Source organism: Brachionichthys hirsutus, unplaced genomic scaffold (assembly GCF_040956055.1).
Source record: "Brachionichthys hirsutus isolate HB-005 unplaced genomic scaffold, CSIRO-AGI_Bhir_v1 contig_196, whole genome shotgun sequence".
In the NCBI taxonomy this organism is placed as follows: Eukaryota; Metazoa; Chordata; class Actinopteri; order Lophiiformes; family Brachionichthyidae; genus Brachionichthys; species Brachionichthys hirsutus.
Genome location: NW_027180355.1, coordinates 283,405 through 355,051, shown reverse-complemented (window position 1 = coordinate 355,051; position 71,647 = coordinate 283,405). Strand labels below are relative to the sequence as shown.

General features: G+C 42.7%; 5 protein-coding genes across 7 annotated transcripts in view; 1 reads left to right on the top strand and 4 right to left on the bottom strand.

Annotated features, from left to right (window-relative positions):
- The first annotated feature begins 2,755 nt into the window (after nt 1–2,755).
- LOC137913978 (semaphorin-7A-like) lies at nt 2,756–11,963 on the top strand. Its single transcript, XM_068757597.1, has 14 exons — nt 2,756–2,852; nt 3,733–3,866; nt 3,958–4,017; nt 4,092–4,190; nt 4,372–4,480; nt 4,941–5,048; nt 5,129–5,271; nt 5,392–5,570; nt 6,630–6,726; nt 7,130–7,325; nt 8,167–8,282; nt 8,488–8,633; nt 10,125–10,189; nt 11,608–11,963. The coding sequence occupies exons 1-14, from the start codon at nt 2,756–2,758 to the stop codon at nt 11,961–11,963; spliced, it is 1,905 nt and encodes a 634-aa protein (XP_068613698.1).
- A 6,205-nt stretch (nt 11,964–18,168) lies between these two features.
- LOC137913975 (AT-rich interactive domain-containing protein 3B-like) lies at nt 18,169–57,103 on the bottom strand. The gene is made up of 9 exons (XM_068757594.1): nt 57,068–57,103; nt 55,264–55,896; nt 37,260–37,334; nt 36,664–36,736; nt 22,074–22,257; nt 20,626–20,885; nt 18,822–19,136; nt 18,591–18,683; nt 18,169–18,362 (listed from the first exon to the last, which is right to left on the bottom strand). Exons 1-9 carry the CDS (start codon nt 57,101–57,103, stop codon nt 18,169–18,171), a joined length of 1,863 nt encoding a protein of 620 aa, XP_068613695.1.
- Nucleotides 57,104–60,299: 3,196 nt separating this feature from the next.
- On the bottom strand, nt 60,300–63,257 carry LOC137913982 (protein FAM219B-like). 3 transcript variants are annotated; one of them, XM_068757600.1, is made up of 6 exons: nt 63,117–63,257; nt 62,565–62,673; nt 61,533–61,626; nt 61,341–61,415; nt 60,757–60,808; nt 60,300–60,449 (listed from the first exon to the last, which is right to left on the bottom strand). In XM_068757600.1, the coding sequence occupies exons 1-6, from the start codon at nt 63,255–63,257 to the stop codon at nt 60,300–60,302; spliced, it is 621 nt and encodes a 206-aa protein (XP_068613701.1). The 3 variants fall into 3 exon arrangements, with proteins under 3 accessions (XP_068613701.1, XP_068613702.1, XP_068613703.1); XM_068757601.1 differs by having other exon boundaries at nt 62,565–62,682; nt 63,183–63,257; XM_068757602.1 differs by having other exon boundaries at nt 63,183–63,257.
- Nucleotides 63,258–65,404: 2,147 nt separating this feature from the next.
- LOC137913977 (zinc finger CCCH domain-containing protein 11A-like) lies at nt 65,405–68,735 on the bottom strand (the record flags this gene model as incomplete). The annotated part of the gene is made up of 12 exons (XM_068757596.1): nt 68,682–68,735; nt 68,458–68,577; nt 68,112–68,238; nt 67,658–68,023; nt 67,447–67,506; nt 67,262–67,348; nt 67,125–67,184; nt 66,650–67,036; nt 66,482–66,540; nt 65,914–66,406; nt 65,648–65,802; nt 65,405–65,551 (listed from the first exon to the last, which is right to left on the bottom strand). Coding segments are annotated over exons 1-12 (2,115 nt in total), but the record flags the coding sequence as incomplete, so codon positions are not given.
- Nucleotides 68,736–71,187: 2,452 nt separating this feature from the next.
- LOC137913974 (cytochrome c oxidase subunit 5A, mitochondrial-like) overlaps nt 71,188–71,647 on the bottom strand; it is a 2,711-nt gene continuing 2,251 nt past the window's right edge. Inside the window, exons 4-5 of the mRNA XM_068757593.1 lie at nt 71,440–71,562; nt 71,188–71,313 (exon numbers count right to left, since the gene is read on the bottom strand). Of these exons, the coding sequence (XP_068613694.1) occupies nt 71,449–71,562 (114 nt within the window). The 3' untranslated portion in view covers nt 71,188–71,313; nt 71,440–71,448. The remainder of the gene's footprint in view (nt 71,314–71,439; nt 71,563–71,647) is intronic.

The following is a 71,647-nucleotide window of genomic DNA, read 5'->3' as shown; positions in this document are numbered from 1 at the left end:
CAGCCTTCTAGCTGGGGCTTTTCCAGCACACTGTAAAACCAAAACCAGGTGAATAGTAAGTCCAATTCAAACAGTTTGAGGAAACTGATTCAGAATGACACCACATCACCAAAAATCAACCCCCGTGAGAATGTGATTACCTGTGTCACCAGGGAGTTTTGAATTTCTGAAATTGACAATAATGTCCAAGGGCACACGAGGGATATTATCCCCAAATAAGCATAATATTGACATAATAAGACTTTGCCAGAATTAAGCATGCAATCAACTAGAAAGTTGATTTGCTGTGGTGACCCCTAACAAGATAAGACAAGCCGGAAGAAGAAGAAGAAGAAGAAGAACTTAATAAGAGGATGCTTGTTGAAATAGGGAAAGATTCAATCAAGTTTCATTCTCAGTTCAACAGTAGTTAATTATCCAATTAAAATGTAGATGATGTTGATCACTATTATCAATTGACTCAAGGGAGCCCTACATAATTTCTGTATCTTATTTCCTTAATCCATTTGAGCTGGTGCTGAAGTACTCTTATCAATAACCTTTCGCTATGATCTCATGCCAACGGCAAGGAATTGACGCCCACTAAAGCACTAAAAGGATGAACTGATGCGTCATGAAATGATTTGTATGATCAAAGATGAGATAACATCACAAGAATACATTCGTATGCTCCAAAGGAATGGCTGAAAAGATAGATAGAGTGCACAACAATATAATTCTATCTCACCTTGGGATTTCCATTCATCTGATCATCCCAACATAAACGGAGAAACATCCACACTAGAATGTATATACTTTCATTACACTCAAAATATTGAATGAACAAACCAACAGCCAAACAGACGAGGAGCAGCAGTGTGTTACCTTCAATCTTTCCCGCCTGCTAAAACAAACTCCTTCATGTGTTTGAGGCGTGGTCTTCAGAGCTGAAAGAAATGCTAGCATCGACAGATCTCCTTGAAATTTGAGCAAGATTGAAATACGTTTGCTGCACTGATGGACTTGTGCAATATATATAGAAAAAGAAGTGTGGGGGGGGCATCAGACAACTCAACACATTTAATACTGACAAATAAAACACTGACTTACACATGGAGAGCGTCCTCACATCTCGTCAGAGAAACCATCTGCTGGCTGATGAAATCCTCGCAGGAAGAGTAAAACTTCATTCATTCAGTGCAATCCTTTTATTCTTTCCACTGTGCCATCATTTAATGGATGTCTTTAGAATGACTTGAGTCAGCGCAGCCCCCTGCTCTCATTATTTACTGCAGTGGGCTTTCTGCACATGCACCGCAGCACTGTTTGCAGTACAGCCGGCCAATTTCCTGACTGCAGTCACGGCTGGAAGTGAAATTGCCTTTCTATTTTCCAGAAAAGAAATTTGCTGAGTGTTTTATATATAGACCCCAGAAAACACAGCTGTTACCAAGGTTGCAACTAATGATTATTAGACAACCAAGAATCCAGTAAGTATCTGGAACAATATTCTCATATTAAAGCTGATAATTATTGCATGTCTAAAATCGATCTAAAAGGTCTGGTGATCACCCTAATTTTGGGGAAGGATTTTGCACTGAGGAAAAGTGAATCCAATCTTGGGGATGCAGATTCTTCCTCCACTTCTTCGTTAGTCTTTGTGAAATGTTTTATAATATCTTGAAATATAATAAATGGCTAATTAAAATGAAAAACGTGTTGCATAGTTATCTGTGCATTCTGTGATTTTGACGGTCTGATCTGTAGAACACTTTGTCTTGTGGGCATGTAGAGAGATGGATTCTTTTTCTGTGCTCTTCCAGAGGTTCTGTCCATTTTTCTTTTCTGTCAAGTCTTTAACTTGTTTTCCAAAGCTAACAGGGTGTGAAACACTGCACATATTTTCGATTGAGTCGAGCTTATCTCTGATTTTGGAATAAATAAATAAAATCATCATGACTTATTTTTAACAGAAGATATTTTCCTCCCAAGTAGTGTGTTTAAGTTTGAGCGTTAAGTGATTGGTCTTCAGTGATTCAGATTCAGTCAACGCTGCCATCTGCTGGATGTTTAAACCACCGATCAGCATTTGTAGGCAATGAAATTACAATATATACGATGTCAAGCTTCTAGCTTCTAGATTGTGGAACGCAGACAGTGGAAAGGGGTTACTTGATCCTCAAAATCCCATTTAAAAAACAGAAAAAACAAATAAATAAATCATGTAGGCTCTACTAAACACCGGAGCACTGATCATCGTCTGATCATCATGTGTCTATTCTATTTATTTTATTTGCAGGATTAATGAGGATTTGTTTAAGGACACATATGACTTATAGCCCTGATAAAAAACGGGTCCAACTAAAAAACAAAAAAGATACATGAAAATGGACTTCTCTGGCTTTTAACACAAATTTATTGGACAGTGTCAAAAGTTTGAAAGTCTCAAAACTAATTGTAATTTTAATTGCAGTTTAAATTTATAACCGTGAGGAAGGTATGGCGGTAACGGTACGTATTCATAATGAGGCCGCGCCAGTCCATGAGGAGGAGGATTACTGCTCCGATGTGTCAAATGGTGTTGAAGTTGCTTCTCAAACTACTCTCAAAATAAACACCTTTTTTTGTTGTTTACTTTTAACACGGAAATGACAGGAGAGGCGGGGCAGCTAAATTAGGAAAACAGGAATACACAAATAGCTCAAATGAGATCCGCCCCGGCGCGGCGCTCAGAGCCAGACGCACACGCACACGGAGCGCGCGACGCACGGACGGAATGCTTTTCTATACGGCGTGTTTATTATTGACATGCCTCAACAGTCCGACAGAGGCAGACGCAACGCAGCAACCCAGGATGATATTCACGGATAAAGGTATGAACGAGTTCGGATTCTGGGTCAACTTTAAAGCGCGCAGAAATGTGACGTGGTTAATTACGGGGGAGGGAACGTTTACTGGATAATCTGAATTTGTTTTTTTAATTAAAAAAAAGACGAGTCCCGGTCGGGAAACGGTGCAGAGCAGCTCTTAAAGCGCAACTTTAGTCACGTGATTCTCATCAACGGCGCCCTGACAGGTTCAATGATCTGATCAAAGGAGAACCTTGGTCTGATGGCCGACTGGTCTCATGCCTGTTCGTGTGCGGGTTAGATTCGGTCGTTTTGGTTCCATGGCAACCATATCTGAGGTGGCACCTTTTGGTTCATTAGTGCGTCACCCATCCCTCCTCATGGACTGGGACTACCTCCGGATGACCACTCTAGCGCTGCTGGACTTCCGAGGAGGATGTTTACAAAGTTAGAATCCTGGTGCCTCGGATAATCTCTCGCTGTTTGGGCCTCTGCAGCCCCAATTACGGGTTCTAAGGGTCCACATGCATGTTGATCTAGGAGGTTCTGGGTCTGTGGTGGACCAGGACACGGGTAGATTTTTACCACATTTGTCCTGTAAATGCATCCCAAAATGTAAACCGGTGAGCATTCACCTCCCTGCCAACTCGCCATGCGGACTGTTCATGATAACATGATGCTTCCCAGGTGTGGCGTTCTTGCTGCTGATGAGCTTGTCTCCATGGAAATGGACGTTTTAGATCAGTTAGAATAGATAAAGGCTTTGTGATCATTTCTCTGAAAACCAAAGATTGCAAAAAAGTTTTAAATGTGACCAAACCTGTCATGAAAATAAAATATGAAGTCATGTTTGCAGTGAATATTTGATTAAATCTGTTTGCTCATCAACATTGTTTCATCACAGAGGTTGCAATGAAACATTTGCCTCTTCCTGAGCACCATGCACCCGTGTGGATAGTTCTGGGAGGAGACTCAGACACCGTCACAGCTGCTGGACAAAAACACCTGATTTCATTCACCTTTGAAAATCCCCAGAAGGTAGCAAATATTTCTAACATCACATGACTCGGTCTCCCTGTAAAAATCTGAACGATGTGGAGAAAGTGATTTGATGTATTTCTCTTCACAGGCTCCGGTGGAAAGGCGTCCAATATGGGAAGACTGTACAAGCACTAGCCTTCCACAAAGCGTGAGCAGTAAAACACAACAGCACTTATGTTGGTTCAACCTGACTGAAGCATAATGTCTACCTGCGTCATTTAGATGTCCAACTATAACATCACGGTGATCCATGAGAGGAAGAATGACCAGCGGGTGTTTATGTGTGGGACCAACGACCTGAAGACGGTGTGCTGTGACATGGTAGGATGCTGCGACGGTGTGCTGTGACATGGTAGGATGCTGTGACATGGTAGGATGCTGCGACGGAAGATACTGAACTGGATTACTGCACGGCTTTATCAAAAGATAAATGATATCACATTTGTGCCATCAGTGACGGAGCAGCGATAAACTTCTGAAGGCATGTTGTGTTTTCTTTTAGAATTTGTCGGAACAGTCGCCTATGAGCACACCCTCCGTAAAACTAAGGAGCATAGCAGAAAGCATAGAGGAATTTATCATAAAGGGCCGCGAACCTTCTGCACTTGTTGGTGAGTTTGTTTTGATTTCTGTTGCTATTATTGTTATGCTTTATGCAGTCATGCAAACTTCTGAAAACCTTTTTGAAGGGTTATCTTTTGAAAATATCGCCCTGAAGATGACTGCACGCTTCACTCTTTGAGCAAAAACCAGGATTGATGCAGCATTACTTTGATCGTCATCCATCCAGATGCTTTACATAAGCCAGTTCTCAGTGACTTTTTTCAGATCCGTGTGCAAACGGATCATTTTCACAGATAACAGTTTGTTTTAGTTGAAGTTTAGTTCCACTCCTAAAGGAAGCAATGTTTTAAGAAAATTTGCCCATCAGTCTCAGATCAAGTGGAAATGTGATTATCGTGAAACCTTTTCATCTTGTCACTTACAAAATGAATAATATAAAACTGGATTTAAATTGCACACTAATGATCCTTCCGTGATGTGGTGCTGTCATTTATTCTGTCTTTGCAGAATCCACAGGAAGTGCAGATCTGTACCTTACTTACTCTGGATCTGGAGAATATGTTGGCATCCACAAGTTTGGTGGGAAACGAGTAGGACCAGCAAGCCAGAATAAAGGTGTGTGAATGGAGATAGAGCTTCTTTTTTTTTTATTGCTAAGGAGACATATTTGTATTATTTTGTTTCTCTGTCCTCAGAGCAGCATTATGTGGGCTTGGTGGTCAGCACACGTAAAGACGATCCCCTGCAGGATAAAGTGTATGCGTTCTATAATGAGAAGAATAGAGACACAGACCTGTACAGTTCCATGTGGCTTCCTTTTGTGTCACAGGTTTGCATGGTGAGGCCTGTAAAACACATTTTACACCATCAAATATGTGCAGTAAATTTCTAGTGTAAACATTGAATGTAACCAAATACACTGTGTTTACTAATCATAACATATGCATTATGGATTCAGGCAGATATTGGTGGCCCCAAGAGCAACCTGCAGTTTACCTGGACATCCCAGATGAACGCCAGGCTCTTCTGTGGCGACCCACACAGCAGACAGCGCTTCTCTGAGCTCGTAGATATCGCTACTGTCCATGCAGACCGGTGGCAGGACACCAGAGTGTATGCACTCTTCAGAAATGAATGGTAGGACTTCATCAGAGTTCATGCAGCAAAAAGAAAGGATGTGGACAGTACCGTGAGTTTGAACAAAGTTGGGTTAAATTAGGTTATCTCAAAAATGAAGGGCATTTTAAAGTGGCATGTGTAATCATATCTAAGCATTAGCTTAATCAAATGTACAAAACCTTTCAGCGTCCAAAAGCTGGAGGAAGGGCAGCAGGGTGGCGCAGCGGGTATTGCTGTTGCCGCTCAGCAAGAAGGTTCCGGGTTTGATTCCCCCCTGGAGCTTTTCTGTGCTGAGTTTGTATCCTCTCGCCTTGTCTCCGGGTTCTCTGGCTTCCTCCCACCACCAAAAACATGCAATATAGGTGAATTGGTCTAAATTGTCCATAGGTGTGTGTTTATCTTGTCTTTTGTGTGGCCCTGTGATGCGGTGGCGACTCATCCTGGGTGTATCCCGCCTCTCGTCGGTTGTCAACTGGGATAGGGATAAACGGGTGAAGGCAAAATGATTATGGTGGTCTCTTCTTCAAGAAGATGAATGAATGAATGAATGAATGAATGAACTGAGCCACAGCGATGAAAACCTAAATGACTCATTTTCTATTAAATTGTGGGCACCTTTCAATGTAAAAGTCTGTTTTTGTGATTGTTTATGAATTTATTGGATATGTAGATTGCATATATATTTTTACGGTCAAACTTTAAAATGAGAGATTGCTCTCAATGCCCTGTCCCTTTTAAAATAAAGGTTGCTTTGTTGCTGATGATGCGATGATGTGATGGGAACAAACACAAAAAATGTACGAAGAGAAACTTTATTTTAGAAAACATGCAAACCTTTTTGATTATCTTTCCGTTCACTTCAACTCTTGGTCAGACTAAAATTAATTCTCTCTTATCCGTTTGAGCACTCAGTTTTCACTTCCTCTAAATGTCACTTCCTTTTTTGTTAGACTCACTTCCTCTCTGTTTCTTTGCTGTCTGCTCAGCATGGTGGACTCTTTGCTGTCCCCATGACAGTCTCGTGTTGTTACAGACGTCTCTGTGTGCGGACTACATGACCTCTGTGTCTCTTTGCAGGTCTATGACCGCTGTCTGTGTCTTCACTATACAAGATATTGACCATGTTTTTACAACTTCCCCATTTAAAGGTGGCCAAAGGGATGGTCCTAGAGCGGTATGTGTCATTTATATTGATTTGACCTCACAAAATATAAACAAAGGCCTTTCTTAGAAAATATAGCCCTTCTGCCAGCAACCTGTAAACTGTTGTAATGTTAGCATTAACTTTGATCTATATAGCTGTCAAATGCATCAAAGACGCCCTTCTAGTTTTTAAACGAGAGAGCTAGAAACATCGAAATAGATAGAATGAGCTCATTAGCTTCGCTAGCTAACACTCATTTACCAATTGTGGCTGTGTAGAAGTAAGAACCCTGTCTGAAATCAAGTTAATCAAATTATGCCATTATGGTTACGCAGGGCATGCGTGCAATGCACAAATGGAACTCTCTACAGGTGTCGCCATGGTAACCGAGTGGTCAGTTGCAGTACTAAAACATACATCCTGTTTCGTTCAGTGTGTTTCAGACAGCACAAAGATCCCTTTAGACGCCCTACGGATGATCAAGGAGGCTTCGGAGATGAAGCAATGGGTCCAGCCCGAGAAGGACTTCGGTCCACTACTGTTTAAGCGCCACGTCTACACTCATATAGCCGTGGACACGTTCCAGCACAGGAGGAACGACGAGTACCCTGTCCTGTTTCTGTCTTTAAGTGAGTAGAACAGTGATTACGATCACAGCTAGTAAAACATTGTGTTGCAATAGAAAATGAAAAACTTTAATGCTATTTTTTTGACATTTTTAAAGAAAATATTTGGATTCAAGAAAGTAGCTGATTAAACTCTCTAGAATGGGGTTTAAAAATGGCCGTTGAAATTTGCTGGACAGAGCAGAACTCGCCCACTATGGTTGTGGGTGTGACTTATTCAGCGAACTCATGACTCATATGTTGACCTCAATTTGCCACCAAACCCACACACACACACACACACACACACACACACACACTATTGAACCACTTCCTGTAAAGGTTGCTGTTATGAGCCATGTATGTCATCTCACAGAGCAAAGACTAACATTCTAGTAACTGGAATATGGTTTCTGGTTTTATTTTGGGGGTTTCAGTCATTTTGCAAAGGCAGAAATGCACTCTGTGGTAATATCTTATGGGAAATGAGTTACACAAATACACACCGTACCACACACACAGCATTATCAGAATTAGACGAGTAACCAGCCTAGTAACTTTAAACACTGAAGATCACACAACAAATGGTCAACTCTGAATAGCTCATGAACTACAGTGGAAATACTCATTATTGGTTTGTCCCATTTAGTGTCATTTACTATTTTACATGCTTTTGTTGTTTGTGTTACATTTTCATGAAAGCAAAAACGCCATCTTTCCTTTTTTAAGGGATGGGTTTTACTGGAGCAGTCATTTAAAGTGATTAAACATGAGATATGAGAGCGGGGTGTGAGCTGAGATGATTTATTCACACAGGTTTGAGTATTGAGTCATCCTCATTTGTACTTTCCATGTCTTAAAACAGATCATGGTGGGATACACAAGGTTATTAACAATAAAAATCAGACCTTCGTCATTTCGGAATATCAACCTTTTGACAGTAAAACCCACATCCTGAGCATTCTCCTGCATCCTTCTTCAGTGAGTAACACACATACCCACTTCACTGAGGGGAGAAGTATCTTGACAGTTAGTTAAATGACGTACACCTTAAAAGAAAATTCATCAAGTTTGATTTTTTTTTTTTTACTAAATCTAGCATTGTCCATGGGTGATTGTGGGCTAAGAAAAACTTCATCAAAGAAGTAGTACAATGAGATACTCTGTGTACTGTGTGTCCTTATAGAGGAAGCTGTATGTTAACTCCAGAAGTGAAATGATCCAGATAGATGTGGCGCACTGTGCCCAGCACGGAGAGACCTGCGAGGAGTGTGTCTTAGCTAGAGACCCCTACTGTGGCTGGACCGGCAGCCACTGCTCCCCTGAGACACGGTATGACCAGCATTATTGCACCTTTACTTTTAAATTGTCCATTACAAAATGATTTCTAGTGCCTTTCACACAGTCCTGTAAATCCTAAAAAAAGCCCAGAAGCCATTTAAAAACATTTCTGAAAATAAACACTGCAGTGTCGGCGTGGATGGAAATACTATTATCTTGTATCAACATTGGATAATCTTCTGCATTTGAGCAGAGCACACGTGGTTGTCATGAGGTTGGCAGCTAAACAATGATCACATGATTTTGCTGAGCATGATGTACTTTATGGTTGTAAAGTACAGCAACCCTGAACTGTTGAACCCTGACGTTCTCATAATATATAAAGAGATTTCCTTTATAGATTATGAGAAATAAAATGTAGACATTTTCTTTTCAGAATATTTTAGCAGGAAATGTGAGTTTTAAGTAAAAATTGTTCTCTCTTGAGGAAAGAGGATTATTGCAGATCCTTCAAGAGGGTGTCATCATAACCGTACAATATTTTATCCTAATGAGAACTTTTACAATTATTTTTACTGTAAACATATAGGCTTTGCTATTAATATTAACCTCATCTCATGACAGCCCTGTGTCCCCAAATAAAGCACTTGGATTGACTGCATGAATAACATGCTGGTATTATTGGTAAATGATCACTTTAAATGTACAATTGCAGTCCAGCTAACCGGCGGAGAGCCTCCAGCTTTCATTAGACTTGACATTAACTTCCCTTCTGAACCTGACTAACTGCTTTCTCTGCAAGCAAGTAAGGCTTCAATAAAAAGAACTCACGCTTGTCTGCCCAAAAACCACATGATCTACATAAAGAGTAATGCACCCGCATACACACCTTCTCTGATGTACGTTCACTTTGATTGCATAAGGCAACACAGAACCCTAAAGGCTGAATCACAATGTTCTGTTTGTGCAGGAAGGATATATCAGTCAGAAGGACACATGCAGATGTGCGTGTTCTGAGTAATAATCTGGCAGGCAGCACATCAGTGCAATGCTCTGACTGTCCCGCTGAGCCTGATTAGATTATATACAGGTTTAGATTCGTGTAGGATCGAATGAGAAGCACCAAAAAAACCCCAAAAAAACCCCAATGTATTCAACAATTCCTGAATGATTCCAGTTTCATTTGAATTGTAAGCTTTTTCTTTGGGAAATAATCAGGCAAAATAGGAAAGCAATGAGAAAATAAGATAACGCTTGTTGTAATGTTCAAGCTACAGTTGGGTTGTTACCTGAGCAAAAAGCTTTGGCGATTATTTCAGAAACAAACTTGGAGGTGAGACCATGAGAAGTTTCCAGTTCCCGAGAGCATAGAGGAAAATTAGAATTGGAAGGCAAATCGATAGTATATTTCCAGAACTGAAAGCGATGCTTTACTGTGGGTTAGAATGATGCATTAGTAGCTTGAAACCATTTTAAGAGTGTATTGTGATATAAAACAAGCTAACAAACATCTGCTTAATAAAAATGTATATCCATTCACAGTGGTGCAAAGCAGGACGTTGTCCAAGGGGACCACGCGATCTGCAACGATCACGTTCTCGGAAAAGGTATGAAAATGCGTGACATTAGGTTAGATAAAATAGTGTTATTGACCAATAAATGATGTGTCTGTCTACAGCTCAAATGTTTGCCATGCTTTATAAGGTGTGTCATAAAACAAGAAGCTACACTCTTTTATAGCTCTTGTAAATTAATGTACTCGGATAATAAGAGCTGCTTGTTATCATGTTAGTTTAATATGATCAGATATTCAAATGTTTGTCATGGTTACCGCACGTTTGCTACATGCTGATTACAAGGGACAAAAAAAGAGAGAATGTTTAAGTAAAATGTAGCCAGGGTGATTACATTTCCTGTCTGCCTAACCCAGATGACTCAAAACAGCATTGCCACATGAGTGAATTTAGTCATCGTGGGCAATGACTAAATTCCTTCTCATTTCCTTCTGCAAATTGTGAAATTGTTCTTTGTAATTTGTAAAGGTTTTTTTATTTTGCAGAATAGTATGTCACAAAGACCGAGTATTTGGGGAAACACCCAGACAAATGTGATACAATTCCTCTAAGACTACTTTAAGATCAGCTCATTTTCATAACCTTCATCTCAGTGCGAGGAGGTCCCCTTGAACAAGGCACTAAACTTCCCAAAATGTCATCAATGTACTAACCCTGTCAGCCCTTGATAGGGAAACACTTTTCTCATAGTGTTTTACATAATTTGTTGTGCAGTAACCGTGTGGAGGTTGGGAGCGGCATTTGTATGTGTTCTAATCAGGTTTGGCAAAGTTGCCTTCCAAATACAGTATTTTAATTTTAAGGCACTGTAGGAACACCACATCAAGCCCATTGTTACCCTGACGTAAGTATGGTAGCGTATATCTTTGAACATAATTAATAATTCAGGTACGTGTTTCTGCTGAAACTGTCAGTTGGGCTCCACCAGCACCTTTCCATTCTCTAACTTCTGTCTGCAGCTTGTCTCTGAATCTCCATGTTCTCAAACTGATTGAAATGTTCAGGGGATTTATTTTTGTCTGAAAAGTTGCAGCATGTTTTTGGCAACCAGGTACCTCCTCTGTCGTAAGGAAATCGAGTCTGAGTCTCATGTCTGCCTAATCAAGTAAAGCTCATACTTTCAAAAAACTGTATTTATTATGCAATGGAGGCTTGCTTTGCTCTTATTACAATAAGAGTCTATTGCTGATATGTCAGAAAAAATAACAATAAAAGTGCTTAAACTAGTTTTTATCTACCCAGATTTGACTTGGCCTTATAGGAGTTTATCTAATGGAATAAATGGCTTTATGACTCTCCCAGGCAGGGCCCAGAATGTAGTCTAGATTATTGTCAAGTTACCTTAATGTTTGTATATGTGTACCACAAGGGTTCATTCCTTGTCCTCTTGTATTTATCACCATCTCTGTCAAACAAAACATTTATCTTTTACTCTTGTGTTCTTCTCTCAGTGTTTGCACCTTCCACTGATGGACAGCCCAACAAGGATGTTGTCACTATCAAGCTTCCCACTCACTCCAAGTATTTCCTCCAGTGCCCGGTCTCATCCCATCATGCCAAGTATACATGGTATCACAATGAAAGTCCCACACAGTGCAGCTCAAGGGACCACCAGTGCCTTCTTCTGATCAATGGCATGGGTCCTGAGCAGGAGGGAAATTACACATGCGTGTCAAAGGAGATGGGCTACAGCAGAGTGCTGGCAATCTACCAACTGCAACTGAAGAGCAGAGCAGCAGGACTTTCATCCAGCCCACAAGTCTGGCTTTCCCTAACAGTGATTTTGATCAAGAGTTTGTCCCATTAGTCATAGTTCAATACAACCCCAATTCCAAAAGTGAAATGTTGTTTCAATGGTTTCATATTTTCAGGTTATTCTCCATCAATTCCAATACGATAAATAATTCTGATAATGTTACTCATAAATTATACCCGAGTGTCAGAGGTCATCGTCACTGCAACATCATTACGTTCTTCCATGTTTAACACATCTCAGATACTGAACTGGTGAGACTAATCTATCTTAAAACTATGCTAATAGCAACGATCGCTACAACAAGGATGAAGATGTGTGTGTCTGTGTGAAGTGTATATACATTCAAGAGTTTATAGCTTCTCATCAACGTCCATATCTGAATTGTTGCAGTCCACCCCAAGCTCAATGAGCTTTTTGATACTGAGCCTGTCATCTGTTGTTGCAGTGTGACAAGAAACTCTCTCATGCTCATATAGCCGATTAAATGCTAATGATTTTTATTTTATTTTAAATGAATCACCACATTATCTGTCGTCATGCAGCACCAGCAAGACTGCCGAGCTTATCTTTAAATTCAGTTCTGTTGAAATATGCTACCTGTTTTGCATCGGTTTCCTTTGATGTGAAATTGGAAGTGAAATAGTTGGACTGTTCTTTCTTGTCTTGCAAACTACCTCAGACTACAGTACTTGCTTGATGGGCTTTGATAAATGGGATGCAAAACCCCCCACAAAAAATACTCAGGAGAAATGTACTGTATTTGGATACATAAGTGAGTGAAGTTGGAATATTAGAAACAACACAATTTGGCTCCTTCACATTTTTTCAAACAGTGAACACTTGTAAGTAGTTTATCATACTGCAGAAAATGAAATGCAGCCTGTGTTTTCTAACTAGCACTTTATATGTGTATGAACATGAACTGTGTGCGCTTGATAGCTGTGATATTTGATGCCTTCAGGGTGTGTTCACCGGCATCACACATTTTTGGCATCATACCTTAGAGGCAAGGCGTTTGTTAATACATTCATAAATGTCTCCTGTGAGAAAAGATAGATGACCTGCTTAAACCTGATCAGTGGTATTTAAAAGAAAAAAAGAAAAATGAAACTCTTTGTCTCAGTCTGTCAGCGATTCATAAATTACAGCGTCATGCACACCGGCTTGGTTTTATGGGATCCAGCTGTTGATTTCTGCCTTGGTGGCAAACGGCTTTTATATATTGCAGGTACATTTACAGTGGTCATTCCTGTTTTAGTGGAGCGGCTGTAAACAGAATATAATTTCAGTTGAGTTTTTTAGGTCAGTCAACTACCGGTAACTAATCTTGGATTAAAAAAGAAAATCATGACTGTCAATTAATGGAATGAAGTTGTGAACTTTTTCATGTCTGTTTGTGATGGTTCTTGAATAATCTTGAATGTTTTACCTTTATCTGTAGACGCACATTTTGACACTGAGCTTTGCAAAGTGCAGAATTATTTAAATTATTAAACTATTTTCTTAAACTCATGCTTCCATCTCTGTGTATTATTTCATATATCTGTCATTGTGCGGCAGATTGTACTACATCGTTAAAAACTCTGATTTAATAACATCAAGTAATATTAAGGATGATTTGACATCAATGGAACAAGGGGAAAAACCATCATAGAATAGTAGAGGCGAAATGTAGAAAGAGATAACATTGTGCAATAAATTTTGTGGAGTTTGACTCGAAAGACTAAATCACTCTTACGGTTATTCATATCGGCACTTACAAATCGGCCTCTTAAAAAGGCACGGGATGTTTGTTAAATTAAACGGACGGCATCCAAACATGACGCCGTGAGGTTGTATTTCAGGTTTGCGAAACTCGCAAACCTGTAACACTGTTTGCAAAGAGTAAACATGAAAGTGTTTGCATTACTTTCCTGAAAGTCGAGTTTAAAGAATGCGAAAATGCACCCGTGCGCTCTCGAACGCTTTTAACCTTTGTGTTGCAGAAGTATGTAGTAATAAATAGAAATGTCTGGCGCCACAGGCTCAAACAAGAAATAAATCAAACACACAAGGAGATAAGATATAAAGTAAAACTTTATCATGACGTACAAGTTTAAAGCCCTGAGAACCATATCTTTATATTACTAATATGAACAAAACTGAATGTGTGAAAACCACTTTGGAAAAGTGCTCCTCTTAAATACAATCAGCACAAAACAGTTTTACAAGCATTCATGTGTTTTGTCCTATTTTTTTTTGTTTGCTTTAATCAAAGAGAAAACTATAATATCAGTATTACCATTATCTAATCCATAATAATGATAATAACAGTACAAAAATATGCACAAACCCCACAGTTGAATTAATATACGGAGCATTGTACAAGCCAAAAACATTAAATTGATAAATGAGGTATTCGATAACCACTTGCATATGCGCCTGCTTTTACACAGATCAGGTTAATTTTCAAACAATTTAAAACTGAATTAATTAATTATCTAAGCGACAAAAGGTTCTGCAGACTTCCAACTTCACAGCTTCCTGAGTGACGAGACCTTGCCTGCAGTTACAGACCCCCCCCCCCCCCCAAAAAAAACAACAAAACAAAAACAAGTAGCATTCAGCGAAGGAAGTGACCACAGCTTCTGACAGTACTCGCCCCTCAATGCATCTTTGACATCTGGGGTGACTGCAGCCCACTGCCCTGAGGTATTATGGTATGACGAGGTAGGGGCAGTGTCTAGTAGACAGACAGACAGACATACGACACACACAGACAAGCAGGTTTGCAGGCACACATATACTTAAACAGAAAGTCAAGCGTTGCGGGTCTGGAGGTTTCTGAGGTGAAACATAAGGTTACAGGTTTGCCAAACAGAAAACATCAAAGTTTCTTGCAATAGTCTGAGACAACTGGCGTTGTAATGGGCAGGCCCCAGTACACACACTGGGAGGTTAAGATTTAAGTGAACATCCACCAAGCCAAAAAGGAGGTTGTCTTAACCCTTGCGTGACAAAGCGCCTCCCTTCTGTCACATTATGGTGCGCCAGTGGCGCCACCTGCAGGATCCTCAGTGTGTGTAGATGTTATGCAATGCATGGAAGAACAGCAACTGCATACAGCAGTTTAATATCAGCGTCTAAATGTTAAATTAATCACCAAAGATTGACAAAAAAAAATTTACAAGAAAGATTAAGTGAAATATACAGATTTCAGCTTCACAAGTGTTAATATGTTAATAAGTCCTTCATGACACTAAAATGAAAATCTTTGTGTCTTGGACATTACCTTTAACCACTTAATGACAATTTAAGGACCACGACAAGTCAATGAATGATCCATTAAATAAATGAAAGGGAAATTGATAATGAAGAGCATTGTAAATTGCAGCTCTACCACATATGGTATAATGAACCTGCTTGCATGCACACACAAACACACACACACAAACATCCAAAGGCAGTGAAGCTACACTATCAACGAACCATTACTTACCAGTACTTACAATAAGCAGAGGAAAACAGAAAGCTTGATTTTAACAACAAGAAAATGTTTTACACAGCCTAAATGATTAAGCTTAATTGGTACTAAAAACGAGGTCCACCAGGGAAAAAACAAAAACAAATAAATAGCAAAACTAAGTTGTTAACGCAATTGCATGACTTAAAAAATGTGTCTAATCACCTGCCCAAATTAAAAATGATTACTCTCCAAAGGATTAAGCTTGAAGAGAAAAATATTTTCCCAGCCAGTAGAGTTGTGGAAATCTCCACAGGCTGGATCTCACCAGCAACTCATTTAAGGCATCATCTACAGTTCTCACCTTTATAAAATACAGTTGTGTGTCATACGGGGTTCTGAAGGGTACACCAACAGGACATGCAAAACTGTAACTGCACTGCAAAACGTGACACAATACAGTCTGACAAACACAAGGCTGCCCACCACCGATCACGCTGGGCTTAAAGAGGTTTTTAAACAGTTACAATGCCTCACATTCAGCACTGTTAAAGCTAGAAAATTCACTTTCATCCTTTGCGGTATTTCAAAATGCTATAAAAGTATTTTAAAGGGAGGAAAATACCTTAAAATTGGAAGAATAATCCATCCGTTTCTAGATTATCAAGACGTGGGTGCTTTGATAAATAGATCAGCCTACGAGGGCCTGCATCCACTCTGGAATTTGTGTTAACTTCCACCCCCAAGAGCTCCTAAGCGTTAAGGTTTAAATTAAGGAAAGAAACTCAGGAAAGCCGCAGTACCTGAGCTACTGTTCAGAATAACACGGAAATATCTGGTAACATAAATGTCCATCTGTACATGTCATTTAATTAGATGAAACTCCAATTTAAAAATTGCCTGAACATCCGATTCAGTGAGCTTAGATGCAACATTGTGCACAACAGCAGGCGTGGGCAGGATTGTACGAGGGATGAATCGAAAGAGGCGACCTGGCTAGTCTTTGGTTTCAAGCTGTGCAATAACCAGAGGCTAACACGAACCAGAAGATTGTGGTATTAAAACACTGGTCGTGTGATTGTACACATGCATCATCATTTCGCTGCTGCCATGACAGAAAAAGACACTTTCACTACAATGCAGGTGTTTGCAGCCAATTTAAAGTCTACACGATCGTTTGTTTTGAAATATTTTGGCCCCTGCAGCTTTGAAAATGAATTTTAGAAATCTACACATATCAGTGAGGAACAAACTACTCTTATTATATCTGATATATCACTCTGCTCAGACAACAACATTAAGAAACCCAAGAAAAGAAGAAAAAAAAAACAGAAGCAAGCATAAAACAAGTCCTACAACTAAATAGAGGAGAGAGAGAGAGAGATAGTGAGTGAGCCCATCCCAGTTCCGTTTGTCCCTAGAAACCACCAGCAGTGTCGGCGCGTCCATGTCAGCTTCAGGTCGGGGAGGGTTTCGGTCTCGGGGTTTGCATGTCCAGACTCTGTGGCTGCGAAGCCGTATGAGGTACGTAGTGTGGCTCTCCTTTACAGAGAGTCTGATGAGGTATTCTTGAACAGTCATGGAGACTTGTGCATGCTGCAGCTATGAACCCTTAAAAGAATCGTTAAATAACAGTGATTCCTCACAGTTGTCATGATGTTTCCTGAGACACGCTCAGTAAAGGAGAGGCCAGTATGAGGTCTGAGGGCTGTTACTGACAATGACACCATCTGGTTGATGGTCGGTTATGTGGCTGCAGCTGGATTTAAGGATGAAGAGAAAACAATGGGAGGCATTAAACTTAAACCTAATTCTGTATGAATTATAGACAGGAGCCAGGGTGGAGAAATGAGCTCAGACACTGCTAGGCCTGCTCGGGGTGGATTAGAGGCGCTGTCCCCCCCCCCGATCTTTGTGTGCTATGTATTTACAGACGGTTTGTACAGACCTGCAATAAGTCAAGGTTTCGATAGCTTTGTTTTGCTTCGCTAGTGATGTTGGGTGAAATCAGGTCTGAAATTAAGAGGTTTAAATACATCACCAATCAATCTACCATTTTTACTGATAGTGTAATTGGGTATTTAATGTGCTGATCTACAGCATCGGATCATTTGTCAGTTTGAATCCAATAAAAGTCTACAGTGTGGTAACAAAGCCTGAGCGGGCCCGGGTTGGAGGCCTGTTACTGAGGATGGTGCTCTATATGTGAGGCTCCACCAGTGAGAGTTACCCGACATCCCCTCATTGCAACTAGGTCAAAAATAATACAAAAATAAAGTTGATTCAGGTTAAATATACTACAGCTCCTGAGGTAAAGACACCACTGCAGGTTACTTGATTTGAGGTATGTAAAAAAGAGAAAAACTAAAATAAAATCATTCTAAAACACAAAATCAAAGACATCAAAATGGCAACAAACAAACAAACAAACAAAATGATCTAAGATAAAACTTTTCAAGTTCAGTTGTGACTACACCTGTCAGTGGATTTTGGCTGAGCTGATTGTGTTTAGCATGTACATTATGATTAATAAGAGAATATGTGTGTGTGTGAGTGTGTGTGTGCGTGTGTGTGTGTGTGATGATTGCGAGTAATTGTGTAAAATGCATAGCTGCGCATTTGGGCACGTGTTGTCACAGAATAATCTTGGGCTCTGCATTCATGATTGGACAGCCAAGAGGTTGACAGGGTTGACGAGGTAATTGTTGTGCAACAGTTTGTTATTGTTATCGGTTTCTCATTGTACTGTATATTCCTGCTGGGCAACCCGAGGGGAAGAGAGGTGTGATGAAGAGGTACGAAGGGCAGCCTGAATTAGGGTGACCCGCTGGGGGTCGGCTCAGCCGAGCCGGGGCCCTTAGAGGAGGAGGAGGATAAAGGGCTGAGCGTCTGAGCCATGGGTGCAGAGAAGCCAAAGCTAGTGCTGGTTCCGGCAGGGGAGCCTGAGGCAGCAGCAGCTGACATAGCAGGCCCCGGGGCCCCTCCAGACTTCTGAGCAAACAGGGTTCCTGTCAGACAGGAAGCGACGTCTTTATCATTGCAGAAGTAAAGCCAATATTTTTAGAATCTGAAAATGACCTAAAGAACCTGACCAATAGAATCAAGGCAGTAAGACTAAAGGCCAAAAATTCTACTTCTGGACTTTTAAAATTGGGATTAGAAATTGAGGAATTTATTAAATTATCATAATTAGCAAGGTAACAGAAAAGAAATAAAGAAAAGAACTTCTTACAGACCTGAGTAAATTGTGCCATTGACCTCCACGGAGACAGTGATGCTGGCATTTCCATTGGTTGAGATGCTGAGAGACATGTCCTGCTGCTTCTCATCTGAAGGAACAGAAATAACACTTCATTCAGGAGGTGAAATACATTCCAATAATTCAATAAATCCAATCAAGTACAACCTGCCTAATATATAGTGCCTTTGACTGAAAGGAGACATGCTGCATTTGCATCTGCACTGACCTCTGGCGGTGATGCTGGGGGCTCCCAGACGCAGGTTCATGGGCATTTGAGAAGCCATGGTCAGCAGGTTGTGCTGGAAAGCCTGCTGCATCAGACGCTGATGCTCTTCTGCCAAGCGAGCCATCTTCCTCTCTGGCCCATCTCCTCCAGCAGTCTCCAGCTTCTCTCTCAGCTGCTCCAGGGTGGCAGCTCTGGCCAAACCAGCCACCTGCTGCTGCCCTAGGGCCAGTGCCATGGAGGGTCTTGCAGCCATGATTGAGGGGGTCAGGTCATCTAGAATAGCGAGGGGGTGACCCATTAGTCCATCTACATGGACTGAAAATAAAATGTAGGACTCAGCAAAATGTGAATCTTGAATTGCCTTTGTATCAGGTTTTGGGCCGTGAGACTCAAAAGCAAAACAAGCAGCTTTAATTCCCTGAACGACAAATGTGGATTAATTAGTTGTAATGAACCACGTAAACAATCGATCCCAAATGAACTTCTTAAATTCAAACAAACAGAAATGCATTTGTTTTCAATTTTGACACCAACAGGTAATTTTCTCTCACCTACAGTACTTCCAACGAAACAAAAACAAAAACAAAATCAACACTTCTGGGTTCGGGGAATCGAACACAGACATGTATTATCCTTCAAGCCTTCTCACCTTTAAATTAATTATATACAAATAAAAGCACTCTTTATCAAGCTGACTCTCTCCCCCCACACTTCAAAAACCCTGGCTGGTTTGCTGAAACCACTTCAGCTAACACTGATTTAAATAAAAACAAATCAACGCAGCTTATGGGCATGCAAAGCAGTCACACTTCAATAGTAACTCGCCAAACGCCGGTCGGCTTAGACGACTACACAAAGTGAGTGTCAGGTACAACACAGTGCATTGCACTCGTCAAACTACAGATACCATCCACCTCTGAGGCGGAGTCACGTTATCAACATGATCCGACTGAGGTCGAATGAAGGCTTCAAAGATTATTAAGTGTCACCCCGCCACGGAAACCGTGTTATTCATCGGCAGTAAAGCTGAGGATTCAGAGCAGCTTATGGCAAACTTGGTTTACACGTGACTCTTAAACATCTGGATGAACACACAAGCATGCACAAACTCACAGAGCCATAAAAAAACACTAAACACCCACTGACACACTGACGACTGGAGAAAGTGAAGGCAAGGAACGTGACAAAACACACAAACGCAAAAGCAACGTCTCCCGCCAACATTCCTGCATGCACACAAGCAAGCACACTCTCTCAAGTACAGCTATACGGCCACCTCTGCCATTATTATATGATGTAGTTTATCTACACGCCTACAGGGGGCAATAGTTCCCCACAAATATTATCACTACTTCAAGCCTCTGCACATCTGTAATTGGAATACACAAGCACAATCAGTATAGAGGCTACATTTGCTGTAGTAAATATTTACGAAGTTTATTGTAACAACCATAAAGTCAGAGAACAATTTATGAACATGTGTGGTCATTTGTTCCAGGACCGCCCTCTATAGTTACACTCTGCTATGGTATACTGAAGGCAGGCTGAATTAAAAGGTAACCCACATATGCTGTTAACTTACTTTTTTAACATTTCTATTTGTGGAATTGAGATTAATCGTTAAGCTGCCTTTGTGATTATTTTTTAGAAAACATCCAACACAAATGGCCATAAGAACTGTCGGAGTAATGAGGCTACTGTTGCTTCAGGTAAAAACATATTTACAGTTTCATGAGACACACATTTAATCATTTTTTTTTTCTACGTCATTGTCGACGGCTGACTTCATCTGTGTGGTTCTTACGTTTCTTCAGAGATGGTCCAGGTGAGGCATGCAGGCCGTTGAGGGCTGCTGAGGTCCCCGCCCCAAGTGCAGAAAGGTGCATCTTGGGAGGTGAGAGGATGTGGGGAGCTGTGCTGGGAGATGGAGAGAAGCGGAAGAGGCTGCTGCTGTAGCTTGGACGACGACCCTCGCGCCTGTTACTGTCGATGGCAGCCTGAAGTTCACCTGGGGAGCTGAGGCCTTTCCTCTCGCACTCAAACGGGTACAGGTATTTCATGTACCTTGGAGAGACACACATACACAAAACAATGCATCAGACAAGTATTAGCAGTTCTAATCACTGCAAAGCACAACTAGTTTCTACCACTGGATGTCAGTTTCAATCAAAACACATTAACATCTATCTATCTATCTATATCTGTCTACTTTTCATTGATCTGTTCACTGCGGTGAATTTCTTCCTGCACATTCATGCGTGTAAAAGCCCATTTCTGCCACACGATCACACAGAAAACACCAAACAGACAATCATTCCTTTCAAGTATACATGGATGACATCACAGGGAGTCAACAAGTATGCATAGTCACAGCTCCAGTGTGTTTTCCATCTTAGAACATACACTATTGTGCATGCTGACGGGATATTGATGAACAGGGCAGCCAAGGATCAATAAGAAGCTGGGAGCAGCGTCCATTAGATAGAGCGAGCAGAGCAATGCTACGCAGCATTAAAAATACATAAAGGTTCATTATGGCACCCTGCTACTGGACAGAATGGGAAGGTGTCAAATCTACTGAAAGATTTCCATCAAGAAGCAGCAGAGATTTAGTATTAGCTCTCCGTCAAACCCCACCTTACTCATTGTGAACTCTGACCCGTATCACCTCAATAAATCCATAAGAGTCAATGAGTTCTCTGTGTGATGTAATGGATGGAGAGACTGAATGTGAAGAGCGAGGCTGGCCTTGTAGTGGAAACAAACTTCCATGTGTATAAACACGTAGGCAAGGGATAATATTGACATCGACACACACACACACGCGTAGTACTTGTTTCAAACAGAGATTTAGTACATTTCATTCAGTTTCAGTAAACTAAATAAGAGTCTACATAAGCCTCACAATTAAAAGACTGGAGTTTGTGGTTGTAAAAAGTACATTTATAGCTAATAAACCCAACAAAATGAATTGTGTCACATATACAAATACTCACTGTGTGTACATTTATAGCTAATAAACCCAACAAAATCAATTGTGTCACATATACAAATACTCACTGTGTGTACATTTATAGCTAATAAACCCAACAAAATCAATTGTGTCACATATACAAATACTCACTGTGTGTACATTTATAGCTAATAAACCCAACAAAATGAATTGTGTCACATATAAAAATACTCACTGTGTGTACATTTACAGCTAATAAACCCAACAAAATGAATTGTGTCACATATACAAATACTCACTGTGTGCGCAGGGTGAACGCTGCGCTGGTGATAGAGGTAGGCAGGTTGAGTCCTTTTGTGATTTCTCTCCAGATCTTCTTGTTGATTACCTCCACCAGGCCGCCCTTCTCTGTAACCAGCTTGTACAACATGTACAGATCCAGGACTTGCTTTGCCATGATGGGGATACGATTGACTGGGGTTCCTATGATGAAGAAGAAGAAGAAGAAGAAAGGCATAAAATAAATCAATACAGTCTAAGTCAGGGGTGGGCAAACTTTTTGACTCGCGGGCCACAATAGGTTCTAAAATTTGACAGAGGGGCCGGACCAAGCACAGATGGATGGAGTATTTGTGTGAGCTAATAAAAATGACACATGAAAGCTATTGCATTAAAGGATTTGGCCTTTTACAGGTAGTATTACAGGGAAAAGGTCAAATGAATGAGGTTTAATTAGAATACAATTATATTTAATGATATAATTTGGACAAGTTCGGCGGGCCGGATTAAAAAGACCAACGGGCCGCATATGGCCCCCGGGCCTGGGTTTGCCCATGTCTGGTCTAAGTCAAACACCTAAATCAGATTAACTTTGCGACACACAATGAAATACATTCCAATAATGCACCTTTTTTCACACAATGAATGCGCTGCTGTATGTCACAAGGCTATTGTGTATCATATGTGCAAATATTCTTAGCACAGGAAATCTATAACGCTGCCTATTTCTTTTGTGAGTAGCCCCCACGAACACACAATGACTCCTAACAAAGGAAATACATGTCAAGCTAATTTATCTAAATTTAGTTCTATGCATTAATTAAATCATCAATTAGAGGGCCAGGACCGCTTTGTGACATCCAGATACTGATCTATGTATTTCAAGATGCTTAGACAAGAGTGACGAGTTTGTTGCCGGCACGACTGTTAAACTTGGCAGCAAAACATATTAGCCCAGTTGAGGCAATCTGGCTTAACCTGCAAAAGTGGATTCACAAACAACACAAAGCAAAGCGGCTCTAGACTTTTAATACAGATGCTTTAATCTTGTCGACAATTTGTCCGCAGTGCAGCTTCCAGGCAGCGTGTGGGGCAGACGACGCGGGGTGACCGTGAGGAAGGAGGAGGGGAAAGCTTTCAGTTTGCAATGGGATCAAAAAGTGCAACGTACAACAGACTAAGCATGAGCGGGAGGAGGGGACTAGAGATTGTGACGACCTCCTAATCCACAGGCAAAAATGAGTGGGTGGGTGGAATCCTCGATAGGCAGTATAATGAAGCTTATTTAGAGGATCGTCCTAAGTAAATCCACACAACTCTGCTGTTAGTGCCGTCGGACCCAGTGCAGGGGAGTCATGCAGATTTACCCCCACAGCTAATGCCAGGCAATCCTTCAACCCCTCGGCACTCATTAATGACTTTGTATAATAGCAGCGTGATCAGGCCATGAAGATTAGCCCTAATTCGTGTTCTTAAGTTAGCAACATGTCTTAGCGCCATGTGCAAAGGGCCTAGAAGACGATGTAGTGAGCAGTGTAGTGGTCCCACCAGGGAACTACAGCTGTGGCCTGCTGAGTGAAAGCAATTCATAGTGATTCATAATGTTGACGGTGCAGAAATAAAGGTTTCCATACTGTTGTGTTTTGACAGAGCTTGGGTTTGCTTGGGTCAGTAGCAACGCTTCTAGAACACACACTAGATGAAAGCCCGGGCAATGCTTATTGGTTGGACATCAATCCGGCATCAAACAAATAGTACAACTAGAGGGGTCAGAGGTCAGCCAGGGGTTATCGATGTGTGAATTAAACTGCAGGTCAGCAGGAAGCCATGTTTTCATACTGGCCCCGGACGTGAACAATGGGAGCACAACAAATGAGACACCACAGCATTGGCTCCATGGCAACAGGCCAGCATTAAGTTAGGCTTTAATTTGATGCACGCGTGTTTACCCTCAGTGTCTTCTGTCAGATCTGACTGAATATTTGAATTTGGACAAGGAAGGTTCTTCACAGCAAGCCACCCAAAAACAGACGGGACAGTATTTGGACTGGACAGCAGTGCATGTCAGCTGTTCATGACAGTAAACTGTCTATCAGCACATCTTTCCCAGAGGAAACCTAAAACATTATTTATTGGTCAACACTTGCTATCAGCCGGGTTCCGCATGTCAACATGACCCATCCCAGAATAAAAAAAACAAGCATTCAAAATAGCATAATTATCCAGAAATGCATTTCCAACACTAGCCACTGGCCAAAGTTCCCCAATTTGAGAGAACCATGGTCCCGCCAGCCTTTGGTGTCCGACATTGGTTGTTTCCAACCCGGGAGACATTTAGTCCTTACAGGATTAATTAGACCCTCCCAAAACACGTACCGCTAGTTTGATCACAGCCCACTCAATCCCCTTAATGTGTCATGCTAGTCTGTTGCTACAATTTTTCTTTTCTTTTTTAAACTCATTACAGACATGATGATCTGCAACGACACCCTACACACCATGGCTTCCGCCCCATGCGCAAGCAGCTATTGGATATTCCGTCTCCCTGTAAACATCTGATTTGTCCATTCTACTGTTCTCTTCCAATCGGTAATTGGCTGCAGGCTTCACCTCCCATCATCCTTTGCCCCCGGACTGATTTTCCTCAAGGGACAGAGCCATCAGGAGCCTAGTGATTAATGGCACTAGAGGTCAGAGGTCGCTCTGGTGGGAAGTGCCATGGCCGAGGGCCCCTGAACCACTCCCTAAATCCTTCCTCCATCTTCCAGAGTGAACGCAAGAGCCGTGCAGCTAAGCTACAAATGATAAGGGATACAAACAGACAGTTGACAGAGGGAACTTTTTTTTTTGACACATATAGGCCTTTCAGGGATAACGCATTTGGGGAGGGCTAGATATTAAATTATATAAGCAACACCTCCTTTTTATTAATGGTTTTAACAAGTTAATGCAAACTCAATTATACAGTCAAATTTACAATGAAGTCGTCGTCTCTTCAGAAGGTAGACATCACATCATATACAATTCCAATAATCACTAATACTGTCCCAGCCCAGAGCAGAACCAAAAAGACTGACTCAAACTCAAATCATGAGCATTTCCCACCTCACATCCAGCATTCGATCCAAATGTGAACACAAAAGAGGGAACAAGGTCATTTTATCTGACCTCTGACCTATTTTTAGTAGGAAACAGCTGTCCACATTAAAGGCCCCCTATAATAAAACAATCAGGCGCCTCTGATGCCAGAAGTAGTAAATTGCATATTCCTGACTTCACATGATGGGAATTCCTTTAATAATTGACAGCGCGACAGACTTCCAGTGGATAACCTACAGAAAATGTATGTATTACTGACATAGCATTTGCTGTTGTGAGGTTTATACACTAAGATGGGGACACAAGAAAGGAGAAAAAGATTCTCAGCTCATGGTTTTTGGTTGTTTTGATTCCTCTTTTAAAGAAAAGGTAAAGATTATTTTTTTACTGGATTATTCTACTTTTCTAAACAGAGATTAGAGACAAAAATGTGGGTGCAAAAAATAAAAAATACAAAACACAAAAAATGAGAAAACACAAATCCTGACAATGTGAGAGAAGGAAAAAAGAAGCACCTTAGTTTTTTTTTTTTGCTGCCTTTAGAAGGGAGGGACGGAAGGATGGATAGAAGTAAAGAAAAAAGGAGGGGGAGGTGCAGTAGCTAGCCAGCTGGAGAAAGACTGGATTACTGTTGTAAGGAAGGTGTCAGCCAACACAAACAGCCCCTGGACTCTGTCTGAATCCCTTCAGAGCACCACCCACACCGTCCTACCACTGATCACGTCTACGCACTATTAGACTGACGCAGAGCAGCTTCTAACTCGCTGCACCCTTTACGTCTACCCATTGAACTTAATGGTACAACAATTCACATTTAACTTGATCTAGTGTGGGAGCTGTGTGCAAATTAGCACGCTCAACCATTTCCTGTGCCCGTGTAATATTAAACATTTTAGGATATTGATTTTTCCAGTAATAATATACCTGAATGATTTGTTTATATCCAACCTGCGGCTACCGTATTCATGTTTGAATTCATAATTTGCATCAATAAATTGGAAGATGCAACTTAAAATCTCCGTTGTATTCTAGGCAGTAAGGTCAAATCTTCATCAGCATGGAAAACAAAACACTGACAAGAGAGACAAACTTGTGTCTGGACTCCACATACTGGGTGTTTACTTTATATTGGACAGCCCCTGTCTGCTTAGTTTATATATCCGTATGTCCAGACAGCATATTGTCAGGACCCTTCTCTACACTGGGGCATGTTTGTTTTATTTTTGATGCATGGCCAAGGACATAAATGGTAAAAAAGCCTTGGCTGCATGGAATTTGCTATCTTTAGTACAGGCAGAGACACCACTTGCACAACAGACCAATTTATATCAAGTGCTAAGATATGCACCCTCCACATAAGGAAAGTTAAATGTAACGTTACACTATAGATACATAGCTATTCTAAGCATGAAGCTAAAGACACAGCTGGTAGAGACACCGAGAGATAGTAAAGCGGAGGGGGGTGGGGGGCAGTCGTCTAATAAATCCTGTAGTATAGCATGCAGGTCAACAGTATGTAGCATTTGCTGCATAGGTTTGATTCCTGTCATGTCAGTAAAGTGCATTTGATTTGGACTGACTGAGGAAGACAGCCAGAGACAGTCAGAGAAAGAGATAAGCAAGGCAAGGAAGTGAAAAGACGTCATCAGATGAGCTCAATCTTTGAGCAGTGCGACAAATGACATATGGAAAATGGAAAAAATAAATCCGAAGAAGATCATTCAGAACAAGATCTCTCTCTTTTGTTTCTTCCTCCACATTATCCTTCCATCCCGATAGAAGGGCAGCGATACCATCGGGATAGAAGGCAAATATCAAATGATGAATAAGTTACTTGAGCTATATTTACTGAGGAAACAGTGCGAGTTGCTTCCTTGTAACAAAGCAATATTACAGTGGACATGCAGTCAGTATATTGGGAGGTGGTCTTCTGTGTACTCTCAACTGTGTCAGTCACTGGTGAAAAACATCACGACTGGGTGAGGCTCCAAACAACAGCCAGAAGCTGGGTGCCATTTTAACACGCGAGCTGACCGGCAGACTCTATTAGACATTATTAAAACGAGAATTACATGGTTAGAAGTTTGGCAAATGTAATTTAGAGATACATTTTTGTGTTGACAAGCCTCATGTAATTTTACATCTCATGGCCCTTCACAAATCCTCTCACCAGCAAAGCATCTTTGAACTGAATTAGTGAGATGAACGAAAAGAGTGGGAAAGAAAGAGACAGAAACATGACTCCTTCATTATGGGTCATGAAGATGGGTCACCTGGTGAAAAAGAGGGGGAGGGTGATTGAAAAGGTTGGATGGTGAGAAAAGTGAGATGGCCTCTCCAACTGTAACCCAAGTCTCCTCAATGCCCTGAGACCTGGCAGATCAACTGACTAGACCCCGATCAACACCGACTGACATGGAGCTGACTGCGATATGGAGGAATGTAGATGGATGGATGGATGACATCTTTTAAGCTACAGGATTCTTCAGAGTTGCTGGTCAAATTAATACGGTGTGATATAATTTACCTAATCATGTAATTAGGTATGGATGTGTCAGCTAGCGACTCAGAGGCAAAAACACCTGATCGGGACATCCCTAGTATTCATCATATAATAGTTTAATGCACGAAATCTCTGTCTGTAATTTGCATATCTTGAAGCAAGCCCTAGACTTTGGTGCAATTCGGTTATTGTCACACACTCGGTATTAATACATTTAGAATAGACAGGAGAACAATGATCTGTGCAGCAGAGGGGCAGCTTCATGGCTCTGCTGAAACAGATGACCTACAAATCACATAAAGTACAAGACAAAAAAAAAAGAGGATAAATAAAAAGTGAAAGCTCTCCGTCCTCATGCACCGAGGACTATATCGATTACATATCTTTGCATTTGTAGCTTTGTATTTATATTACTCATCTTATCACAGCATCCTCTACTGTCACCATATGAATCGTTTGACCTTTCAGTGTCACAGCTTTTGATAATGATGCGTTTTCTTCTTACAAAAAGCTAAATTAAATAAGCCACTATCTTTGCTGCTGAATGTGGTATAGGACGTTTCGGTCCTGTTTAGAACACTAGCTCTTTTTAGAACAGGCACCCTCACTGGTAATAAGTAATATGATAATACTGAGTACATGATCATGTAATCCACATTTATATTACATTTTATCAGTAGCTCCCATGCTATGATAAGAATATAATAAATTAGTATGACCCTCGACCCAGATGAGTTAACTGACTTTAAAATGACTTTTATCACCTGCACATTGCCTAAAAGGATTCATTTCATTAAAGTATGTTTGGAGTATGTTTTTTCTAATAACTGAAACTACAGTAACCACTAAAACCCGTTTCATCACTCATCCATGACACTTGCATTTAGTGTGAAGAACATTTTCTCCACCTGACTTGCACAATTTCACAGGTTGTTGATGTGAAAACTAACACATGCTTTCTTAGTACTGGTAAGTCTAGAAGCATTTGCCTAAATAGAACATTAACAAAATATGTGGAAATATCAGCTCAAACACATGAATAACTGGTCACGCATTTTTGCTGCGACAGTTAAAATGCATCCATCATTATCTCACCTCCACCCCTAACAATTGAAAGGGCTTTACAGAGTTGTGACTGGAATTAAAACACGTTTTAACAAACGTTAAACTCACGGGTACAAGATACAAGGACGAATAGCAGAGGACAACTTGAGAATTACAGTGTGTAATTGTTTGAAGAGAGGGAGGTAAAATCTCTGTTGATATTTGCAGTGGTCATAAACACTTATGACAGAGGCCTGTATTGTGAGTTACACTCAGTTAGGAAAAGGTCAGTAGAAGTTGTTTTCCTTCTAGAACAACAGGAACAAGAATGACAAAATGCATTCATGCAGTCATGTAAATTGCAACACTGAAATAGATATACAATCTACAGAGTACGGTACAATCTCAGTGGCTGACTTCTGCTCTGGATTCACATCCGACTGGACGATCACGTGAGCCATCTCCGGTCTTGTAGAAATGTCATGAATGTATATATTATACTGGCAACACGACAAAGGCATGTTGCTTGAACAATAGAGGGATGGGCTTCAGCGCCAAATGTAGATTCCTGTGATAATGTGATAAAGCTGTTGAGCCATTTTCCTCTGAATTATCTTGAAACTCAGGAAAAACTAACTGAAGAGGAACAAAAGGATTTCTACAGTATTATTATTATTATTTTTTTTAAGTTGATATTGAAATTGCACAATCAAGTAACATTTTCACCCTGACATGCGAGTATAATTAGTTCCTGGACCGAGCTCACAACTCAAATCACTCGTTTGTCAAATACATTTTTCCCATATAAAATAACTGAAAACAATTGAATCTGTTCCAGCCGTCGAAAAACATCCAAATCAACGCTAATAACAATGGAAAAAAAGGTTTTAAATTGCTATATAGACACACACGCAATGATATATTAAATGATATACAGTATTATTATTATATAAAAAGTGGTTTCATTATGAGTTTTACCTTCAAGATTAAAGACAGACGATAGCGCTAACAGCGGTGTGACGAGGAGGAGGGGGGAGTTAGACGCTTTGTAGACACTTCATACAGTAATTGTAAATGGCGGCTTGTCCAGCGCGTACCCCGCCTTTCGCCCGTTGACTGCTGGGATAGGCTCCAGCACGACCCGCGACCCGATGGAAGCTTCAACTCCAGCACAACCGTCCTAAGACATTTTAATTCCACAAAGCTTTGAGATACAATATGTGTGTGGTTAACACTTGTAACAGGTCACTGGTCAAATTGGGCGTCGACTTAAAGGACGAGTCTTTGGCAGTGATGTCTTCACCAGCAGGTGCACTCCTGAGAGTCCTCCTCCCTCTTCTAGCAGGCTTGATAACACAGCTAACTGCCTCAATCAACGGACCCCGAGACTGCCAGATAAAGCCATCAGATGACGAACCCCATTTGGGACCCAGCATCACTGATCAATACAGGAGACATCAGCTGCTCTCAACAGAGAGAGGATATGTTGAAACAGGCAGCGATTGTGGGGGGTTGTGCACTCATCTCGGAAATCTTCACTCCCATCAATGCTAATTACTTTTGGCTTTTGGAAATCCATGACAGCGAGTTGCACATTTGCATTTGACAGATTCTGGCGATGGGTGGTCCGATTTACAAAAGATCCTAATGTGATTTCATTCCTGTGTCGCAAACATTTTCCTTACAATTACAACAACAGTGGAAAAGGGATTATAACATACTAATTACAACACGCCAAGTCTGTATTAATGTATGGTTGCAGAAGAAAAATCACTTTTGAAAACAAATGTTAGAACATAGTTATTGATCATTTTATTTTAATACTGGATCCCAAAGGCAAACCACATCACCTAACATGCCAATGGGAGATGGGCATTGCATTTCTTCCCACAAACCAAGCATCTTTTTTTCCCATTACACCCCTTTGCACTAAGTTCTCCATTACTTTGTGGCTCATGCAACACTGCTGCAGGGCTGCACTGGAAGTGAGCTCACGCTGTAGGGCTCCTGTGGGGGCTGTAATGCATTTCATGCCATCCATCACAGGGGTGTGGAGGCCAGGAAACATTACTTTAAGAGCACAGACAGGACACAGATGGAGAAGCAAGACACGTAGATATCCAGAGATAGCAGAGTTTGGGACGGACAGTTTCGTGCTGTAACATATAAATAAATAAATACATAAATAAATAAGTGAAATATTTCACATGAATGGTACTAACCCTAACAACAACAAATATTTATTATTATTATTACTACCAAAATCATCTTTAAAATACAGCACCATCATGCCTGTCTTGTATAAATGCAACAGTATTTGAAAGCTAAATGTATTTTTTATTCAAAGTTGAATTGTCCAATGACAAAACAAGAAGCGCTGGTGAATTAAGCAGCCAGTGTTATTTTTACTCTGAAGTCATCATCTTCCCTGCTCATTTACTTGTGAGCTTGGTGACTTTCCCCGAGCTCTGCAGCTTAGAGACTCAAATCCCTGATCGACAGAAGATCGACAGCACGGAGGCGATTCAGGGCAGTGGAACAAACTGGCTAAAAGAGGAAATAACAGTGGCTTGGTGCAGATTGGGGGTTGGGGAGAAAAGACAGAGAGAGGAAGAGACACAAAGAGAAGTCTTGGTTTGTAAGAAAGAAAAAAAAAAGTCTAAAGATTTTAATCTTAACAGCTCCCGGCACAAACAAGAAAAAAAAAAGCATCAGGAGTGTTACTATTTCCTGCTTTGACGGTAAAGAAGAGCGCAACCTAAGGAAGGATGTACTCTGTAATTTGCCAGCCAACGGGAGGAGCGTACCACAGGCAAAACTAATGTCAGCCCTAAAATATATCATCAACCACTAAATCTTTGATCACATATACATGGTAGGAGGCCTCCAATAAGAATAGTTTTGCAACTTATTTTGGAATCTGTCTTGGGGTAATGATTAGAGAGCAGTGGTTGGGATCTGTATACCATTTGGATCTCCGCCCTTTCCTGAGAGGCCCATTACAGCCAGTGCTGGTCTTTGACTATGTTTTCCTGCTTATCTTTCTGTCTGGTTGGTGAGCTTGTTTAGCCTCAGCTGACTGACAAAGAGCTTTTAAATGGACATGAAAGAGCATGGCCTTGCTCCGACACAAGCTGACCGCTGCCTCCCTTAACCTCCCGTCTGTCACCCTGGCACCCCGTCTTCTACGGAGGTTTCCATGTCTGCCTTCGTCATCCTTCATCCTCTCCTTTCACACATACAGACACATGATGGTCACTCCCTTGTCTGCTGTCCATCAGCACTGCCCTATCAGAAAAAGGTTGGCCTCCACTTATTTGGAGATCATTAATCATCCCCTGTAAAACAGGAGGCCCCTTAATCCAGTCCCTCCTCCCCTCTGGCCTCACCAAGCAGGCCACAGCATTGCCCTCCACCCCTATCCCCCATGGTGTTATCAAGTTTCGGTGGTTGTAACTGTAGCACAATAAACAGAGGGGGAGGGAGGATGGAGTGGGGGCCATTGTAGGAAGAAAGGGATAGTGACAGAAAGAAAGACAAGAGAGGACAAAATGTCATTTCCTAAGTACACTTTATTGTTGCCTTCTATCTAAATGATGCCTCTTGGGTTTCAAAAGCTACGTCCATTAAGAGAATTGCGTCTTTAATGGGTCAGGAAAAGGATGGAAACACGTTGTTTGTAAAGTTCCAGATAAGCGTAAAATGAATTGTGCAACAGTTGTGCAGCAAAGAGTCCGGTTGATCAAACACGAGCGGTTTACAACGCAACACCATCCAAGATGGACAAATGCACTCACAATACGCAGTGTTTTTGTTGTTTAACCAACCAGGTGGTGCCACTTTCCAGAAGTGTGCTGTGTTAACTAATGGTAACTGTGGCCATATCAAAGAGCTGGAGAATTTTCCTATTGCACCGTTGTGTTTGTACAGAGGGCCCGCCTGTTACGAGGGCTGGTGTGAGGCTGACCGGGGGAGTAATACAATGCATACATGGATCCCCCCCAGAGTCCATTCATTGCGTAATTGGTGTGGACAGAGCTCTCCGTCTCAGGGTTACAGTTAGGGAACTTCCTCTAAAGTCCTGCAGAGAGGATGTCATATTGGTTTTCTTCAAATCTGGATAAAATGGAAGAGACATGAGCTATTTTTGCTTTCATTTCATGCAATTCTTTTTTTTTTTTTCATTTATTTCATAGCATATTTTAAATGTTTGTTGGGTAAATCAAAAATGTCTATCTGTCCATTTGAAGAACAAGTGTGAACAATATTGAATTTAACAATTTTGATTAGCGGTTAACAATCTTTGTAGGTCAAGCTGCTACGCCAAACCTGAGAGAACCGCTGCCAGCCACAGTGAAGACAGGAGCAGAGCAAATCCACTGCAGTGAGCATTAACCGTCAAGCTGCTGCTAATCGAGACATTGTTATGATCATTAATATTCCTCTTTCCTTCCCTGGATCCTATGAATTCTTCTAAATCTACTATGGAGGGATTGTTCACTAAAGTAACCCTGAAGCAGCGATAGCAGTCCATGTGGTCCCTCTTAAACTGAATCTACACTTCCCATTATGTCACAGTGGGATGGTTCTAGCCTTTGCTAACCATAATGTGTGGGGGTTTCTAGCCGGAGTAGAAAGAGATGAATTGCTTGTCTTTACCCAGTTGCCTCCTCCCTTTTCAGCTGGCGATTTTACTGAACAGGAGCCTCACTCTCTGGCTCTGTCCATCACAGCCTGCAGCCATTAATCATCTCAAGCGGACATCGCTGACAGGCAGTTGGCTGCATCGCTCTTTTATATTTTACTTCTGTTTTTTTTTTTTTTTTGTATCGCTCCGACCACTTCCCCACCCTTGATTGCCTTTTCACAGCCTCAAGTAATGCCACAAACTCCATTCCCAATGAGAAAGTGGCTGGGTGTTAAGCCAAAACAAACATCCCCCCCCCCCCCCCACCATGTGTTTAATTGCAACCTTTGAGGTGGTTAATGGCACGGAGCTAGCGTCAGAGCTTTTCTATTGCTTCCCAGTGGGGGTGAAACTGCAAAAACCATAATGCCGATGATAAACAATGATGTTGATGTAACTAATGCAGAAAAACATCTTCCACCCATAGACCGTGAGCAGTTCCAGTACGTTTACAAGTCAGGCCATCAGCTGACAATTCTAACGTTGATGAATGGCACAGGGTTCTGCAGCTCTAAACTATATGGACAAATAACTCCACTTGGTAGGTTGGAGGGAAAGGGGCCAGCAAAGGATGCTAAGAAATAGGATCCAAGGAAATAAAGGTGGCGAGAGAGCTTGTATGCATGCGTGTCTTCTGCCATTTCTGCAATGTAGAGCCGATCAATGGGCCCCTTTAAACACAGACAGGATTTAGGACAGCCGCTAAAATTCCTTAACCATGAAAGCACACACACACACAAACACACGCCTGTTTTCAAGCACAGAGGCAGGAAATGGGAATCCCTCGTAAGGTTTCCTTCCGCTGTTGCTTTCCTCTCAAGGCTTTGAGGCCCCTGTGCTGAAGTGGGAAAAGCACTTCACCATTTGTCTCTCTTCATCCAGAAATTCAACTGGAATTCACAAACCCATCTTAACGTTTCACAAAATAAGGTACTACGTTCGAACGTTCTGTTTGTAAGGTCAAAGAAAGAGGCGCCATTTCCCATTATTATCATCCGCTGTTAGCCTTCTCTATCCACAGAGAAACATTAAATTAAACAGGCTTTCCAAGTAGTCTTTCATTAAGAAGAGAGCAATAATCTTGACCTCATATCATCTATAATAAGAGAAAAGGAGCGAGGACTAAAGACACAGTAATTAGAGGGAAAGACCAGTATGTGCATACCACTCTTCCCTCTTCATCTTTTATAGTCCTGGCAAAAACAGCAAAAAGGGAAACCAGCAAAGCGATTTGTTCCATGTGGTTAATACTCTGGTCCGAGGGACAGCAGAGGTCAGCCATGTGCCTCTTGCCTTACTAGTTAGCTGATATTATAATATATCCTCATGTAGAATTGGTTGCATTAGTTTTGTATCGTCAATAGAAACATCCCTATAAAAGCCTGCATCGGAATCTGAAGCACCATACAGCCATAGCGGTTTCATTTTCACCTTTCCTCGCTGTGAAAGTCAATTTGCCGTGGGAACTCTTTGCTTTTCCCCAAATCACAAAGAGCAAAGACAAAGAATCAACTGGACTCCCTGCAGGTTGGTTGAAGATGTTTCACTTCTCATCCTTTTCCCCCAAAGGAAAACACAACATTTCCATTTCATACAATGTATTACGCCCAAGCAGCCTGTAGACAGATGTGTCGTCACGCTCTGACCCTTGTCCTCCGCTACAGGCCACTTGTACTGATGATGATGATGATGATGATGATACAGGAACTTGATCAATTCAAGCTGATTCAAGTTGCACTCACTTGAGGTCTCTGGAAATGTACTGTAATTCAACTGGATCATTTTTAGTTTACTTTTATTTAAGAGATTTTATATGTTACAAGATAAATATGCAAAAAAATCAATAATATTGACCCTTTAATTGTGTCACGAAAACACAAGTATGGAATGATTGAAAAAATAGGTTTAAGGTCTTTGTTCTTTTTAAATTTAGTAGATGCAAATTTCAAGAACATAATGTGGTTCATGCTAATCAGCCAGTTATCTTCTTTTAGGTGGCATTTTAGTCAGCTTGATGGATTTCTCCGTCTGACCAGTGAGAGTAAAGGGTCAGCCAAACACTCCCATTGTCTGCCACCGGACAGAAATGCTAACAGGACCCCTGACAGATCCCAAACCCTCCCTCTCTCCGACCCGACTTAATTCATCACCCTCCAAACAAGACCTACGGATGCTCAAACCAGACCAGACACTCAGAAGGTGCTGCGCTGGTGAATGCGACTTCATCAACATGTGAACATGAACATACACACACACGCATGGCGATCCCCCCCCCCCCCCTCTACACGTACGCACGCACCACCATCCATCCCAGTCTGACAAAACAAACTAAGCATCATATACACAGTCACACACACATATCACATCACCCATCATTGCCTGTGACAAAACATAATAATTTTGAACTGGACACAGACACAAACACACACACGCACACACACACACACACACACACACCCCATCATCACTCAACACAGCATGCCAAAACATAGTGAGAAGTAAGCAGCACTGTAATTACGTTGTGATTCGCTCTGGGTGGTTTTGCTCGAGCCACATCACCTGCTTGCCACAAGTTTTGTCTCATAAAAGTTTAATTGCATTAACTGCCTTGTCAGGGCAGTCCTGTAGGAAAAGGAGCACATGGCCAGATGAGCCTGCCTGGCTGCAGTCCAACATGGGTCACTGCTAGATCCTCTTGGCTCGGACACAGACCTCAGCTGCTGCCCTCTTAAGGACGTTACTCCAGGGATAGGAATTAGTGAAGGATTTCTTAGCTAGTGAGAGTTACAGCATGCTTTTTCAGTTCATCAGTGACACTTGACAATCATTCTAGAAGACCAAATCTGCACAGGAAACAACTCATTTATTTGCTACCGTTATGTAGGCTCTCGCAGCACTTAGAGTGTGTTTAAGCCATTTGTTCTGCAAGCATGCACCAGGCAATCCATAGTGGAATTCCAGATGCTCCTTCACAAATAGAAACCCCTCCTCACAGGACGTGAATCAGGAGTTGTGGGGTATTTTCCTTTCCCCCAAATAGCAGAGGATGGAAAATTCACCAATATATCAAATTGTTTTACTCTTAACTGTAACATTTGAAACAATGTGCGTGCGTTCAAAATTGAGAGCAGAGGCATTATTCAACGAGAAATGAAGCCTGAAAATGTTGTCTAAAACCCAATCTGGAATTTTAAATGTTAAGTGGATGCACTATTAGTGGATCTGACTTGTGGCCTTCCGGATAAAACAAATATGGGCTTCCAGAGAATTATCTTACCTCTTTTCTGCATGAAGGTGAAAAGATCATCCAAAAACTCCTTCCTTTTGGGGTCATTGTCCAGTTCATACAACTGAAAGAGAAAACAGCTTATTATGGACACATTGAAGCCACTTATCAGTTCACCATGACATGGAGGCAAAATTATAATTCTTGCTGTGTCTGGCACTCATGATTCTTACCATGTGAACAATTCAGCATGTTAAATTATCATTTATAATGTACACCCTGGCTGGACAAATTATGTGCACAGTTTTGTGCAGTTCCTTTTTTAAACCTCAGTTGCTTGTTTCCTTTCTTACCTGACTGATAATGCCTAAAATATTATCACGATCTATACTTTGTATTTATTACGTATAAATCAGATAAGAACTGAAACAGTTGACAAATCTCTTTTGCCTGTGGCGATTTATTTCGCTCACTTAACAACGTACTCTGAACGACGACTCTGAGTCGTTTTACAATTCTTACTATTTCCAATTGACTTTGACAAGAATTAATGTTTTGGTGTAAATAGTACAATTAACAATTCCCCTTTTAGTTGAATGACTGAACAGAATGAAGGCATCCCATAATCACAGTCTCCACATGCTGACCTTAGCAAAGTCTCTGGAGGCCTCTCCTCTTCCTCTGCTACTGTCAGCTTCATCTGCCCAGCCTGTGCTTCCATTCTACAAGAGAGAAGAGAGAAAACACATGCTTCTATGGGTTCCATTTCATTCCATACAAGCCATTCCAAAAAGACAATTGTCCAGAATAAGATTATGTTCTTGCATTTTAGCCTTAATATAATAATAAATAACGAATTTATAAATTCTAATATTTATATAGTATATAAAATACATAATATACCGGGTAACCATAATATAACAATAAAGGATCAAAATAACAATTTTATCCTGAATTTAATGTAATTTATTTATTTGAGCACCAAACATCAGGCATAAACTCAAAATGAACTAAAATAAAATAAAAAAACACATTTTCAGAAACATATACAGTATACATGTTTAGGATGCCCAAAAGGAGTAGGATGAAGTGTGAACCTATGAAATCCTACCCCCCCTTCATGAATCATGACAGAAGAAATACAAAGTCGTGCAACAAGTTATTTTGCCATAACTGATGTCCGTTTTCATCACTGATGTTGGAGCAAATATCTTACATCCAGCATTTGCTTTACTTTTTGGTCTTTATGTACTCTTATCCTGCAAAGATCCCACTGGTTATAGATGGAAAAACTTCAAACAGACGAAAAGGCAAGCTTAACTCAAGCTCGGTAAAACGACTGCCAATATTGTGTCATACAAACAGATTCAAACTAACATATACTTAGAGAGTGCATTTTTCCAGGGGTTTGAGGAGTAACCTCTGGAGTTACTGTGCCTTTGAGCTCCTGTGCCCCCTCCCCCTTCATCCTCAAACATCTCCATTTGACCTAAACCATCTGCATCTGGGTCTGCCCTGCCCCCACCCATGTCTTCCGCCCCAGCTGGATGCGAGGGCCCCCCATCCCTCAATCTTAACGCAGCTGTGACGGGTGGCCAAGTTCATGGAGTGTAGCTGGTTGTCAGGAGGGGCCAGGGGAGGGAGGACTGGTCACTAGCGCTAACGTGCACACTCACGCACACAAACGTGCAAAGACTTGATCATGGCTGTGTGTATGTTTGTGAGTGTGTGGAAATGGGGCAATGGCCTCACAAGATTGTGAGAAAGGAAAATAGGGGCAAAAAGGGGCGCACGGTATGTGCCGACAAGGAATTTCTTCTAAAGACACAACCTATAAAAGCATCAGGAATCAAAACAAGATCCGTGTAGAGGGGGACGTTAATAGCTGCAGCCCGGGGTCTAGTTTCAAACAGGAGCCCATTGGTCAGTGGCAATTACAAGGGCCGAAATGAGAGCTGGCAGGGCAAAGGTTGTCAAGGCCCCTGAGAGCAAGTCATTTTCACCCTGAGCCTCTATACGTGTAACAGTTGTCAACATTCCTGCTCCCTAAACAAATATTTGTCAGCAGGAGTGGAACTAAGTATTATCTGCATTAACAGTTAATCTGCTGATTATTATTTTTTACGAATAATTATTTTTACAAAAGTGTAGTAGCAGTCTGTATAAATCTAGAAGGGATTAATCCACTTTGAAGCGATTTGTAATTGTGGATTATTATTTCCATTAAAGTAATAACGTTGACTGTTGATTCGATTATATTCAACTGTTCTGTCGATGCACAGCACAACAAAAAGGAGTTTGCTACTGAACCAGAGTGCAAAGTAACAGTTAAACTAACCAAACTGGCCGTGCGATGTGCGCACGCCGCTGCATCGGCCCTTCCTTATCGGAAACCCATTATGCTCTCAATTTATGTTATCTACAATATGTTATAGAGATTACAGCAGGATCACGACAGTAAATATATAGCATAGAACATTTGCAGGACTTACAGACCTTTGTAACCTGCTCTGTTAACCTTTAACCATTATAAATGATTATAACACAAGATAATCCAGACTGCAGCCATACGTGACATCACATACTCGTCTTGCACACAAATCTTTGTATTTGGCACCGTTTTATACGTGCGTGATGTTCCCAGAGGGCGACACTGCAATCACTGACAGAGACCAAACAAAGAGCCATAAAGCTGCGCCCTTAGTCTGCTTGTTCGAACACCTACATTTAAGCACAGCACCAAGAAGAAGGAGAAAGGAAGGTGAAGGACACTGGTTAACCAAATATAGTTTGTTTTCTGGTTGGGTTGCGGAAAAGAAAGATTTCTCTAGATTTTGAAATAAATATATAGTTGAGGGTTATAAATTACATCCTGTCCCCTATATCATTCTATTATATTCCTGACACAAGGCTCCTCGGTCTGAAAAAAGATGGCAACCTTTTATTCTCCTCACATGTCACCAGGGGACTAAATCTATTTTTATTTCCCCAATAAAAGCCCGAGACATACCAGTATAGAAGAGGCTGGTCCCACTGAAATTTATGAGCTTGTTTCTATCAGTCAAATCCCACAGACTCTTCATTTAAAGCAGTAAAGCAGGAAATCATTTCATTTAATGAGCTGGATTTAACTGTTGGATATTTTTACTTGAAAAATGCTGATTTTTGTTTAGAACTGGGTAAGTAACTGAAAACTGACAACTTAAAATGTCCAAATATCAATTAATAACATTAATAGTTTCTCCACAGCCTGTTCTCACGGGAATCAAAGCTTAGCTCACCAGATTCAGGTGACTGACTGATTTTTCGTGAAACGTGTTGACAAACAAACAATCTGCACACCGACACACCATTCCCCGAGGGACATCCTGCATTTTGTGAGCACAAGGTGTCCCTGAGATCAAGAGCAAAGGTCGACCACTGGCCCGTCAATGTCGGACGCTGGCACCTTGTTAACGCCCCCCCTTGGTTTAATGATAGAACTTCTAATATTTCTACATTGATATGTCCAAAAATGACTAAATCCTTGTTGCTGTCAAAAATTCAGATGAATGAAATGATCACTGATGTTACACTAATTGAATGCATTGATGAATGTGGGGGTGGATCACGTGGTTACCCTAAAAACGGAACAGTTCATCTTGATTCATAGCGATTCAAGGACACAAAATCACACATTTTGGCCTTATTACCGACCCCATGATTGTAAAGTCACACCGACTATGTTATGTACATTCTGCTAGTCATAACACAAATTAGTTCAAGTCACTGAGAAAACACGTCTATTCATAGAGCTGGCTAAAAAAAACAGTAATTGGAACATGAAGACGTGTCGGCTCTTGAATCGGGCCCTTGGTCAGCTGAGGAATGTTAACGTCACGACCAGCACTCCACCTAGAAAGGACGTCTTTAAAAAAAAAAAAAAAAAAGAATTCAGGACAGAAGGTCTGATACGATTATGCATCGTTTAAATCATGTGCTTCTGGGATTGTGTGTACGTTAATCATCTTTGTTACCACAGTATAGATGTCTGAAGTTTCCCTCCAGTCTTAGAGCCAGGCCTCAGGTAGCATATTTAAAATGATTATTTAAAGTCATTCATTTTCTTGGCTGCTTTATTTTTTATTTAGCTAATCCCAGCTGACTGCGGCTGAGAGGCGGGGTACACCCTGGAAGCGTCACCACACGAGGAACCCATTTTCGTCTGTAAGCGGAAGTCTCTCTCATGCTGCTAGCTGGTTTACTGGCCCGGCAATGGGTGGCCTAATCACATTACGCTTATATGTGACAAATTGGCGCAATGCAAATCTGGGATAAGAAAAAGGCTGATGACCACAGGTCAGCTGTTGCTAGCAGAGGGTAATTAGCGGATTCTGAACAGCAAGAAATAGGTGCAAAACAAAAAAGTCGATAGTCGATAATTCAAAGAAGATTAAATTGTGTAACTGCGATGTTATTGTCCCACATTACAGTAGACTTCATTCCGTCTACTGAAAGTTGACATTCTTTGCATATAACTCCGTCACCGCTGGAGAATCTACACTCTCATTGATACGTGGCTTGAGGTATATTCTACGCAGCCATTATAGAAAGACATCCGGACTACAGCCACCATTTTAGTGAGGCCAGGCATGCCGGAACAAGAAGGGTTAATGGCTGCAGAGTGGGGGATGGATGAATGGCATTGATTGCTCAGGATGTTGACAGCACTTCTCCAATTTGGTATTGGAGCTGTTATTAGATGAAGAGGCTTATTTATAATAAAAGCATCATGTGATTTACCGTCACTGCGAATAGGAGGCAAGCGCTGATTTAAGGTCCTCCTCATTGCGTTAGATTCAATCATCAGGAGAAGAACGGGAGCGAGAACATTTTATTTTCAAAGATCTCAGCAACAATTGCACGACGTCTTTTTATTTCAATTTCAACGAGGTGGTTTTCATTCTACAACAAGCTTGTTGATTTGCACTGGTATGATGGCAGGAAAGAACATCGGAAAAAATAAATCTGATCTGAAACGTGGAATAGCTCTGAAAACAGTGGCGAGTCGTCCAGTTTGGTCCTACAGACGAAACAAAGCGTAATGAAGACAAGTACTTGTATCTGCCATATTAGAGCCCTGTGATCCCTGAGCCGTGCCCCCAACTCATCTCTCCACTCTGAGCTACTGCCACATCTCTCTCTGTCACACCCTCCAACAGCACCACACTGCAATCCAAATCCCCTGGGCCACAGTCATTGAACAGGAGGTTCAAATCAATAGCCCTGGATGTGCAAACACAGGGAAGCCCCCCCCCCCCCCCCCCCCCAGCCTCCTCCAGGCGCAATCTTAAAGCCCACGTCAATTCTCATCATCCTCTGTCATCTACCACAACACCAGGGAATCTGAGATGAGGGCAGGATCTGCGCTCCCACGGTGTCCACATCCTGTACGTCCTGCGACACGTTTTAATTGTGACTAGACCAGAGCAGGTTTCCATGGGAAAGCGTCATCAAATTGCAGCTTTCTACTAAAAAGATTAAGGAGCCATGATTATCACCAATTAAAACAAAATACATGCAAACAAGGAAGATCTCTATGGCAACCCCGGGCAGTAAATCAAGAGTACTAACAAAATGCCCGTGCTTTCATTGCAAGCTCCGCCAGAATAGACACAAAAGGGAGGGTGACTTTTGTGAAATTCACCAACATTCCTGTACACCAGTAACAGGGCCTCACTAACAGGAGGGCCCCGCTCATCCCACAGGTACTCTTAACATCTCATTCCAGAACTAATCTTTTTTAGCCAAATTGCTGCCTGTCAAAACAGTTCAGCAAAGGAAATCTCTTAAACAGACACAGAAGCAGTAATTTAATCACAATCTAGGCCTCCCAACAGAAATCTGGATCGCAGCCAACAATAGTGATAAACGAAAAGCAGTCAGAAAACAGGCAACACAAATGCATAGTCATTTAATTTCTTCTTTTTTACATTTGAGTAAAAACCTATTAAAACCACTCGTGGTGGCGCTTCCTATTTTTATAGAGTAATTGAACATATAGTGCGGCTACCCCAGACAGATGCAGTTTGTAGGCATTTACTGCACTTTGTGCACCCGGTAATAAAGATAACTGAAGCTGTGATCAAAGCAGATAAATGCTACTGGAAATCGCGCGCCATGATTCCTTTAGTTGAAGTCTATCTGCATCATTTCCCACGTGATTTCACAGAAAGCGAATCTGCTGCCTCTCAGCATGCATGTAAAAACAAGCACCGTGGGGGGGGGCGGGGGGGCAGCAATCGGTAATCCTAATCAAATAATTGAGGCCATGATCCCACAGCAGGATGCCAGGAATCATTTATAGTCTTCTGGTGTGGGGAGGGGTTGATGAGTGAGGGGTGTTGGGGGCAGGCCTGAGCAGATAGTTTTCTTTACCTTCCACCTACAATGCTGCACGAGATCTAATGGCGAGCGTCCCTTTGCTGCGTCCAACTAATTGTTATTCCTTGTAGGACAACAAGGAAGTAAATCTCACTGCCACTTGGAACATATGGTAGAATTCCTACTGAGTAACAGATAAGGAGGCCGTAAGTTAGATTTGTTCTCATTAAGGAGGCCAGCAGCAAAAAAAAAACACACAAAAAAAACGGACCCACGGTCCTGCCTGCCTCAGAGTGTCCAGTCATGTTTCTGTCTTGAAGATTTTTTTTGGCTTTTGGAGGTGAACAGACAGAGTGGCAGGGACACAAGGGGCTAAATGTCCAGGGGCCAGAACGTGTAGCTACCTGCCCAGGCGTCAGCAGAGCTAAGAAGGCCACTGAAAAACAGGGCTTCAGGCTAGACCACCCCTCCCTCCATTAATCACTCCAATTACAAAGATGAAAAAGAAACCGAGGAAAAAAGATAGGGGGGTGTCACATATAGAAAGAAAGGATAAAAATAGGCAGGCAGAGTGACACAGAAGAAAAAAAACTTGATCAGTGAACGTCTTCAACTCATCTACTGCGAAACCATCAGGAAAGGAAGGAAGGAGCGGCTCGCATTTAGTCCCTGAGTAAACGTGTAGGTTGGTGACCAGCAAGTCTGGTTTGTCAAATAAACTGCATTTGTTCAGCTCTGAGCTTTCACCAAGACGCCACATTCCACAGGCAGAGGCCCCATCCCCCATCACACTAGCTGGCCCCTTTCCATGCCTCACACAAATGCAACGTTTATGGGCTGGTGTGGCCAGAAGTTCACACTCATTGGTTCAAAGACCCGTTCATAGGCAAAGCAAACATTTTAGTGGATCACATCTGCGCCGCCACATAGAGTACTTCACAAGTCAATTCTTTCCCGTAGTGCTCCAATAAACTACACCGGAGAGCTAAACTAAACTAAACTATGCAGAGTTGCACACTATCCCTCAGAGCCCCCCCCCCCCCCCCTCACTTGCAATTTGATTTGAATAGATTAAGCGACAGACATTAAGAAGTCTCTAACAAGCAAAGCATTTATTTCACAAACACGTAACGTTATATCCTTCCAGTGAATTGAGGCTCAAAGACTGTAAAACCATTTTTATTGTAATTCTGTGGCCCCGTGTAATCGGTGCTGCTTTGAGCAAACCATTTCACTGCTGCATCGATGTCAAAGGTTCTATTCACCTTTTCTGCTGGGTTAAAAGCTTTGCTCCAAAATATCTTGCATATCTCACATCGTTCAGAGAGCAAGTATCCACTTCACTCCCGTGCTAATGGCAGCCGTAGACATCACACTGACCTGATAGGCTTTTATATACATTCTCATTATACTGGCAGCACCGGGAACCTGATACATTCATGATCAACAAAAAGCCTTCACTACTATTAGGACACATCACATCTAATTACATATGAAATCACGTAGGTCACAGTGCTTGCAGTCAGATGGGTAAATGCCTTCTTTGTGTGGTTTCATTCTACAGAGGTTAAGGGGGGGGGGGGGGGGGGCTAGAAGCGCGTCCCGTTATGTTTTCCTCCATCAGAGAAGTTTGTGTTATGACTATCGCTCTAAATCTGTCGTATCATTTCTGTATAGCCTAATCAATGGGGAATGATTTCTCTGTTCAGAGACAGAGGTATCTGGTTCCTCTCAGCTAGTGTTAAGTGTGCCGGGGCATTCCACCTCTGACAGAGCAGTACCCTCCAGGGAGCCGCGGTGGGACGGTGCAGCCCGTCACGCATCTGGAGCTCATCTCCAGGGGCTGACGAGCCACTACATCTCTCCTGGGTGACCCCAAGATCCGAACAAAGTTCTGCAATCCTTACTCATTCACTCCCATCACAATTAGCCAGCAGATATCGAGTTAACTAATTTAAATAATTTTATGCTTGTTCGAGAACTCAATTCTTGACTATTTTGAAAATGATACATTGTAACCGAACAATGCAACAACAAATCGTTATATACAAGGATGTGGTGGATAATACAAACACAAAATCAAGGTACTTTAAATTTGGACAAACTATCGATAGTCCACGTGACATAAAATATTTACAACTGTCAACAATTAAGTTGATTTGATGAAAAAAATAAAAAAATGATGTTTTTGTCAGAAGGAAAAATTTAATGGGCTGATCTCATGTCAGACCGTAATTTTGATTTCAAAGAATCTAGAGCCGCGCCTTCACCTTTTACTATGCAATCACTTCCCAATGGAAAACCACAGGTCTGGCAGATGTGATCAGATCAAATAAAACTGTGAATTCTCTCATGGAAAATGGGTTTACTGCAGCATCACGGGATATGATATAGATACCAGAGCAAACAGATTGGACTGAAGGTATTACAATAGCCACAAAAGCATATAGTAACCAACTAGAAAAGAACTCGGAGCAGAAACCTCCACCAAGCAGCTCATTCACATCGTAATTAGATTAACACCATCCACATGGTTATCTGGATCATCATCAAAAGGTTCTAAATTGTTCTTGGTATCTTTGTACATCAAACACGAAAAGTAAAAGGGAATCGGAGTTGATGTGTATCTTAATATTTTTTTTTGTATAAATCCATACGGGTATCTGGATCGCTGTCAAAAGTTAGACCACAAACACAAACAGCTCTATTTGATTGATTAAATTTGCCCCGACATTTTCATGTATACCCACTCGTGGAAAGTGGATATGCATTACTTAATGTTAATTGTCTCCAAACACATTGGATTTTGTTCCAATGTTGTGCTATCAATCCTGAAATAAATACTGCTTCTGTGCTTTTTTAAACAATTGATCTGACCAGACAAAGTCCCTGCATTGGCGCTTCCTCGGATTTTCTAATCACATTTATTTAGGGCAGGAAAACCTGAGATGTCTCTGTTTGACCAGATGGTGAGCTAATCAAGGCCGGCTCCGCTGGGGGGTGGGGGCATCCCAAATCTGCAACAAACATTATTGAACCGTGTTCCACATTAATATGGAGATCGTCAGAGAAGAGCCTGGTGATTTGATACACAAAATGTACATTTACGACAGAGAGTATATTTATTACCCTTATAACATTTAGATGGCAAGATCATGTTCTGTCAAATAGAATACAATCAGAAACACATGCTCTCCAGCCTGCACCACACTGAGGAGCGTGATGCAATATAAACTCTTCAACCTCCAACATATCGTTCTTATAATAACCTACATTCTTGGTAGTGTCTGTTAATAATTCCATTTTCTGTGCCGATCTTTAATCATTTACTAACATGGCTTCTGAAATTATTGACTGCAGTTGACATGGTCCATAGTGCTATTCAGTGTGATTGTCTATTAACCAGATCAGCTACAGGTTACCACCTAAAGTGCGCTTTTTCCCAACATTTCATGTTTTAACACAAGCCTTTCTCGACAAAAGGTGAAGACAAAAAAATAGATATAATCAAATGGAGTGCAGTCCAAAGTTTTAGATTTTACATTTATAAATGTACATTGACTTGCTGTATCTAGCCAGATTGTTTATATTTCCATCCCTCAAATTATCACATTATGACAAGTCTTTAAAAATGACTACTTTACATTCATCTTCTAATACGAAGAACATTTATGTATTAAAGAAAAAAACAACGCTTTTGCTTCTAGAGGACTTGAATGTCCAGTATGCCGTAATAGAAATAGGACTTCAAGGTTCAGATTGAAGTTACTTTAACTTTGCCTAGTGGGGAAATTCTAACAGCATACACAACAGCACAAGGTTCAGGATTCCTCTGTCATGCTTCTGACATAAGCTTACAGTTTGTTTCTTATGATGACGGTGAGCAACTTTGGAGGACATCCAGTCCTGCAGAATTTAACTGTTGGGAGCTGAGCTGTGAACACAGTGCTCTTACCGTTACGTGATGGTACCTGGGCTGCAGCCAAAAGTTTTTTTTTTTTTTTTTTTTTTACCCTTTCCTTCCTCCTCTGTTGGCAACACCCTCTTACACACATGATTACACACAGCTTGTATCTGAAAACTTGGCAGACGCACAACTTGGCCACATGGTACTAGAAACTACATGAAATTTTGGCAGGCTGCACAATGACTCTGCAAACTGAAAGACAGGCTGACTAGCAGGGAAAGCCTCCAGGAACAATTTTTTTTCTGTCCCATTCTCCTCTGCTGAGCTTCGTGGAAGGTCCCCGTCAGCTTAGCTTACGAGTTTACTCTAGGACCTTGACACAGTGGCCCAGTTAGCTCCCGCCGGCAGGTTGACACTAACTTGGAGCTCAGCCAAAGCAATCACAGGAGACAGCCAAGAAAACCGCTAACAACATTCAACTTTCACTCCATACCCCCGAAATGCCTGGCCTTCTCTACAAGGTGCAAAGGCCTGAGGTGAAAATCCCATTGTTGCATTCACCATGATAACTTTGTACCCACTGGCAGATGATTTATGTTGTTGATTTTGAGGCAGGGGAGGAATAAATTATTTCATTTTGTTGTATTTCATAACAAATGAATCACTTTATTTTCAAAATGCTGAGTGTTTTTCTCTGTAATACAACATTAGTTAAGCTGGAACACAATAGACGCGTGTGATGACAGAAAACCGCCTGCATCTCATTTCAGTTCACCTCAGCAGTGAGAACAGTGCTAAAGCTTTGGGTCCGTCCTCGAGGCCCTCTGGATAACCACTGTTTCAGCCCTGAATGTCGGGAGCCTACAAACGCTTGTAGTTTATATATATATATATATATATATATATTATATATATATCACAGTCAGACTAAATGCAAAGGTCATCGGGAAGAGAATGTGGCCCTGCACATATTGTTAGTTTAGTTTGGGCTTGCCATTTTGCATGGACCTAAGTTTGGAGGGACTAGTGTCAACCTGTGTCAACAACAATACCCACGTAATAACAGAATATAACATTGATAAATCTGCTCTTTGTCTGTCTCTCATTACACTATCAACTGAGAAAGGATGGACAGATGATTTTTGATTCCCCTGATTTAAGTTTACTTAAACTTCATAAATGACAGGAAAATACAATCGAGCTCACAAAAGAAATATGATCAATCATCAGCAGTCCTATAAAAAGGAAGTTACAACAACACAAACCAAATCAATAGTTGCTATTGTCGACACTTTATATGGAATGAGTATATCAAAAATTAATACTTTTTTAGCCATCAAAAAAGTAAATACCTAAAAATACTACAAGGACAAAGAGGACCTCTCATACTGTGCTAAGGGTCACTGCAATGTAAAGTGTAAACAGCAGTCTATGTACGAGTGTACTGCATATATCACTATACTCAATGAAGTCCGCCTATATAAAACTCAAGGAGACTTTGCTAAATAGTGTCCTATGTCCTTTTATCCATTTCTGTAGCTGTCAGATGCGTCTTTGTTTCATGTCTTTGTTTCATTTGGCTATTCCTCTTTCTGCCTTCATTAAAAAGCAGGTGTTGAGATATGCTGAGACGGAGTGGTTGTAAAGGACGAATAGAACCAGGAAGGGTGTAAGGAGGGGGCTTGTGGCTTCACTGATCGAATTACAGCAGGCATCAGTAGCTCAGTTTCCATTAGAAGCAAGGAAGTCAATCCTCCAGGGTCAATTTGGGGGGGAAGAAAGGTGCGACAACTCTAATGGACACGCACCATTTGCATTTAAATGTGAGAATTTTAGCTTCTGACTTCAATCGTACACAGACAAACAGTGCTTCCCCCCTCAGTGATATCGTCTATGAGAGGGTCACCCAAGAAGTCACGATGTTGATGCAGCGATCAGTTCAGTTGAAAGGTCGACGCCACGAATACTAAAGGCAAAAGGCCTTAATGGTGTAAGAGGCAAATCAAAAGGAAGCAACCACTCAGAGAAGCACAACATATTGTCCTCCCTTATGCTTCGTGTGTGTGTGTGTGTGTGTGTCCCCCCCCACTCCCCCCTTACAACATTTGAAGCAGTGTCTGAACTACTGGAGACTGAAAAACACTCAAACATATGGATCACAAAAGCTAATTGTTATGGCAGAATGGACTCTTCCAGTTAGTGTAGCGTTGGACGTGGCCATGCCGCAGTTCTAGTGACGGGAATGGACCGGCCAAGAGGAGTGTCCTCCTGTTGGCCATTTGTCGTGCCCTTTGGGATGTTTCTTCCTGCTCCAGAGGTCCTCCCCATCCTGACCCCCCTGTCCAGTCCCTTTAGCATTTCTTTTACAGCCCTCATGACACTGAGTGAAATGAATTGAAAGATCACCAATCAGAGACCTGACTGCAACGTGGACATGCACCCACCCACCCACCCGCCCGCCATCAAAGCCCTCTTGTTGGGAGCCCCTGGTGGGAATGTTCACTGTTTGAAGAGTTAACTCTTTAATTCTGTCTGGAATGTTTCCTCTGGGTGGGGCAGTATGGTGTGTTGAGTCAGCCTTCTAACCCCTTCCCCAGCAGCCCTCCTGCCCCCCCCCCCCTTCATCTGCTTACTAAATTCAATACCTCTATTTCTAGGAGGGGAAACATCCACACTTGGCTGTTAAGAGCAGGTCAGCACAAAAGGAACCTTGGTCTACGCCTGCGTGATTACACCTTATCCACAGCACAACTTTTCAGTTAAATCTGAATCTCACATTGAAATGTGAATAATTCTTCTTCTGACTATTAGAAGCCGTTTAACGGATGTTTGCCATCCATACAAATGTATCAAAAATCACAGAAAATGGGTAAAACCTCAGTTAAAGACGTTTCGGTCAGCATTTAAGCCCACGCCATACAACATCTGGAAAATACTGCTAATCACTGTCATACAGGAAGCTGAAAATGTACTCACATTAATGTTTGTCTGGCTGCCAACATGTCACCAGTTTATTTGCAATAAGAGGCAAAAAACACGTTTTGGTTTTTTTTGGCCCGAAGTGAATACATCGTCATGCGGTTGTCCTAAAGCTCATATCCTCCTGAGACCCAGCCCGCTGGCATGCGTCCTCTGTAATGGACAAATGTCCACTACAGAGGACATGCTAGCTGGCTGGGTCTCAGGAGGATATATTTGACCATTTGGATCAATACTGCGAAACTGAATTTCAAGGTTTCAAGAACAAAAGTGTACAGCCTCTCTAGGACTCTCAATATGTGGCCCTTTTTATAAATAATGGAATCTTTTAATTAAATTATATGTTCCAAGTAATTACATGCTTCCACTGGAAACTAAAAACAAAATGTAAGAACCGGCTACATAACACTAATTGTGCAGACCCTTAGTTTCCATGCTGACACAATTTCAGCCACGGCCATAAAGGCCAGGCTACTTTATGCTCAGAGTAGCATCCATCAGAAAAATGCCATTAAAAAAGGCAATCTAAAGCTAAAGGCCAAACCTCAGTCTTTCAACACAAGCAGTCAGACGATATGCAGATGCAACACTTAACAGAAATACATGCCATAGAAAATCACTTTGCTATCATTTGTCATTAAATTCTAAATGTACCTGTATATCTCTTAAAACATTTTTAATATTATATTTGAGTGCTTGAGGCTCGAACATAAATTCACTTAAACATAAACAATGAAATGCAAATTCTGATTGTGTTTGTTCTCGGTAAACAGTGAAAGAAGACTCCACTTTCTGGCTGAACAAATCCATGACTGAAGGAACGAATAGACAAAGTCATGGCAGCTCAGCCACTGTGTTGAGTCGAGTTCCAACACCTTTAGATTACAGTTACAGAGTCCTTGACACACATGTTCACTGCAGTAAACTATACAAGCTGCACTGATGAAGAATGAGGCTTACAGGTTTCAATTCCCTGCGTTCTCATTACCGGTAGTTTGACCATGACAGAGACGACACAAGTCCCACACATCGAAGTCATGCTGATTATTTTGAGATGCTTTAATGGATCTCATCTGAATGACCTCCATTTGCTGGCGGTTTGTACAAGCAGGGGTCAGACAGTAAGTCCAACCTTATTACATCAGTGCAACAGGAAGTTCAGTGAACGCAATGAACTAAGTACACCATCTGAAACCCACTGACCATTATGACATGCGCGATATCAACATTAAGATTCACAAGGCAGAAAGCGGTTGCATAGGCGATCATCATCATCATCATCGCAACTAAACAATACTGAAAAACAGAAAGTATAATTCTTTCAATCACTGCTGCAGCAGCGGGCTAATGTCCCATGGTAGAAGTTATTCCATTCTCAAAACGAAAACATGAGCCCATCTGCTAAATACAACGTCCTCCTCATTTATCATGAATGAACCATAAATGAGGCCAAACATTCTCTAAAGCCTCTAAAAGCTCGCACACAGTCCTTATTGATCTCCGCACTGTAGTCGCACAGCTTCCCACTTCCTGGCTGATATGTTTCTGGGGCGACAGCTAAATTATGCAACAGCGCTGGCTCAACAGTCAAGCCTCACTACTTGAGCAGTAAGAAAAGGAATGAGCGGCTGGGTTTCCGTAGCAACACATGTCCAGTTACTCTGTTCTTGTTACCCTTGTGGACCATCTTTTATATGTCAAATGTATCCCTCATGCAAGTTGTGAAGTACTTCTGTTTTCTTCTGTTCTGCAAAGGCATATAAGAGCAGCCCTTCAGCGATGATTTACTCGTAATCATCTGAAAGTTTGCAGATATAAAACATAGCGACTTATCCGACCCACATGACTAAGACTAACAAGGAAGGCACTCGGAGAGCGCAAACCTCCGCCAAGCAGCTCGTTCCCCTTATAATTGGATTTACACCGTCCACATGGTGATCTGGGTCATCATCAAAAGGTTCTAAATTGTTCTTGGTTCCTTTTATACAGCAACCATGAAACGTAAAAGGGAATCAGAGTTTGTGTATTTTTGACTGATTTTTTTAATCCAAAAATGGGATTTTCAATGTTAAAATGTAATATTTTTTCCCCGACTTCATTCTGGATCAGATCCAGAAGACAGTTTGCATGACGGTGCATATCGGACCCCTTTGTGACTGTGATTTTTGGTGAGTGAATTGAATGCATATCTTACAAGACATAATTTTCTTGAAAAAGCCTCAACTAAAAAGTAAATGGCAAAATCGGAATATGTGTCATTTGTTTGTATCCAGACGGGTATCTGGATCGCTGTCAAAATTGAATGGGATCTAAGTTAGACCAAGACCCACCTTCAGATATTTTTTCATCGAGATCCATAATGCTGCCAAGCAGGAAACAAACTAAGGCCATCAAAAGCATAACCTCCTTGGTAATTATCAGTTAAGTATCCTTATTATGTGTTTTAATGAATCCTGTCTCATTGCACAAGAGCACGTCTTACACCGTGATATGATTAAAATGTGACCATCAATCTGTGAACGTCATGACTATTGCCATGGCTGGAGCACTCCTACAACATCCTATTCAGCTCTGAAGTGATTTAGTAGGTACTCGTCTATCCCCATGTCTTGTAACCATAGCGCCTTTAGCAGTGTTATTCTTTCTCAACGTTCTAAGTAAACAATACAAAAACACTGTTGCTCTGCCACTGAGCCAGCAGGTAAAGCAACGATAGAGCTGATCATGCACCGGATTAAAAGAGACGGTGAGACGAGACACATTGAACAGCTTTTTCCTTCAGGGCACCTTGCTTGATTCTTGTTTGGTTAAGTGTAAAAAAAAAAAAAAGAAAAAGCAAAGCCAGCATAACGAAAAGATTTTCTAATGGTCGTAAGGCAGGATCTCTATGCAAAGTGGGCTCGTCATCCCTTTCCCTCTGTGATTACAGCAATGCAAATGCTCTGTTCACAGCTTCCACTTTGTCTCGTTTGTCAAAAGGTGGAGCTGCCTGGAACAAACAGCCGGTGAACTGGATGTATGACCTGTAAATCTGTGGAATGACGGCCACCGCTCTCCCACCACCTGTCGAATACCTCGCAGCATGTTAGTCACATCCAGCCAATCCAACGGCAGCAAAGTCACCACAATGCAGTCTGACAAACGGGAACTGTGTTCAGCAGCACGATTAGAATATTCTAATCACATATAGAATATAGTAATGAGTGAAGGGATCTATGGGTATGAGGATAGAGGTGTGTGTGTGTGTGGGGGGGGGGTTCAGGGGTCATGTAGTGTCTGTTCCTCCACAGACGGGGGCAGAGTGTAATGTCCGACTGGCCCAGCCCTCTCTCCGGGACAGGCTTTGTCCATCCCCTTGTTTGACAATTATTTGCTCTGCCGTTTAGGACGGGGCTGAGGTCACCGCACACGATCACCATCGGCACCCAAGTCCATCCAGCCACATTTGATCCGTTTAGACCGTCACAGATCCGACACATTTAAAGTCATAAAGACGGCCTTATCAAACTGCTGGCCTACAATAAACATGCCGTACCGTCATTACTAAAGGATGATGCGCTGTGAATGTTCCGATTCTCAAGCATGCTACTCATGCTTTACATTTGTTCCTATTGTTATTAGTTGCTTCAAATGTTGACAAATTATAATTCGATTATGTTCGTGACTCTGCCAGCTGTATAAGATGGATTCTCATTAAATATGATCTGAGATAGCTCTAAAGCATGACGGTGGATAAAATCCTCCACCCAATATGACATGAATATTCATGTGAATGGTTTTCTCTCTGTTTGCTACCTACATACAATCATCCATGCTTTTTGGACCTAATAAATGTCCTCCTAACATTATTGTAGAGGTCGGTATTTGTGGCATCTGACAGGCTTGTCACTGCCCCCCCCCCCCCCACACCAAAGACAATGACATAAAAAAAAGCCTCCACTGTCCCCCTCCCCCCTACAGCAGTGCAACCTGAAACTGCCTGAAGAGATGAGCCATCATTAAATACTGCAGAGCTGACATAATGACAGGAAAGATAAAAGAGAGGAAACAAAAAAAGGCCAGACCAATTCTCGTTCCATAATGCCTAGCCCAACCCCCAGGCCCATCCTCCGGTCCTAATAAAAGACACTGGGCCACAGGGATAGCGCTGGTTAGCTGCAGTGGTCTTATGTTCTGACAGTATTCACACAGCACTGAGAAACCCCGTAGAATAACACAACTGTAATCTCTGTTAACGCTAGAACCAATAAGCAGCACATAAAATGCAGCGACTCACAATATTAAATTCAATCGCGATTTGTTTTCAAATAATTTCCAACAAATCCCTGCATGGGCAGCAGATATATGGTTCTAATAACAAAATATAGCTGCTCCTCCTCCCTCCTCTATACTCCTGCGCTCCCTAAATTTGGACATGTGGTTAAGAGAAGCACCATTCAAAGACATTTGCCTTTAAATAGACGGTAATAAAATCCAGACACATGCTCGTCGAGGACGCTCGGCCCCCTGATCAAGATCAGATTGGTCCTTTGACACTGCCCCACTCTTGTGTAACCAACGCTTTATATATCACGCACAGGCTGCTACGTTCTTTACCATGTCCCATGCTATGACGCTAAACCACATGTAGTTTCGGCTTGGCTCGTAGCTGGCATTCCCGCGTTCTGTAACACTGTGCTGTGACAATATTTACGTTCAAGGGAAAGGACCCTTGGCACGCAGCCGAAGCTTCTAGACGGGAGCGTAATGGGTTGCTACTGTGTACAACATCCAACCCTCTCGCCGACCCGAAAACCTTGTGCTGACCCTGCCGCCCACCCACAGCTCAAAGTAGCAGTTCTGACTGCGCTACCTGGATCAGAGCCAAACACGAGGCAGAGAAAAGTGCCAAGAGGGACGGCGAATGAGAGACACACACACAGAATGTGAGAGAGACCGAGTGAGCGTGAACACGTCACGCCCCAGGCTGGCCCTCGGCCAGGAGACACTTACGAGGATTTTCAGCCGCAAAAGTCTATCGGCATTCAAGCATCCTTGGTGATTTAAAGTGTCTCGCAAAAGACACCGCTGAAGCAGTTTGTGCCACAGCAGGGGGCTGCGCCGGGAAATCAACCAATGAGAAAGGGGTTAGACGGGGCTCCCCTCTGTGTGCCGTCACGTTTCGACAACGCAACCCCTCCAAATGCAAGAAATGTTTTGAATTTGAAACAGATTAGGATTGGAAGATGAAAGTATTCAGATACGAAGTCATTCTGAAGAGAGTAACGCCTGAAGTACGCGCGCGACAGGACGTGCACACGGTACGAGGGGTGCATTTGGTAGATGATACTGGAAAAAGATCAAAACAGAGGTGATGTATGAGGGAAAGACCATGTTGGAAGACACCTCGATGGGACACTAACCTGTCTGAAGTGATCATCAAAGCCCCAGTCGGCTTGTCCATTCGGAGAGGTCGCCGAATGAGGTCCCGCAGGGGACAGACCCTCGTCGGGCTCCTGTTTCACTTTGATAGGTGGGGATGCTGTCCTCTGGGGGGCCGACGCAGAGTAACTGCCAAACGGACGCGCTGGGACGCGGGAGGCGCTCTGCTGCAAAGCGAGGGTCTGTTTGCGGAGGAACTCCAGACCAGTGGCGCTCCCCTCATCCTCATCACTTCCCTCATCCCCTTCCATCATCCCATTGTCGTCATCGTCGTCCCCAGAGTCCCGACCTCGGTCCTCATCATCCTCTCTTTCTGAGTCCACGCTGCTCTGGTTGGACACCCGGGGAGGCAAACCGCTACCAGGGACCCCTCCAGCCAGGCCTTTGCCCAAGAAAGGGGCCCCAGAAGCCCTGGCGGCTGCCAGGATGGCTTGCTGGGCTGCAACCTGCTGAGCATACATTATATGGGCTTCTCGCAGCTTCCTCTCTTTGCGCTCCATTTCCAGTCGGGCCTGCTGCTGGCGTTGGAGCTGCTCCATTACTGCCTCCAGCTTCATCCCCCCTGTGGAAGAACTCTGTGGAAAGGCCACGCCAGGCTCCTGAGACATGCTGGGCTGTGGGAGGAAAGGAGGGAGTCATGGTTGACCTACCATATAGTGAAATCTAAATACGCCTTAATCCTATTATACAGGAGGAAAAGAGACGCGTGTGAGGCACCCCCCCCCCCCCCACCCCCCACCCCACACCGCCAAAAAATAATACAATAAAACATTTTATGTGGAAACTAGAGGGATTTTGACATAGTCTCACAAATACGACACGGATAATCCAGCCCCACACTTTTCATCAGATTCACAAAGTAGTAAAGCGTGTTAATTTGTAACCACTCCCTTTGGTCAATGTTTGAAGGGGGGGGGGGGCTAAACATGGAACCTCTAAACATTTATAGAAGTAAAAATACACACATAAATCTAGGTCCATTAAAAAGTAACCTTGGCCAGAAATGACAGAAGCAACCACAAATACTGTAAAACACGCGTAGAAACATGTATCGAATATTATGGTTTAGTCAGATAATGCAGATATTACATCTGACACGTACAGAAAAACAAGAACTACAACAGACAAATACAAAAATGATCGGTAATTCCAGATGGGGGGGATACTCGGACTCTTTCAGCATTGCTGAGTTTCTGATGGACTTGTAACAAACGTTTATTTATCAGAACAAAATCCAGAAACATGTCTAAACATTTAAATCAAAACAAGGAGCAGGATAGTAAAATGGTGTTCAAATGAGTTAAGCAGGACGTAAAGTGATCAAATAGCCTCCAGCTGGAATCAGAATACTTCATTCATCATCTGTAAGTCCAGCGTTACAAATGAAATGCCCGAAGTCATCTCACTGGGAAAAAAATATATTATAATAATAACCTGCCGAGAATGTAAAAAAAAGAAAACGTGAACTGCATCTGGCTCGCTGCCACATCATCACGGATAACGCGATTGGGTTGAATGTCACGGCTTCCGTACACACACGTCCAAACGCCCCTATAATGACACGGATTTTTATAACAGTAAATATATTTTAAAAAAAAATAAAAAAAAACATATTTCTAACGTAACTTTAAAAACACAGATAAAATGACAATTAGCTCGCAAAGTGTCCGTCTCCCTTTTGCTGACGCTCAGCTCGCTAACGCCGCTCGCTGCGCTCCGGCCAGCCTCGGCAGGACTTCGGCTCGTTCCGGGTCAGACGAACCAACAGGGCCGCCGCGGACTCACCATTTGCGCCTTGCTGCTGCCTGAATTGTCCACCATCCCTCCTTCCTGGGCTTTATCCTTCCTTCTTCCCTCGTCCGTGGCGCTCGCTCGTCCCAACACTTGTAAACACACACGCGCGCGCACACGAGAGAAATAATGTGCATGTACCGTAGTAGACTGATCCGCCAGCAGGGGGAGGGGGGCGGCGGGGGGGGGGGGGGTGTGGGTATCTGATCTGCGCTGCTCCGAAACCCTGCTCTTCTTCAATGGAAGCGGGGGCGGCTGGAGAATGGCCAGATCTCATATCACGTTGAGCTGAGGGAACTCCCTTTGGTTTATTCCTCCCCTTTAATTCAAACCCCCCCACATTGCGTAGCATTGGGCCCGCCCAGCGACAGCAACAGGTCTCGTGTATTTCTGTCCACACGGGCACAACTCTCATCTGCTTTTCATTTATCATTTTCTCTCCTTTTCTTGGTTTATTTACCTTTTTTCACCTGTTTGACAAACCATTTAGGAGGCTGAATGAAGAGTTCAAAACAAATGTAGTAAGTTTCAAAGCTTTTAAATTAATTACTGGCACGCACGCGCACGCACGCGCACACACACGTATGCATTTTTTAATGATACTTGAAAATATATATACAGTATATACAACATTGCAACATGGTATGTAATGATGAAGTAGTCGGTCATAGCACCATGCTGACCCCTTGTGGAATGTGTCTTCCTTGTACTAAAATTGGTACGCATTTGTGTAATCCTACCGGCATTACTACCAGCCCTACTAGTTCCCTTTATTAAATGGAAAAGTCTTCATAATTACTGCAGTCATACACATGCGTAGATAATAGTTTATTTAGTAATATAAATTATTAAATTGTACAATAAAATAAAATACTGGTGCTAACCATTGTAAAATAAGAGCTTATTGCATTTATAACTCACACTATATTTTCACAACAAGCAGATTGTCCTAATAGTTGCATAGTACAGATGATTCAAGTGTACTTGCTACTGTTCACTGGTGTTCAATGCAATATTAGTATATATATATATATATATATAAATGAAATTGTGCAGAACCAATACACCTTAAATCCAGCTGTTATATTAAAGGCATTCGCATCACACTTTTAACAAGTGACTCACACTTAGTGTAATAGTAGAACCAGCTTTTATTCCTGAACTCCCCACATTACAACAATGGAGTGCTGCAAGGAGCTAGTCAGTATCACTGTTAGCATTCTCATTGCAAAGGTTTCAACAAAGTAAGCTTCCTCAAGTTGAATTTGTGAATTGATCCCAACTGAAAATCTAACTCTACCGAGCTTCCTTCTTTTTCTTGAACATTTCCAGAATTGACTTTTATCGGTGATGTTATGACTGAGGGCTACAACTCGTAACAACCAAAAAGATGGAATCATAAATAACAATTTGGTACACGCAAGTAAAAAAGCAGTCATACAGTCATGTACAAATATACCCAAACTTAAAATGCCTGTGAACACCAACTGTTGGGACCTGACCTTTTTTTCTACAAATGTACCCCATCTAAAATGTGAATGCCTTACTAGTTGCACCCTCACCGCCTCTTTAGGAGGTGATCACTGTTATTCCTTTTGATACTGACATGAGTGAGCACATACATCTTTAAAGGGAAAAGAGAAAATATATTTTTGAGGTTAAGCGTAGTCATTTTCAGTAAACATAATAAACAGAAATGAGTTCCAGGATTCAGCTAAAATGATTTATAATATGCTTGTTTTCTGGGCGGGTGTGACTCAGTTGGCCCAGCGGGTCATCCAGTGACCGGTAGGTCAGCGGTTTGAATCCCGGCTCCGACTGTGCACATGACAAAGCGTCCTTAGGTAAGACACTGATCCCCAAATTGCTCCCAGTGGGCCTGGCCACACCTTGCATGTGAGCATTCACCCACTTGTGTTTGAATGTATCGGTGCGCGTGAGGCTTCTTAAAGCGCTACTTGAGTGCAGTCATGAAAATGTTTTTAAAATAACAAAAGATATAAATAACTCAATCATGCAAAGCTCTTTTTAAGAACTTGTTCTAGTGTCCCCCACAAATATTAAACATAAATAAATAAAATGATGCAAATGTTCTATCCTCAACACTGACGTGTTTAAGAAGAGCAACCAGGATATCAAATACCGGTAAGTGTTCTAATCCGCCATGATACGGCTCTAACTTGGTTTAAAACAAAAACCTTTAACAATCCAGTTTGAATGCAAAAAGCATAATAGAAAGATAAAGCATTAAAATCAGTAACAATACACACGAGTTGTATTCAGATGACAGTAAACCGTCTATTATGTCACAACCTTTTTGAAGGAGACATCAGAAGGGAAACTCAGTCCAACAACAGAGCTGTAAAATCTCTTCCTCTCAACTATCAATGGTTTATCTATAAAAGCACTTCAGTAACTCATTTGCATACATTTCGTGTCATACGCAGGAGTGGAGCAATATGCAAGTGTGGGGATCATTCTGACAAACACTGAGTAACTTAGTTGGACAACATTTCATCATGTTTTTCTTACCTAGCTGTTTGACAACTTTCATCTCAGATACAAAATATGAAACACTACAAAGAAAATTCTAGTCAGAGCGTATCAACTCTACTGCAGCTTCAACTTGCCAGATTACAAAAACATGTGAATTACTACACAAAGAAATCAGTCTATCTCCTATTTCAAATAAAATAAAAAAATTCCACCAGCAGTGATCATCTCATTTTGGAATTCCGTCAAAAGATAGATTGCTTCTTAAAGCTACAGTAATGAGGGAATGTTGAAGTGATAAGTGTAAAAGGTTAATTTGCAAAAAGCAGAAAAACATCAAAACACAATACACCACATGCTTGCATGTTATGCACAGAGGCTGCAGACAGGGTTATCAGAACAGGAAGGACAGTAACCAGCTCTTGCTCGGGTCATGGACATATCCCAAACGATGAACTGCTCTGCTGCTCTGTTTAGAGCACTGACATTTCCTGTAGTTCTAGAAAAACAAGAAAAAAAACTCAACTTTGGGGTCACAGTGGATAAGGCTTTTTCTCATGTCTTTTCCATATGTTCGTGTGTAGCGAGTGTTCTCAGTCCACTCAGTCCTGCATGATGGCTTCAGAGCTGGACGTCCACGGGCAGCACAGCAGTGATCCAGGATTAGAAGCAAGGCCTTGGGCATGAGTGCCTGAACCCTTGGCTTTACAAGGCTCCACTCACTGCTCCAGCATCACTGCATGCAGCAGGATGGGCCCTCAAAGCAGCAACACATTGAGGAGCCCATGGCTTTGGGCGGAATCAGGTCCAGGTCCTCGTCATCTGGGATCTCATCCAAACGGTAGCCATCCTGAAGCAACTGCCTGCTTAAATCAGGATGGACCTGGAGAGCAAAGAAAAAAAAACTCACCAACTAACTCAGCGTCCAGCTTTCCCTCCACAATCGATTCCCTGAACGGTTAACCCTCCTGTTATCTTTGGGGCCAATTTGACCCCGTTCGATGTTTATCATTAAAAAAATAAAATACGTTTTTTTAAACGTCATATTTCATGACATTTGGTAGATGTTCAATGATTCCATAATCCCCCCTTTGTATTTTTAAAACACATTTAAATAAAACAAAGGTGTAGCCACCAGTGTGGCAAGTGGTTTTATAAAACCATAAGAAAACCCAACAGGGCTGACTCACCTCAGCTGAGGAGTATCCTGAGGAATACTGCTCAAAATCGATTTCTTCATCGCTGCAAATAGAGGTAGGTCAGGTTCTGTCACTATTTCAACGTGTCGACATACATTTCTTGAGCTATAGTTGTCAAAGTACGAACTCTAACTGGTAAATGTCCACCTGACAGGATGTTTAAGCTACACTGCAACAGCGACCTAAACATAGAAAGCTACACGACTCATTAAAATGTATTTGACTTAATGAGTTATTGGCTTTCATGAACAAACACAGTGCTTATTCCATTGGGGCTTTTCTTTTTTTGCTGACAGCCTCTGATTCATTTATGCATATCCTCTAATTATCAGCATCGCTGCACTGGATATCCAAGAAGAGGCTAAATCAATATCACAAGAATAATTTTTAATAGAATAAAATCATTTGAGGAATTACAGGCAAATGTTTCAGATAAGCATGCCTAAGTGAAAAACAATAAAATAAAAGAATAAAAAATATACACTGGTTCCCAAAAGTTGATTGTCAGTGGTCAGTGTCGTGCATATAGTAGGAATTCAACAACGTTGTCACCCGTCCACCGAGTGTCAGCTTACCTATCTGAACCCAGTGCCACCAAACTCTCAGCATGTTGACTCAAAGAAGCGTAGCCCTTGTTAAACTTCACAGTCCTAAACCAAAATAAAACAAAAACAAAAACATAAAATGCAATAATTGCACATCAGCCATCAACAACATGACTTTTTGAGCATTAGAGGAGCACAAGAAGCATCCTCCTCTTCCCTCACCTCTTTGCTACTTGTCTGGACTGCTGCATCAGCAGAGGCCCAGGGGAGAGCGCTTTCTTCTTCAGTGCCTTCCGCACCATCTCCCTGTGTTTCTCTGGGAATAATATGATAATATGAGTCATATTTTAGCTGACAAGGACTGAATGCATAATGATTACGGCAAAAGTCGCATACATTTACCGTGACTAATACATATCTTGGAATATTTTCTAATACCAGTATAATAAATTAGCAACACACTTTATTAAAAAAAGCCTAAACTACCTAAATTCTTTACTCGAACTTCAAGTCCAAGAAGTGCTTGTATAAATTTGTCGCTATTTTAAAACAACCACTGGTACCACTGGCATATTTGTGTTGCTGGCCCTATGATGACCCTCCCGTAAACCCTAAGGGGCTAAGGATCACGACCGTAGCTTCATAAAGCTGATAAACAGTGTCTCTCTTTGCAGGTAAATACAATTCTGCAGCATCTGAAAGATAATGTGTCTGCTATTTAGGTACGATTTTACATTTGAAATCATTAATACACACCCACAAGTATCATGATGTGCAGGAAATAGATCATTACTATACTCTAGTCCACATTCTATGACTCATTTCTGATTATAAATGAATTAAACCGATTAATTAATGAACATTCAACAAGTTTTTGGAACCCACCAGATATAGTCCATTGCACAACTCTAACAAAAACAGTTTCATTTCCTTCTTCTGGATAAAGCACAGAGTGTCAAAATATATAGCCATCAATTTTCTTGTAGATGACCACAATTGTTTTGTCTACAGCGGCTCCATCTGTCTTGCGGGTGGGAGGAAACCGGAAAACCCAGAAAAACTGCACAGACAGAGTGCAGAAGTTATTTTATTTTATGATGTACATAACATGAACTCGGGCTTTTTATACGCACAAACTGGAACGCTGCGTACCACTTAGCTCATCTCGCTAGCGGTCTCTGCACAAATGAAATTAAGTATGAAAATAGTTCTGGCCAACGAATAGGTGTAATACGGAAATAAGAAAATACTTACGTAATTTGAGGTGGATTGCTGGAGCTCTGGACATGATGTAAGGTCCTCTCTTTTCCATCGGCCTGATTCCCCCATCAATGTTCTTAGGTATAGTGCCACTACTGGGCCCCTGAGGTTTCTGAAATTAAGAGTGGTATGTGTATGTATGAGACAATACAATAATGCATATTGTATACAGTAGTAGCTACAGGCCAAATGTTATAGGGGTTGCAATGTGACTAAATCAATATCGTCATGAAATATATTAGTTTGTTTCCTGCGTCCCGTTAGGCAGAGACATTCCTAATTTAGTTTAAGGCTGTTATTTCACCAGCCAGATGGCATTTATGAAAATAAAACCTCCAAATGTTACAGGAAGACATTATGATTGTCACTTTTACATGCTTGTAAAGCTCGGTAACGATTTCATTTACAGTCGAACTTAATGTCGAGCACAAAAACTTTGCAACTTTGTAATAGTTTTGAAAGCTGGCATCACCATAACAATTGTTAAATATTCGCACTATTTTTCAAAAAAAGAAAAAGTATCAGGAATCGAGTGTCAATAATCACAGGCTTGCCTAGAAGTAGCCTCCCACTGTCATTTAGCAAGCTAGCATCAGCTTTAGCTGGTATTACCGACAAAACTCGTCGCTCCGGCTGCGCCTCCAACATGGCGTCCTTCTCCGGCTCCTCTAAGATATCGTTCATCATCTTAGCGTTTGTTGTCACAGTTTACCCCGCATTGCAGCCATGGTTAGCGGTTTCCCACCGGCGGGGAGGTTGCATGGACACCTCTGCTAACCAGCTATGCTATTATGCTAGCTGTGACAGGTTTCATGCCACTTCCGGTTAAATGAATTACCAAAATAAAACTTCGGCGTCGCAAGTTTTGAATGGTATACCCACCCCCCCGTAATGAAAAACAGGGCCATGATTAAGATAAATGCATTTTTATAAACAATCATATGTTTTGATTATGTGGTCTTCGGTCAACCCTCTATATTTTCGATTTCATATACACTACTCGCTAGTATAGTGCAGGGGTCGGGAACCTTTTTGACTAAGAGAGCCATGAAAGTGGGTATATGTTTAACAACAATTAGAAACAGAGTAAGTAAATATAACAGGCAGCAAAAACACTTATAAACCGAGGAGTTTCCAACTAAAGCAGCAGCCACAATTAGGGGAGAGCAGTGGGACCTTCTGTTTACAACCGCTAACCCGGAAGAAGAAGCAGCTGCTGCCCGGCTGAGCGGCGCACGTGATACAATAACAGGAAGTTTCCATTTCGGCAAAACGCTAGACAATAAAAATGCAAAGAAAATTGATGAGTTTTTATGGAAAAAACCGAATACATTATGTTAAGAAGACAGTAGTAATTCATTCCTTAAAAAAAAAAAAAAAATAAATCTCCTCAAAGCTACTGTATTTGGAACAACTCTGATATTTAATACAAAAACAAGAGTTTGTTTCTAAAAACGGTTTGAGAAAAGTATTATTTTGTTCCATTTATAGTATGCTAAATCCTTAAATAGGGCTTCAAATACAATTTCCATAATGACTTTAGGTAACTTTAACACAAGAATAAATATTTTAGCTCCAAATGGGCTGGCTTGCTGTAAAATCAGCAGCAACACTGCGTAGCTTAAGTCAGTCCGCCGCTACGCTTGTCGGACACGGCCGATGCCGTTCCAAAGCAGTCAACAGCCGATTTTGGTCATTAAAACTATTTTTATTTACACGGTAATCTGTACATCACTCTGAACAATGCATTTGTGGGAAGGCTTCCGGATGGGGTGAAAACACAGACCAAATATCCCCCCCCCCCCCACATTAAAAAACAGAAACACACCTTAAGACACAAATATACAATATAGAAAAGACCACAGGATAGTTTACGGAATGAAAGAAATATTAAAATGACATGGGACACATTTCAAAGATTTTTGCTTAACAGACAGGTTTCCCCAGGAACACGACTACAGGGCAGCGCGAGTTCACTCGGCAGTGATCACAAAGATTTTAATCACAAGTCCGCCCTGCAGAGCAGCTCCTGGGCTCTCAGATGATCAGAAATGAAGCGCATCTAAAATGTGAACGGCACGTGAATTTAAAGACAAAGTTGAGCTCTCAGCTGTCGATCATCTCCGACAGCTGCCGGAGCAGGTCGTCCTCTCCGATATCAAGGTCCACTTCGCAGTCCTGCAGATGTTCATCTGTGAATTCGTTGATGAGCTCATCAAAGAAATCCACAGTGGCGGCGGCGGCGCTGGAGGCGGTTCTGGATGCGGCCACGCTCGTTCCCCATGACTTGGAGGGAGGTGGAGTTTTCAGCACCGGGCTGAAATGAAGAAGAAGAAGAAGAAGAAGAAGAACAATTATACCTTGTTGATCTCTGTACATCACTGGGACCAGTCTGGAGGTTCTGTGCCTTGCTCAAGGACACATGGGCAGTGCCCAGGAGTTGCTCCAGCAGCAGTTTTTTTCTACTAAGTGCATTCATGACACAGGGGAAGAAAAAGAAACCCTAAACTTGGCTGGGATCGCCTCATTTCTCCTCAAATCTAAAACGGCTCTGAAACGGTAGAATTAGAATTATCAACTCGTCTTTATTAAAGCAGGCAACAAAACGTTTTGGGTAAATAGTCGTTTGAAACCATTGATCCTATTCTGAAATCAGGAAATCATGCAGGAAGTAAGAGAGCCGCCTTTGAAAACATCTAATTAAGATGCGAACCGTGGCGGCGAAGCAAACTTCACCGAGGGCGAGCAGCCAGAGGCTAAAACGTGGCACGAAGCCTCACCGAGTCGCCGGCGTGTTTGAACCTTTACCTTCGGACGGCCGGGACAGTCCCCCTGACGGCAGCAACGATGACGCTCTGCTCGAACACGGGGATGGTCTGGAGCTCGGCGCTCGGCGGGCTGGAGCTCAGTTCCAACGCGGCGACGGGACTGTGGGGGAAGGCCGGGCTCAGCTGAGCCTCTGCACCGATGGATCGGAACACCTGCCGAGAGAAGAGGCCGGAGGTCAGCACGACGACGCCTTCAGAATATTCACGACAGCCGTCACCAACGACGAGGAGAAGCGCGTTTTGACCTACTTCTACGTCTCCGCATGTCGCCTCCTGCGGTTGCTCCTCCAGTCCTGCTGAGGCACTGTTTAGGGGCTTCACAGCAGCGACAGCGGATCGCCTCGCCCGCCTTCGCTTCCGGCGTGGCTTCATGACAGACGGCTTCACGTTCAGATTGGGCCTCGCTGAAAGAGAAGGGATTTGATCGGCGTGTGAAACCCGTCGGTTGCGTTCTGCCTTCCGCTTTAGTGGCTCGCGGCTCGTTAGCGTAAGCGGGAAGGTAAAGGGGGCGGTACCTTTGGTGTCCGGCGTGTGCTCTGGGGATTTCTTGGGAATCTTGTTTGGCGTCCCGTTAGCCTCCGCTGCAGGACTCTGCGCTGCGGTTCTGGTCTTCTTGGACTTCCTGGCGGTTTTCGGAGCGACCTTCTTTGACCTGGCGGCGCTCGGCGAGTCGGACTCGGTTGGAGTAGAGCTTGGCTTTGCCGACGCGACGGTATCGCCGACTGCACCGGGGGTCGTATCGCTGTTCGGAGGTGAAGCAGCCGTGGATCTGGGGGACAGCGTTTTATGAACGGGGACTTCCTGAGCAGGGGGGGCGGAGCCTTGCAGCATCAGACTGACTGCAGCAGGAAACTTCCTCTTCAAGGTTCCCTCAGCTGGCGGTTTCCGGCAAGGTTCTGCTTCAGCCGGGACTCTGGCCTTCTCCATTTCCTGCCTGCGAAGTCGTTTCGCTCGCATGATCTCCTCGAAGGTCTTGACATGAATAGCGTTACCGTTAGCAACGCTGGACTAAAGAGAGAAGGGACAGTTAAGCGTCGGCCGGGGGTCAACGCGACAGCGACCGGCGCCGCAGCTCGGTCCTACCTTAGGAGCCGCGGTTTGAGGTGTCACCGGCTTCTCTGTCGACCCGTCGTCCTTCTCTGCTGCGAGATTCAACACAAACGGAATCACGTTACAAACACGAGACTTACCGGGAGGATCGGGTCGTCGTGCTGAAGCTTCCCGGCGACACGGCTGAAACGGCGACCTCACCTCGGGGAGCCGGTTTAAGGAGCGGCGGCAGGCGAGGCTTGTTCTCCTCGCCGTCAGAGCTCCTCTTGCTACGGTCCTCTGAGGGCTGCTGAACCGGCAACCTTTCGGCCCTGCGGATCTCCTCCAGGATCTTGACCCGGACCTCTCCCGGGTTTGCAGCCTCAGGACCAGGACCAGGCCCAGTCCCAGCCGGGTCAGACTCCCCTTGACTCTTGCTTAGCGCCCTCTCCCGCTTCACTTCCTCTCGCCTTTCTTTCTTTCTCTGACGGAAAGTCGAGGTTTGATCTCTGACGATCCGCTTCACACCCTTTGTGGGTTTGGCTTTGCCGACCGCTTCAGACGTGTCTGAAGGCCCGCCCCCTTTCGACAGAGAACGGACCCCAACTGCTGGAGAAAAAACACGCAGACCACCGGTTTGCACGAATAACGTCTTCCAGGAGAAAAAAGCAAATGTCGTCGTGCCGGTACTTCTTACCCGAGTGCGCGGCTACAGAGCCCGGAGGAAACCCAAGTCTTTCCTTGATGGTCTTCATAACTGCAGAAGAAACCCAAAACCCATGAAAACAACAACCTGTAGTATAGAGTCAACTCATCGATCAGGGTGATGATCACCTTTCTGAGGCGGTCCTCGATCCACGACTCGGCCGAGACGCTCCGACAGACTCCTTTTCAGACGGACGCCTTCCACACGTTGCTCACCTGCAGTAACGACAAATCATGAGCTTCTATTCCGAGATATCATCTCAAGATTATCTTCGTTAGCGACGCAAAGAAATCCGAACCGGGGGCAAACGTACCGGGGCCGGACATCTTTCTTCCGAGTCTTTCAGCCACGCCGCCTCGCGGTCTCGCAGTGTCTGGAAGACAATTGGACCCCCCGAGTTTAACCGGATGACGCGAGAACAAGGGACGCCGTCACTTTGCTATGCATTTATTTGAATTCGCAGTTTGACGTTTACTATTAAGAAGTTTTAAGCGGTCGTATTTCATCACGTTTCCGGTCTTTACCGTCTCTTGGTCGAAACGACGAGTTGGCGTTCTCTCTCTCTCGGCTGGATGTGGCGTCGGCATTCTGGAGCGGGTAACCCTGTCTCTTCGTGCTGGCCTTCGGCACCTTCCGGAGTCGGATCTCCTTCAGGGTGCTTAACCCAGAGTTCAGCGAGCCACCTGTCCAGAAACATCGGCAGCCAATGAGCAGAGGACTCCGGAGGAGCACGGCGACCACAGTTTCATCTCCGACCACCGGATCACCTGATTCATGCAGCTTCCTGGGAGAGATGCCGAACTTGCCGTCGAACTGGTTTCGGAGCTGGGGGTTGGGTGCGGTGGGGAGAGGGGGGGTGGTCGTCGGCTGTTCCGTATTTTGGCTTTGACCTGAAGTTACGTAGACGTTGTTTGTCACAGCCTCAAACCTTCGGCGTTTGAATTTAAAGGGTTAATTAGCAACAACTAAACGCCTTACTGGTTTTATCGGCCGGGACGCACAAGCCCTCGATGCAGCGGGGCTTTTGGTGGAAGAAGGCACAGCGTGGCTTCTGGCAGCCGTCCGCCTGCGTCTCCCAGTAACACAGGATCTCCTTTCGCCTCTTCTGTTTGGATGAAAGGCAGCCGCGCTCACTACTTTGACGGCTGCTTTGGCGGCACGTCCAGAGGCGGGAGTGGAGCTCCCGGCTCGGGGGGGTTGCCAGAGAGACTTTTTCTACCCTTCGGTAATGGCCACTCGAGGCACGCGCAGCCTCGAGAGGGCAAAGCTTGAAGGAGATGCGGTTTCAGCGTTCCTCTAGAACAGGCGTTTCGTTTCCGCTCACCGTGATCGCCATGTGACGGAACTTGCAGGTGGTGCGGAAGCAGCGTCCCTCCTCCCACAGGCTGCAGACGGCCTCGCAGCCCACGGCTGCTTCGCAGTGTCGGAACGGGCAGCCGTCTCCCTGCGCGGCAAACGGGACACTGAGGGACTCTTCCCGCGACACGCTCGACGCTTCGGCTGGTCGAGCTGCACGCAAATGTGGCTGCGAGTTCAAACCGCACTTACTTTGGTGCAGGTAGAATAGTAAAAGAAGTAGCAGTCGTCTCCTCGGTTGCTCATGGTGACGGTTGAGGAAGGTGACGATGGAGCTGTGACCTTTGACCGGCAGATGGATCTCTTCGGGGGCTAACAGGACTCACCCTGAGATCGGAGACGCAGCCACGTGTTACACAGAACCCCCGATACGACGTCACTCCGTTGTCTTTTAAAACATAAACACGGATTTGTGGCAGGTTTGACGCTGCTTGCGTGGCAGAGGATTTCTCAAAATGCTCAACGGGACACGCGAGGCAGGCGGGGGTCAGCGCCGGTGAAGGATTTAGATCAGCCGCTGCAGAAGGATTCGTTTAGGAACCGAGCTCACCTGAGGTGGTCGAGAAGATGTCTTCCTCAAGCGGACTGCCGGGTGGGTGGTCTCCGTATCTGAAGGAACACTTGATCCGTGAGATAAGAGGTAAAGCGCTGCTGGGAGCGTCCTTTGAAGACTTTGGTTTTTATTATTTTTTATTACTGGGTGTAATCAATGAAATAAATAGAATATTATCAGCCAGACTAGAAAAAAACGATCCCAAAAAGAAATATGGCAAAAATAGCAGAAAAGGGGGAAAGTAGGTCAAAAAATATCTTCGGCTTCTTCTCGGGCTCGGAGGCGAACGGCACACGTTGCATCGGAGAGAAGCAGACGCTGGAGCTTCTACAGATTCTCAGCTGTCGATTTTGAAGAAGAGAAAGGAAAAAATCTTCTCCCGTCGTGTTTTCACGTTCTCCACATCCCAGAGAATCCCAGAAGGGGCCAAGCGAACGGTTTTACACCTAAGAAACGAACAAAGAAAACACTCCAGGTGGCACTGAAAGGGTTACAAAGAGACAACTGGACAGAACAATGAGGCCCATCGACTGATGAAGCAAGAGGAGATCAGAACCGGGTCAGAACAGCGACATGATTCACTGCATCACCAACAAGTCATGGATTTGAGAACTGAAGCACGGAAGAACAGCTCGTTCCCTTTCCCTCAGGATCACGACTCTGGACATGAAGGCACCAACAAACGCTGCTGATCAGCATTCAGAACTCAGACTTCCATCCGACGCCGTTAGCCGACGTCGCCACTACACCGAGCTCTCGTCCGACGCCGTTAGCCGACGTCGCCACCACATCGAGCTCTCGTCCGACGCCGTTAGCCGACGTCGCCACCACATCGAGCTCTCGTCCGAGGCCAGCAGCAGATCCTTTAAGTCCTGCAAGCTGCAGGTGGGACGGCCACGGATCGGACTCGTTGGTCCAGTACAGCCCACACATGCTCCGTTGGACTCAGGTCCGTGGAACTGGGGGGGGGGGGGGGGGGGGGGGGGTCAACACCTCAAGTTGGTTCTATTTGAACCATTTCTGGACCTTTCCTGCTGCAGGAGTCCACTGCCGTCAGGGGATACCGCTTCCATTAAAGGATGCACTTGGTCAGAGACCATATTTAGGATGGCGGGAGGCGTCAGGGTAACAGGGTCAGGGTAACAGGGCCAGGGTAACAGGGCCAGGGTAACGGGGCCAGGGTAACGGGGCCAGGGTAACGGGGTCAGGGTAACAGGGTAACGTCCACATGGATGGCAGGACCCAGTTCCCCAACAGAACACGGCCCAAAGCGCCACTGCTTCCAACACATTAACTTATGCCAACAAAACGTGTAATTGAGACCTGATGCGTCCCACCCACTGAAAAGGTGCAAATATAACGAGATGTCTAACGTCGTGCTTATACTGTTATAACTGAGCGGTAAACAGCGGCCAGCATTAGCATTAGCATTAGCATTAGCATGCCAACTACCTTCAGCGAAAACACTTTTGCGTTTTTTCCACATTTCTACTCGGACCAGAAAACTAGTGGCTGTTCTCAGAACATCAACGCGCAACGGCGCATGCGCTACCGGAGAAAACACACACACAGTTTAGCTATTTCACTTAGCTACATTTTAGAGACCTACCTTAACCAACAGAAACTGTTGAAACTTGAAGACTGCTGTTCCTTTCTTTTATATATATATATATCCTATTATTTTACGTTTCGTATTCTAACACTGCGTTAAGAGGCTAAATTAAGTATACAGTAGTTGATTACCAGTTTTAGATTTTTAAAAAAACGGAAAGTTAAGTAGCGGAGGACTCGATCCGAGCTTGTTACCGACGGACGTAGGACAAAAACACTGACGGGAAATTACTATGGTGATACTAAGACCCGCCCCCCTCTACATTTGATTGGCTGATTCTCATCACTCTTATTGGCTACACCTGATCAACTCAACCAATCCAATCAATCAGAGGCAGAGCGAGGTTATAATCCGCCTTCACCGTAGTAGGATCCGAAATATTACTCAGGGGTGAATCCTATGGGTGAAGCAGGTGGCGGCTGTTAGGGGCATACTATGCTGACGCATTAGACCGCCTCGCCACGCCCCGCTCTGTTTCTGATTGGCGTACCATAATATCAACCAATCAGCAGCCAATTAAACAAGAAACAGTGTACTTTTTTATTACTAGATTTCTTTATTAGGTCCACCATTTTGCACACACAGGACAACATGGATTTTCTTCACAATATAGACATATTTGACAGCAGAGAATCTGGAGATCCAACTCTTCCATTCACCTGAGGAAATAGTAGTAAGCAATATGATTAAAGTCAGAAATGTGCAGTACATTCATGCAGTAGACCGACATATGGATATAATTGAACTGAATAAATATTCAGTAATACAGTTTAGAGCAATCTCACCTCATCAGCCTACAACTTGTCAATGCCCAACTCTTCTGGTGTTGAGATGCCGAGTTCTGATAGTGTGGGCTTCAACTCTTGGATCAGGTAGGGATAAATGTCTTTGTAGGGGCCTGCTTTGTCCTGCAAAGCACAAAGAAAAGTACAAATGATGAGCATATCTATATAGGAGTTGCGAAATGCAAAAGAAGACCCTCTGACTCTATGA

Bases quoted from the DNA above. Each gene is read 5' to 3' on its own strand.
- LOC137913978 (XM_068757597.1), top strand. From the start codon at position 2,756: ATGCTTTTCTATACGGCGTGTTTATTATTGACATGCCTCAACAGTCCG. The intron at 5,571-6,629 runs GTAGGACTTCAT...GTCTCTTTGCAG, and splicing joins GCACTCTTCAGAAATGAATG to GTCTATGACCGCTGTCTGTG. The intron at 6,727-7,129 runs GTATGTGTCATT...TGTTTCGTTCAG, and splicing joins AAAGGGATGGTCCTAGAGCG to TGTGTTTCAGACAGCACAAA.
- LOC137913975 (XM_068757594.1), bottom strand. From the start codon at position 57,103: ATGGTGGACAATTCAGGCAGCAGCAAGGCGCAAATG. The intron at 18,684-18,821 runs GTCAGTGCAGAT...CTGTTCCTTCAG, and splicing joins CCCCAGCATCACCGCCAGAG to ATGAGAAGCAGCAGGACATG. The intron at 18,363-18,590 runs GTCTGTAAGAAG...CCTGTCTGACAG, and splicing joins CAATGGCACAATTTACTCAG to GAACCCTGTTTGCTCAGAAG.
- LOC137913982 (XM_068757600.1), bottom strand. From the start codon at position 63,257: ATGATGAACGATATCTTAGAGGAGCCGGAGAAGGACGCCATGTTGGAG. The intron at 60,809-61,340 runs GTAAGCTGACAC...CTCTATTTGCAG, and splicing joins GTGGCACTGGGTTCAGATAG to CGATGAAGAAATCGATTTTG. The intron at 60,450-60,756 runs GTGAGTCAGCCC...TTTGCTCTCCAG, and splicing joins CAGGATACTCCTCAGCTGAG to GTCCATCCTGATTTAAGCAG.